Consider the following 72,089-nt stretch of genomic DNA (forward strand, 5'->3'; position numbering starts at 1 on the left):
AGGTGAGGCTTTTTGGTTGAAGCTTTGTAGGTGATGCTTTTTGGTTGAAACTTTGTAGGTGAAGCCTTTTGGTTGAAGCTTTGTAGGTAAAGCTTTTTGGTTGAGACTTTTTTGAACCATATAAATAGATTTTACTTCCACACTTTTTAGCAAGAATGTGGAAGGCTTTTTGAATTTTTTTGTTAAATCTTTCGGTTGAAGCTTTTTTGAACCACATAAATAGATTTTGATTCCACACTCTTGAGCAAGAGTATGATTTTGAATTTTTTGTAGTTAGGCAAAGTGTGAAGCTTCCTCTTTTCAAGGTGTGGGAGGCTTCCTCCCTCAAAGTGTGTGAAGGTTTTTTCCCTTCAAGGGTGTTGGAAGATCTTTCCCTAGGGTATGGGAAGCTTTCTCCCTTCAAGGGTGTGTGGAAAGCTCAACCCTTCAAAGTGTGGGAAGCTTCCTCCCTTCAAAGTATAGGAAGCTCTATCCTTCAAAGTGTGGGAAGTTTCCTCCCTTCGAAGTGTGGGAAGCATTTTTTAGGACTCTATAAATTGATTTTACTTCCACACTCTTGAGCAAGAGTGTGGAAGGCAATCTACATGTTGTAGTTATTTCTTGGTTGATGGAAAGAATGGCAAGAATGGCAAGTTGTCGAGGTACATTGTTGATTTTCATCACTTGGTTGATGGAGAATGGCAAGTTGCCGAGGTACATTGTAGCACATGCGAAAAGGAAAACATGTATGTTGACACCCTTTCGTAGCTCAATTGGCTTATGTATGAATGTTTTGACATGAGTGATGTTCATGACATGCATGTTGTTTATGAATGTTTTGCCATGCATGAAGGAATCCATTGTTTGGATGTGAACTGGGTTGGTTATACCACTTAGTTTCACTTACTTGGTGTTAAAGTACTTATGCTGAAGCTCTAAGTTGGAGTATAGAGGTAGGTCAGAGTTAGACCAAGTGTTCCAGTGCTAGGAATGCAAAAGACTGAGACGAAGTTGTCTGAATTGCCTCTTCATTAAATATTTTCCAAATGGCTTATGTTACAAACAATGTTAAACAGTTAAAGGTTGAAACATTTGTAATGTTTATGCCTTTCTATAATAGCCTTTTCGTCAATACCCAGTCTTCCACTTTGAAACAGCGATGCTTGACCCCATGGTTATAACAGTTGAAGGTAGGTTCACCCCTGATTGTTTAGATACAAACCTTTATTCCTCTTGTTGTAATAAGCTTGCTAAGAATAAAAATTCTTCCTCTTGCTAAGAGGCGAGTAAGCCCAGTTATCGGGCAGGTTGCTAAATGGGGGCAGGAAGAGATGCAATGAGTGTTTGGATGGCCAAAACCTTATCACTTGGTAGAACTTGACATTCGCTCCCTACTTATTGATAAAAGTTTACCTTATGAGGGTTCCCTTGGTACGTCATTGCCTCAGTAAAGGCATGATTGTAAGCTTACGTCATCACCTCAAAGTAAGTCTTCCAAGTGTCAGCATTGATCATGTACTTGAAGAAGCATTCACGCATGCCTACCGCGAAAGCCCTGAGTACTATTTTGTCATCTACCTCAGCGCAACGAAAGTACTCGTGGTTAAAACGACCGACATATTCATGCAATAAATCGTCTGATTTTTTACGAATACTGTATAACTCATCATCGAAGTGTAAGCGATCAACTTGGAAGATGTGTTGAGCCACAAAGAGTCTTCTTAGCTTAACAAAAGAATCTACTGTATCAGGTTGAAGACAACAATACCAATTAAGAGCTCTAGTAGAGAGAGCGAAGGGAAAAATAAAACATCGTTCCTCATCACTATATCTTCTGTAAGTCATGGTGGATTCAAAAAGGTAGATATGTTTAATTGGATTTTCTCTCCCTACATACGATTACAAGCCAAGCTTATGTTTTATTTCTCCTCGTAGAAGGGTGCAAAGGATCCTCCTTGTCAAAGGGCCTGGCCTACGCTAATTCCAGTCAAGTATCCTAGCATGACACTCGGCCTTTAACTTGTTCACTTCCTCAAAGAGCTGCAGGATAAAAGGGTCATGAGTGGAGTCAGACGCCATTAAAGCTTTCTTTTGTAGGTTTCCATCATTTTGTTGAAAGTAGGGAAGATCGGTTAAGGACATGTGGCCTTTCCTTAGACTCAACATATTGGCTGTCAAAATGTGCTCGTTGAAAGTCCCCCGAGTCTCCTACGTCTTTTTGTTGCCCGAAGGTTTGTCGTTTCTTTCCTGGATTGAGGGTTAACCTATGTTGTGGTAGAGGACTGAACCCTTCAATAACCCTTGGGTCTTTGATCTTTGAGCTTATATAGATAGAATTTTCTCGACGCTATCTCAAGAAGTCTCAACAGTCAAAGTAAGCAGCTCTCGATCATTCTATTTATTTTGTAAAAAGATATCTTCCTCCACATATTTTGCTTCGATATAAAGAAGCTGTGTTGAGAGAAGTCTCGTATTGATCGACATTATGGCAAGAAGGCCGTTCCTCACTAAGAACACCCATGTTGAAAACTTGTAAACTCTCGCGTTGGTGAGTACTCTTGTGGTGATTCACAGTTACAGGGGTGATAAGCTCGTAAGACTGAGTCTGTCTAGCCTCGTGGAGCATTTCAAAGAGCTTTTCATATTGTTCTTGGATGATCTCATTTCTGATCACTATCTTGTTGTTATGAGCCTCTAGCTCTTTGACCTTTGCTGGAAGAGCAAACTTTTTTCTTTCCTTCCTTCACTTCCTCACACTAGGCACAAGGGGGGGTGTCTTTCTGCGTGTTGTGGCTCCCTTCGCTCCCCATGTTGGAGACGGATGCCTGATCAAATGAGAGTGTACAAACAATGGAAACCAGCTTGACAAAGATGGATAGAGTAGTAATAAGTTTCGTTCCCACAAACGATGCCAAATGTTGAAGCACAAAATCAGTGAAGACTTTGGAACAACGTAAAGTGTCAAGTTTGCGACCTTCGCTCGGTTGCTTCGGTCATCTAGCGAGGATGATATGTAAAGAGATAACGATAGGGAATCAAACACAAAATGTATGTGGTTCACCCTAAGTTTGGCTACATCCATGGAGTAGAAGAGTTTTCATTAATAGTGAAGGGTTTACACAAATACATAGGTTCAAGCATAATCATAATTAGTAGATTCTAATGACTAGTTTAAGTATAATAATGACATTCCCCCTTAATTGGAGGCAAATGGTCTTCTTTTATAGTTGAGGAGAGTCTTTAGCCTTCATCCACGGTCGATGTGGGACTTTAGGAGCTTTATTTTGACATTGACACGTGTCGTATTGTGATTGATCTCTTGAGTGGAGAGAAACTCTTGTGCTTCGACAGGGGTGCCTCAACATGAACTCTTCAGTGGGTCCTTGAAGGTATGAAGTTAAGCGGTGCTTGGTAATTTTGGGATTGGTCAATTATGGTACAAACAAATTTTATTGGTTAATTGAATTAAACTACCATATTAAAATAATATTTCTAGACATATTTTGACTGTCACTTATCGCTAAATGTTGTTTTAAGTTTCACGTTGTTTAAGTTTCATTGACCAGTTTAGACTCTTGGTCAAACTACAAGACCCATTTTTGTAATTTGGCTTCACATAAAGCCCCGAGCGTAAACCCACCAATAAGGTTATCTCCAACCGAAAAGGCAAAAAATAATCGTCTAGAATTATGGCTTTGCAAGAAATCATTTTTTAATGAATAGTGTCACGTCATATTCATATATCATCTCTAACCAAATAGGTAGCCCTTTAATAATTTATTAGTTTTAAATTTATTAATTAATTTAATTAAACTACTAATAATTATTCGGAGCTGAAAAAGGGGGTTAATGATAGTAAACCTGGCGTTCATGTTGTCTTTTCCTTGTTCATGTCGTTTTGGTGACATACTTGATATCTTAACAGGTCGTGTCGTGTAACATCTATTAAAGTAAATGGGTAATATGACCTGACCCAAAATCAACCTACTAATATTATTAGGTAATATGACCCAATCCGTTACTCATTAAAGAAAATATATTTTAAATCAATAAAAAATGAAAATGAAAAATATAATTTGACCCAAAAAAAATTGATACTAAATTAGTATATGCATATCACATTGTCACACATATATTACTTTAAAAACATTAAAAAAGAAATTGTCTTTCAAGTATTACATACCCCAAAATAAGAGCCTAATGAAAATACATTAGTACATTACTACAAAATACCAAATGTTCAAGGATATGCAAAATGATGAGAGTTGTGTTTCAAGGTTGAGAATGCAATTATGAGCGTTTATATATGCTTTCACATTTTTCAAACTTATACATTAATGAATACAAATTTTATTTATTTTGAACTCCCTTAAATATACTATTCATGAAGGTTTGTATGGTTCTAAAAATTTCAAACGACAATGTACCCATCCTCAAAGCATAGATGATGCGATCACGAACGTTTACCTATTTTTTCACATTTTTCACACTTATAAATTAATCATTCTAATTTTTTAATGTGTTTGGTATTTTTAAATTACTTGATATTTTTATTTTTAATGTGTTTTATAATGTTTTTAATCTCACCCCTTGCCTATAGTATACTATAAAAATAAATAAATAAATAAAACTTAATTTTTAAAATTTATATAGAATAATAATACAATAGTATATATTTGATATACAATATATATATATATATACACACACTGTGGCTATCGTATTTTATAGTAAGTTTTTTATAAGTTTAAAAAATTAAAATCATCAAAATAACATTTTTCTTAACGTGTCGAAATAGGTTACCCCCATCTCACCCTTGTGTAAACCTATTAAGAACCTGTTACTAACGGGTTCTTATTGCGTGACTCAATAGCGACCAGATTAGTTATCGTGTCAACGCGAAATCCGTTATTTTTGTGTTGTTTACATTTATGTAAGAAATTGTCAGGTCTAAATGATAGTAGCAATTAGTGTTAATTAGTACCATTGCTCTACTCTCCAAAACATTGTTAAACAAATAATGATAACATAAATCTAAATTATAGTATCCCCTGGCCGTTGGATCTATACAACTCATTGGAGTTGTAGCTGTTGGGCCCAGAAAACGGGTTGGGTACTAAGCTAACTTTGGTCAGCCTGATAGCCATTTGGCCATGTTTTGACCTGGTGGGCTCCACTAATATTTGGCTTAACCTTCAATTGGAGATGGATTTTGTCTAAATCAGACCCTATTTTGACCGTATAACCCCTTAACCCTCTACATTGGAAGTGGCTAATTTGCTTCCACCACACTAAGCCTTGGTTTGGTACTGAGGTGATTTTAAAAAAGAAGTGGGTATCAAAAAAAGTTGGGAGAGTTTTTGGTGTTTGGTAAACACCCTAAACCAGCTTTATTTCAAAGTTTAGGATGAAAAAAGGCCAAAAACCTGAAGCTGCAAAAACCAGCTTATTTGAAAAACACGGGTGAACAGTAAATTCATTAATGAATTTTTCAATTTGTCAACATTGCCCTCCTTTCTCCTGCCTTCCTCACACTTTCACTCTCGCACACCCTCTCGCAAAACCATTGAAAAACCAGACCTGGAACTTCAATCCTAGTTGAAGCCTCCACCTCCTGCCACATAAAACTCCTATATTATTCAATTCCAACCCATTTTCGAACCTCGATGTCCCTCTTGACCCAATCTCCTCCAGAATCCATTAACAAGTCGTCTTCTCCAAAAGCTATGAAAGTTAACCTCCACCAAACCAGCGTCTGCAACTCCACCCAAAAACTCAACCTTTAATCCTTGCTTCTCACTCCAACCCCCCAATTTCTCTCTCTAAACGCTTCACCATCAATACGCACATCCCAAAGTCTTCAATTCTCTGACCCATCGAAGAAAAAACAAGAATCAATCATCAAAATCTTCCCTTGTTTACGACTCCTCATCAGCGAAATCTAAGGCTCGACCTTTGAGAAAACTCGATAATCCGATTGTTTTGTTGGTTTCATCAGATGGGTTTCGATTCGAGTACCAATTCAAGGCTCCGATGCTGAATATCCGCCGCTTTATCACCAATGGGACGGAGGTGGAAAAGGGTCTGCTTTCGGTGTTAACAACTCTAGCATTTCCTAACCATCACTCAATCATAAAGTTTATAAATATTTTTCTTTTAAAAATAAAGTATATTTAGTAATTCACCTTTATTTGTTAAGAACATTAAATTAATAGCACATCTAGTATTATACCTTTTTTGGTCATTTCAAACAGTCACAGCTATTTAACATAAAAGTTTACCAAACACTATAATATTGCTTTTTTTTTTTTTTTTTTTTTCCAAAATCACTTTTACAAAAAAAATTTACCAAGCACTCTGCTGTTGCTTATTCTCACAGCATAGTAGAAGCAGTTTTTTTTTTTTTTTTCAAAGCACAGTAATACCAAACCAGCCCTAACTACCATCGCAATTCCCTCTCTCGTTCCCGACCGCGCTCGTTAGCGGCCATACCCAAAACCCCTCCCGCCTCACTACTCTAACACAACCCAGCCACCTGTCTCTCTCTCTTTACCCTCTCCCACCTCACCTCTCTCCTGTTTCTTTCTTTCTCCACTATGTAATTTTTTTTTTCATGAATGGTTTGGTAAACACCCGAAAGGATTTGAAATTGATGTCTAGATATGAAATTTTTGAAAATTGTCAAGTCCAGTAAGACCATGTGTAATTGGAAATCGAAAGAAATATGGGGGATGATAGATGCTAGATATGTGGAGAGGGGGGCTAGTAATTCTAAAAATGGAGGTAAGATTCGAGTTAGTATGTGGGGGAGATGATGGTTGGGGTGGTGGAGATGGCGGCTGAGGTTGGGGTTGGTGGCTGGGTAATTAGGTTAATTTTAGTTTATTTTTTATTTAGTTATGATTTTTAAAATTTGAAAAAGAAAGATGTTTTTTTCTCAAAAAATATAATTATTTTTCTTTTCTTTTTTTGTCCAGGTGGCGGCATCTCATTGGACTTGTGGGTCTCACATATGTGCCATGTTAGTGCACTAACGGAATTTTGACAGAATTCTAACATAATGATTACATTGATTCTTTAAAACAAATTTTAGGGAGGACATTGATTGATTTTCAAATTCAATGACCAAAATGAGGATTTATGTCAATTTTAGAGACTATTTGTGATAAAAACCTTTACTTTAATTTTCAATGTCAATGAGAGGTTTTCAATTTGTTTTCCTTAAGCCTTGGCTCCCGCATCATTTCTTCTTGTTGAAGAAAACTCGTTCTCAAGTTTTATTTGAGTAAACTTCAATCCAAATCGCGAAGTGTAGCAACCATTCTTTCCTGCAAGGCTTTGTTTTCTTCTTCTAACTTACAAACAGATATGTTGCATAGAATGTAAGGAGGTTGGTCATCTCTTGAGCTCGAATATATTATTAGGATACCCATAAAATGTATTAAAAGTTAAAACACTTAAACAATTCATTCCTTCCACTCAACCTCTTGATGAAAGTATGTATAAAATCCCACCAAATTGTGTTATGGAATTGAAACTCGGCAAAAGTTTGTGCTACCTTTGTCCATCCGTTGGTGATGATTTGTCGTCTTGTGTGTCCAAATTTGAATGTCATCTTCAAATTTTTACCATCGTGAACTTGATAGGATTAAAAGCACACCACAAAGTAGCACAAAGATTTGTCAATTGTAGCATATGAAAATAAGGGTCTTTCCCACAAAAGATTGTTTTATATAACTACTTAAAATGTCACAAAAACTGTGCTGCTATTCCTACTGGCCAGCCACCAAAAAATAATTAATAGACCGACTTATACTTATCTAAAGTCTACGAAATTTTATATGCAAACACTAGACACACATAGCTACACTCGCACAAATCTTTGGGATTTTTGGAGTTAATTTGCTATTTAAATTAAATTAAACAAAAACAGAACATAAACAAATTTTTAAGTAGTTCACAAATTAAGAAAAACGAGTTAGGGAAATTTTTATCCACCACCAAATAATCATACAAACATGTTATGTTTCATTCAAATTCCTTCTATTTCCAGATGTAGATACTCAAGTTGGCTCAATGTTAGAACTCAACCTATTACTCTTTCTTATGTAGTATGTTAAGATAATGGCGTTTTCAACTTAACTTAGTCCCTAGCATGTAATCTAGAATGTCGTTTTCATAGATTTAACAAATAGAAGTCATTAAGAACGGAAAGAGTTTGAGTCATCACAAGACATCGTAAGTACTGGCGTTGTCTTAGTTATCCTAGAAATTGGTTCACATGTTAATCGCAATTAACAAGTACTACTCTAGAACATATGTAGGTCCTCATTCGGCAAGGGCAGACACACACATATTCATAGCATTAGAATCCTAGATATGCTTACTAAGTATACATCCATAAAAAACACATAAATAATTCATCAATGAGACAAGTAGTGAACTAATTTTCATCCATTCATAAAAGTAATTCAAACGAAATGTCATAACAAACTTGCAATCATATTCGGTGCTTCAAACAGCCCCTAACTACTAAAAATTTAGTTACACAATCCTTAAGTTAAAACAAAAGATAGACATGAGTTTGAGAAAATAGAACCGAAAGAAATCGACTGAGGCTTCCTCTTTCCTTCGTTCCCCAACGCAGCAGCCTTACCTTTTTTCCTTGCTTTCCTTCCTTTTTTTATGTCTTTTTTTTTCCACCTTTTTTTCCACGCTTTGCCGCTGCAACCTACAGCCCTTTTCTTCTTTTTTGCTGCCACAGTTTTTTCTCCATAACTCACCCCACTAACAGTCATTTAGTGATGACAATAAGTGAAAGGAAATGCTAAAACAATTGTAACTCTTTGGGCAGCCTTTATGCCCATTACTCCCACTTAATTTTCCATTTCCTCTGATATTTGAATAGGTGTCAGCTGATTTGTTCTTGGCTGCATTAGTTTTGGCTGCTAGTTTTATTGGATTTATTGCTTGCAATGCCTTCTTGTCAGTTACAAAATGCTCAGCCTTTTCGGAACCTTTCAGTGTTAAAACAACCATAACTTCTTCTAGAAAAATGATATTAACAATCTGTGAAATGCTCCTGAAAATAGATATCCGTAGCTTTCCAAGTATATAAGGCTCATTCTCTAATTCATTCTGAGCTGTCCGACACTTGCTTCCAAAATCAACTGACTTGCATAGGCAGTTTTGATGAATTTGTTACTTAAAATCTTATTTGTGCTATTTTTCTTTTCTTTGCTTGACAAATCCTACAAAACACAAAAACAAAGTAAATAACTCAAAAATATATGGAACTAACTAAAAAAAAGATAAGTGAATTTGATGTAAAATATATATAAATATGAGCTTATCAGAACTTCATTGATGGACTTCATATTGCGTCCTTAATTAATCACTTCATCCAAATACTTTCCAGCATCATAAACATCACAATCACGGTTGAGAGAACGTTAATAACAAAGTGAAAATTGGTTAACTAGAAGTGAGACGAAATAAAATGAGAAAAAATCAATTTCAGAAGGTAAATTGAGATTGAATGACCGATTTATGAGCATTTCAATTAATAAGCCCATAGAGTAAGTTTGAAAACAGAAAAAGGAAAATCAAGATGAAAAAGGTTTTGGCCAAATACAGACAGGAAGGGACAGAAAAAGGGGCAGGGTTTGAAGAACCCTAACACAAGCGGAGTTGGCGACAAAGCATACTGCTGGGCATCACAGGCAAGTTTATATTTCAAATCCAATTTTTCTGTCTTTCATATGCAAATCACTGCTAAAACCTCACTATAAACCCCCCAAAATATGATAACCTTGATAAACAAAAAGCTAATCTCACTCTCACTAACCTCTGTCGGGCTTCACAAATCCCCTCTCTGCAACTCAATCTCTCTCTTTTTCTACTCTTCGTCCCGACCCAAAAAGTGGAAATCAAAACCCAAAATTGCAGTAGCTGAATACTTAATCAGCCAGCACCAGTTTTCCCCAGAAGCCGCTCTGAAAGCCGCATCAGCAGTCGCTTATCTGAAAAGCCCTGCTGAATCCAGTTCGGTGATTTCGTTTCTCAGGGAAAGCGGCTTCTCGAAAACCCATCTGGAAGATGTGGTTAAAAGGGTCCCCAGGATTCTTATTGCCAATCTTGACATTGTCCTCAAACCCAAATTCAAGGTTTTCCAGGACTCGGGCTTTTCGGATTCCGACATTGTTGATATTGTGTCCGCTGACCCCTGGCTTCTGTTGCGAAGTGCCGATAATCAGCTTGGCCCTGCTCTGTTGGTGCTGAAGAACATTCTCGGATCGAATGCTAGTGTGCTCAAGGTTTTAAAGTTGTCTGGTGGAGTTCTCAAATATGACTTGGAGAAGACATTGATGTCTAATGTTGAGGTCTTACAGAGTTATGGTATAAAATCGTCACAAATTATCAAATACATTTTTCATTTTCCGAGATTTTTTGTGCATAAGCCGGAGAGCATTGTGGATGTTATTAAAAGGGTCGACGAGATGGGTTTCGATATGAAGTCCAAGAGGTTCCTATCAGCAATTCGGATCATGACTTCGCTCACTGTCGAGACATGGGAACGGAAGGTGAAGCTTTTCAAGAGTTTGGGGCTTTCAGAAGATGATATCTCAGCGGTGTTTAGGAGGGTACCCCAGGTGTTTGGAATATCTGAGAAGAAGATTGAGGAGGTTGCAGAGGTGCTTCTCAGCACTGGCAAGTATGATATCTCGTTTATAGTTAATCACCCAGAATTGCTTATTTATAGTGTCAAGCACACGCTGAAACCACGACTACAAGTTATGGAGATCCTCGAAAAGAAAAAACTACTTGGGAAAACACCTAATTTGACCACAATCTGCAAGTACTCTGAACAGAAGTTTGCTGAATTATATGTTGTTCCTTATACAAATGAACTTGAAGGAAGAGTGCATGGAGTGGAAATCAAGATCTCCTGATTATTGCTGAGGTAATTTCTTTTGTGCATTTCTGTTTCTTTCTTTCGTTCTTTGTAAGGATGTAACTTTCATATTAATGTGATCTTCGATCAATGTCATAGCTGCTTCGTTTATGAAATTCTTTGAACTTTGAATTCAATGGGAGGAGTGACTAGCATTTCTGAAATTCTTTAGAATTTGAATGCAATATAAAGGAATGACCATCGAACAAGTAATGATATTTTCTGCTGAAAGTTATGCTTAGTGCTCTTTTAGGCTCTAGGTTACCAATATCTTGACCTAAGGTTATTAGTTTCTGCTGTGTGTTTTGACTCTTACGGTTGCATATGTTTTTACTTTGGTCTTCCTTGTTTGTATATTAGTGATCATGATTTAAATAAAGATAAATTTGCTTCCCAGATGGTGAGCGAGATATTAACTCTTTATTGTATTGCAGTCTGCAAACTTATTGTTTAACAGTATGATCTCTAATCGAAGTACATATAGTTTCATTGAGTTCATCTATCCGAGAGTGAATATTAAATTTCACTATAGAGTTTCTTTTTATAATACCTGTGATGCTGATAGAAAACTGATGATTAGGGGTTAATTGTATGTCTCTATTTAGGACCATTTGGGCCTGTTGTTTGCCTCATTTTCACTTGTATGGAAAAATCGACTTGATTGCAGTTGTAGTTGTAGTTGTATGCAATGCTGCTGTTAATTCCTCAGGTGATAACATATTGCAGAGCCACAGAAAACTCTGTTTGACACTTGGGAATGAATGTCAAAGCTTGTATACTTCTGTACTCAAAAGGCAAAGTGTTAAGGGATGCCAAGGAAAGGCCCAATTTTTTAATCCCTTGAGGGTGGCAAAGTGGTAAGGGATGCCAAGTGGTGAGGGAGGGTAGATTAATGAACTAGGATTAAGATGAATCATGAGTTTGACTCCTCCGGTGTATAACCGAAAAAAGGGCAGTTCCTCTGAAGAGGAGATTTTCGGATGTTCCTGTTCTGATACCAATACATGGACATGTGAAACTCAACTTTTAGTTAGATTGGACCATTCAAGTACTAGCTTTTTGAGTCCTAATTGCTTTTATTACCAATATGGCCTAACGTATCCATCTTTACTACTTCAAAGTCGAACTCCTCTTTTAAGCTCATAGGCCATCATAATAATTCAAACTGTTTCTATACCTGAAACATTTTTATGTAAATTAAACTTCATACGTCATAGTTATCTAAAGCGGATGTGTTCCTCATATGCACCTGAGTTCAAATCCTTCTCACTGTTTCGTTCAACTTTCACGGTTTCACCTATGTTTTAATATTTTATGAAGGGACGATATTAGGGTATTAATGTTGTTTACAGTGTGTTTGAGAATGATAGAGATATAGGAGGAATCATTGTGTTTATGGGTCTGTGACATCATCCGTCTCTCACCTCACACACTTTTTGAAATTCAACTTCTCCATCCATGTTCACGTCACCGTACATGCCTCAAATTCTCAATGATGCATAAGATAAGCAAGGTCAACAAACATAGATGGTGCCTTTCAATTTCTCCATTATTTTTCGCTAACTTTAGGCTTGGGCTAGCTTGCTTGCCCGCCATGTTTATTGAACTTTTTTTTATATTTTTTCTCTCAACTTATGGATTAAATGAACAGAAGACTATGAATTAGTTAAGTGAGCACGGTATTAATAGTACATGTGGGTTAGTCGATTGGACAGACACTGTACTCGCTCCTTTGTACTTCAGTTTGAACTTGTTCATAGATTAGAGTGGTTAAGAATATCGCAGGATAATACAATATTATGAAAATCCATGTTAGCATGGTATTATGAAATCCAATTCCTTTCTTGTTGAGGAGTATCCATTGGGAAGTTTGTACTATGTTTTATTGTATGACATGCACTGGAATAATGAATGATTAAATGCGTGGTCAAAGGTACAATGAACAACAATTTAACGACCATAACTCTCTGTATCATTTAAGGGAGTTGCAATGGCTTTGACTGCATTTCAAATTCTAGTGTTTGTGGCTTGCAATTTAAACAAGAGAGGCAGTGCTTGGCAGGTTAAGTGAAGAGATACAGACGATGTACTTTTTCATAAGAGCACCTCGAACGAAATGTCAAAATTCTAGGTGTAATATCATTGTGCATATTTGATCTCAAAAATCTTTCTAAACGAAGTATTATTTGCCAACTAGATTTAAAAGCTTTGTGATTAGGAGTCTAATTTGATATCAATGTCAAATTTATTTTTAATTAATTTTAATGGTGGATCCCTTATTTCACTAATATTTCAACATATAAAAATTTTGTTTCAACATTTTTTAAATAATTACAAGCATTTTAAACTCTATTTTAATAAGAAAATAACATTTGACAATTCGGTAGGAGACATACAAAATTTGATATAAGACTTCAGATTGCCACATCTGCTATCAATTTGAATTGGACTTTTATAATTTGACATTTCCTTTAGAGATGGTTTAAGGGTTGGTTTGAGATTGTGGTGCTTTAAAAAAAAACAACTTATTAAAAAAGTTAGAACTTAAATTTGTTTGGTAAAATGTGTTTTTTTTAAACTACTGTCAATGAAAGTAGAAAAGCAGAAGCAGGGTTTACCATGCTTCTAAAAAAAAGTTTTTTTCTCCTTTTTTTTTCTTTTTCAAAGCATAGTAATCAATTCTCATTTAATGAAATTTTCAAAAAGCAAGTATACCCCTACATGTTTTATAAAATTACAATACTTGCGCCTACATTATTGTTTTTAACAATTATTATATCACATTAAGTACTATATCTATTTTTAGTCATTTAACATATTCAAAACAATTAACATAAAAGTTTACCACATTCAAATACTGCCTTTTTTTTTATTATTATTATTAAAAGCATTTTTACAAAAAAAGGTTTACCAAACACCCACTTTATTTTACAGTTTCTTATTCTCACAGCACAACAAAAGCAGTTTTTAAAAAAAAACCACAACAATACCAAACTAACCCTAAGTAGTTTATGTTATACCAACAATAAGATATTTACAAAGATTTTAAAAATTCATTTATAGTGTCACAAATGGACTATTTGCAACTTGGTTTTTTTTTTTTTTTTTAATTGAACAAACGATATTATCTACACTAAGGATGACGAGTTAGGCTAAATCTCATAATGAGCTAGCAATAATGTGGTTCAAATTCTCCTTAGGTGAAGATCGAACATAAGACCTCTCACTTATAAATGAAGAGAAATAACATTATAGCGTTGTACTAAGTCAACGTAACTTGATATTAAACTCATCATAAATATATATTGTCTTTATTATCTATAGAAGTCAAACTTCGAAACTTACTCCAATCAAGTGGAGACAAATATTAATTCGCCAAAAGCCAATTGATCTGCTTCTATGTATGTAAGGTGGTGCAACATTTTCATACTACTCTTGCGTTGCATCCTGATTATAAAATTTACATTCGGTTTGTGATCTTTCATGTGTGATCAATTAAGTCAAATACGGTGTGAATAATGTCTATGCATTCTAGTGCAGGTTTGAACTCCATTAATTATTTTTTCTCCTAACAACTAACAATTTAACATATTAACACTATTGTTTGTAAAAAAAAAATAAATAAAATTTACATTCGGTTTGTTGTCCCTCATGTGTGATCAGTTAAGTCAAATACGGTGTGGATAATGTCTATGCATTCTGGTGCTTTGAACTCCATCAATTATTTTCCCTCCTAACAACTAACAATTTAACCTATTAACACTATTTGTTTGTAAAAAAATAAAAATAAAAAATAAAAAATAAATATGTGTGTGGACTAGTTATGGTGGGTGACTTGAAGTATATTTGGTTTTGTTTTCTCTACGAACCTATGTTAAGACTCGAACATCCAACTCAAAATCAACTAATATCGAATCAATAGAGAGGTGAGAAATGTTAAGAAGACTCTCCGCCACTTCATTATTTTGGCACAATATTTATGATGTTGACTTGAATCCCAAAAAGATGCGGTGATGGAGAGCCCATAGAGAGTCCTATTTTTCAAAATTTTTATATAATTGTTCAAAGCCTTGGGATTAATGATGTATCATGTAAGATTTTGTACTCTTTTCATCATGAGATAGAGTGAGAATTTTTTCGGCTTAGACATGCATGGAAGGCCCCAAATAAAAGTAAAGTCTAATCCTAATTCCTAAGGCAAGTTGTGGTTAGAGGGGTCATATTTTTTCCAAGCTCTCAAGTACATTTCTCTCTCACTTCATCATGACATCCACACTTTGCTTAATCCCATTCCTCTTTTTTTATGATGAACTCTGCGGATCCCATCCCTTATTTTCTAGGCTTTCGATCTGCTTTTCACAACCCTCTTGGGTTTATTAGTCTAAGCAAATTCAGTTAACCAATGCATTGCTCATATTCTAACAACTCACCAGCCGCCACTACATCTTGTGTTTGGCTATAGAGAGTTGGAAAGAGAGAGAAAGGATAGAAAATTAGAATTTAAAATGTAAGTTTGGTAATTTCTCTCACATATTTTGGAAGATTAAGAAGCAATCTTTTAACTTATAAATGATATTTAATTTTTCTTATTCATGCGCTATTTGATGGGTAAAAAGTGTAGCATACTGTTTTTAGCTAAATTGACTACATTTTGCAAATGGTTATCTAAATTTGATTGATATTTTTTTTTTCATTTCTATCACTTGCCTATTATCTCTTGGAATTTCTCAAAGGAATCAATCTCTTTCTCTGTCACTTATCGTTTAACACATTATACATTTTTGCATTATATTTGTCTTGAGATATCTTTATAGATGTGTCAAATTGTGATTTGCAGGTAAACAAATCAGAGGAACCATGAAGCAATGTTCGTTATTATGCCTAATGGTAGTTACACCAAGTGATTTGTATGAAATGATATGCAACCTGAATCACTAAGCAATTATTTATAAATCCCATCAAGATGAAAGGGTGTTAAATCACCAGGAATGACTTAAGAAGACCCCCAAAATTCTTGTGGGGTTCAATTCAATTGAAGAGAAGTGGTTTGGTAGTTGTTCACTTGCTTTGTGGGCACTAGCAATCATCAAACAAGGCTCGTGGCCTTTTACTTTCCCGTGCACCTTTCTTCTAAAAAACTTAAACATGTTTTGAAAGCATAGAGAAAAGTAAAGGCTACGAAAGAAGCAATGTCTTGTGACCCTGTGACCCAATTTCAAAGGGTGCAAAAAGTAGTGTCACAACAAATGTCAAACAGATGTTGAAGAGTGCCAAGTAGGGGTGGGCATTTCTCCCGGAGGTGGATTGTTTACCCTCCCATTTCCATACTCTCTCCATGCTCTCTTATTTGTGTAGTCACGGTTAAGCCACATATAAAATGTCGACTTGGTTTAACTGTGACCACACATCACAAGAGGGCATGAAAAAAGTACGAAAATGGGAGGGCATACAATCCATCTCCTTTTCTCCCAAGGATCGAAACCGAACTCGGACTGAATCGGAAAAAAACCTTTCGGTTCGATTCTTTTTTTGCTGATTTCGGTACAGGTGCAAAAAATAGAACTTGTTCTATATAAATCGGTTCGGTATCTGTCCTATGTTTATTATCGAACCGTACCTTGCCCAGGCTTAGTGCCAAGGGAAAATTTTGACGACTGACTAGTATCAATTTACAAGACTTGATACATTTCCGATACTTTATTTATATTTACTAAAGAGTGTTGAAAGAAAAAATATTAATTGTTACGGGATATCAGTTTCTAGTATTTTATACAGTCTTTTAATACTTTGTCAATACTTATTACAATTGAATTGATATTTGGCCAGTGTTTGGTAATATAGACGACTAATCTCTCAAATATTATTAATGTATTAAATATTGTAAATTATTAGTCGATATCAAGTCAATTACTGCGGAAAAAAAAGAGTAGGGAAAGGAAAAAAAAAATAGAGAAGGACGGAGAAGTTAAATACATCAAACAAAGGCAAAAGCAGAGGAAAGCTGTCGAAGTCTCTCACCTTTCTTTTAAAGGCCAATCCAAAACACACATCAAAAACCCAAAAAGACACAATTTCAGCAAGAAAGCAGAGCAGAGCACATGATCTAAGCAACAAACAATCAAAAGATGAAGGGAAGGGAAGCCAAAGGAGCGCTCTCATCTGATCTCTTGGTATGTTTTCCTTCAAGAACCAATCTAAAACTCATGCCAAAGCCAATTTGCAGTCCGGCGAGGCCTTCGGAGCCCAACAACCGCCACCTCCACCATCCCCACCACCACCAACAGCTCGTGAAGAAAACGAGCTTTGGGAAAAGTGGTCTTGGCCACGCCAGTCCTCTGCTGTGGACCAAGACTAAGCACGCGGACTCAGAGAACTCCGAGCCCACCTCCCCAAAAGTCACCTGTGCCGGACAAATCAAAGTCCGGCACAGGTCTGGCTCATGCAAAAGCTGGCAAACAGTGATGGAAGAGATAGAGAGAATTCACAACAAAAAACAGAGGAAACAGAAGAGGCCCAATTGGGCTGAGGCTCTTGGGTTCAAGAAAGAAGTCATGCAATTCTTGACTTGCTTGCGAAGCATTAGGTTCGATTTTCGGTGTTTCGGTTCTTTCCCTCACGAATCCGGTGTTACTTCTGAGGACGAAGAAGACGAAGAAGACGAAGAAGAGGAAGAAGAGAACAGAGACCGTCGAGAAAACCTTGTGGGTGGTGAGGGAATTAGTGACGGTGGTGACCAGAGTAGCTCAAGCACTGTGTTTTCTAAGTGGTTCATGATTTTACAGGAAAATCAGAGTAATGGGTTTTGTAAAGAGGCCAAGAAAAAGAGAAACTGTACGCCAAATTTCGATGATGATGTTGGAATTGGATCAACTTCTGAAGCTCCGGCAGCGGCCGTTCCGCCGCCGAATGCTCTGTTGCTAATGAGGTGCAGGTCCGCCCCTGCAAAAACATGGCTGGAAGAGAAAGAAGAAAAAGATGAGGAGGAGGAGGACGACGACGACGACGAAGATGAAGAAAAAGAAGGAGAAGATGGAATGGAGAAAGAGGAGAAAAAAGCAAAAGTTACACTGAGGAGTTTAATGGAGGAAGACAAGCAGAAAAAAAAGATGGAGCACTTGGTGGCGATGGCATATGATTCTGATTTCTACAACATTTCTTCAGACATTGCAAAGGAGACGTGGGTTGTCGGTGGATTGAAGGAAGCAATTTCCAGGAGTCGAAGTTGGACGAGATGATTTTTTTTTTTTTTTTTTTTTTAATTTTAATTTTTAATTTCCTGCTTTGATTTGCTTTTTATTTTAATTTTTTTTTGCGAGCTGTTTTGTCCACTGAATTTTTCAGTGGGAAACTGGTCAATCCAAAGCTCCTTTAGTATTACTTTTGCGTCATTCTTGTTGTTCTAGATTAGTACATGTACAGCTTTTCTCTTTCTTTTTTGCTGCAGAGGGGTTTTGCCAGCATTTTACATTTTCGTCATGTATATCTTTTGCTTCAGAAATTAGAAATAGAAACTATTTGTGATTTTTAATTTGTCTGTTAACTGCTATTTATTTCAATACACGCTGGTGCAGGGATACACTGCAATTTAAACGGAGGCATGTTGTCTGCCCTCCTGTTTGGATATCCTTCTCATCCTCTCCTATTTTGTACGATCATGGTTAAGTCACATTAACATTTTATATTGATTTTTTTATAGAGATAATAAAACAAAAAAAAATAAAAATATAAAATATTAACGTGATTTAACCGTAACTCCACAAATAGAAGGGGATAAGAATAACACTCAAACAGGAATGCAGTGCCTCCAATTTAAACGGCTAGATTAATATTGTCAAAATGTATCCGTTAAATATATCAGCTCAAATATCCATGCACTGTAAAATTTAGACTTCCAGGGAATTAAGTGCAAAACATGTGTGTGTGTGTGTATGTGTGTTTAGACATACAGGTGAATGTTGAACCAAGGAGAATGTTCCAAGTAGAAAAAGGACTGAGATTTAGTCAGAATTGTAGGACCAAGAAACATGACATATCATATCAACAAGCAACTCTGAGTAACCGTAGAGGGATTCTCAGAGCAGCACCTTCCTCATGTGGAGTATGGTCAATCTACCAAAACTCCAAACATAGTATGAACAAAAAGATAATCTTCAAATGGATTCCTAACTGCTCATTTAGAGTGAGAATTGATGTCATTTTGTCACTTTTTCTATGCATGCAAGTAAGTTCTATCTAAACATAAATGGGTTTACAATGTGATTAATAAGTTTGTCTACATTGTTATCTTTTGATGATTACGTGCATATTATCCATCTGTCCTACAGTTTGTCGCAATTGCTACGTTTTTAACACTCTTCCTAAATGCATATTGTTTTTTGTTTCATTGTTATTACCTTATATTTGCATGTGCTCAAATATTCTAATGGATGAGGCGTTGGGTTTTTATCTATGCGTTCTGGGTTTGAAACTCTCCCTCTCCTAAAGTAGTGTAATAATTTTGAATCCTATCCCCTCCCCTTAGTATTTTCTTTTTTAAAATAAAAAATTGTTATTACCTTATAGGCCTTTTCTTTAGTAAAACTAGGTCATATCTTAATAGATAAGCATTCTATAATGTAATTGTTCCAATCTTTCTATATGCATGTTTTCCATTTGCCCCAAATTTGTCTTCACGATTACTTGTTTGCCAATCTTCACAAATGCGTATTATCCATTTATCAGGTGTTATTTACTCTTAGATCTCATCTTTGGTATAAGTGATTTCAAACTTAATAAAATTTTACCTACATGATTACATTTTTGTCACTCCTGCTACGAGTTCAAATCTCCTACACTCAAAATCTTTTGTGACTTGTATCATTGAGTGACACATGTCATTTTTGTTTAGTTTATCTTTAATATTTTAATAAATGATCATGTGTTAACAAATAAGATAGATCACAAAGAAGCTACAGAAAAGTTTGAAGAAAAGTTTGAGTGCAGAAGATTTGAACTCTCTTGCTGCATGCACATTATCCACTTTTTTCATGTTTTTAACTTGTACAATAAGCCCCCAAAATAAAACTCAGTCAAAATGTTGCCTATATTGGGACGAAGCCGAAATTTGTGGCTAAATCTCTATGTATCAGGTCCAGATCGCAATGAAGACCCAAAAGTGAAATTCAAAGAAACGGTTGGACCACGAGCCCAATTGGAGGGCATAGCCTAACTTGGTGCAATCAGTAGTGCAACAACGGAAGTTGTATTTAATTGTGTCATGGACTTTACATTCTTCAAAGAACCACATTTGTGAAACCCTTGACAAAATAAAATATTCCAAAGAACACACATTTTTTCAGTTGTATAAGAGCAATCATATGATTGATCAACTATAATCACTGTTACGACTCAAAATTTTCACCTAAAAGCCTAATTATATTCGGAAGCCTAGTCATTATATTTTCATAGCAAACCAAACTCAAATTCAAGCGCAAAGTGCAAAGGGTATGCAAATTCACAATCATGCCATGCCAAAAAAAAAAAAAAAAAAAAAAGATAATTCATAATACGGACAGTCAACAGTCAATAAATTTACGCTAAACCCACACAAAACCATGTGTATTCATCATGTCAGGCTATATCAAAACAAGTTTATAATATTAATACATTAACATTTTAATTCGAATCACGCTAAGTTACTCTTCACCAAACACGCTTAACTGGGCCCAATCCACATAATGGGACTTGCCGAGTGGGTTGTAGTGTAGACAAGTTATGAATGTCCATTGGGTCTATATGGACTTAAAGCTTGTGAAGGTTTTGGGCTGCTTGAGAGCATGAAAGTCCAAACCCACAATTTTAATTTCACGTACGAAGGATGTGAGACATAATTTTTTACTTTTTCCTTACAAACCAACTAAAAGACTTCAAACCCAACCATATTCAAAACCCACTTTCCCCAGATTCATGCGTTGACATAATCCAACCTTGAACCTTACACCTCGTTTTAACATGCAAGAAGAAACTTACCAATTTAAGCTCGCATAGGAAACCAAGAGAGAAAATGGAGAAGGAGCGTAGCCAAAGATTGAGTTTTGCTATGAGATTTGGTGCACGAAAGGAGGGGTTATGAGCAGAACGCACGAGGCTACCAACACTCTACAATACAAATCAAAAGAGGCATTATGTGGCTGCAACAATGGAAAAAAAGAAGAAAGGAATGCTTAACAACACACGAAAAAGAAGGAAAACCAAGGATTCTCTAGCTGGGACTTTGAGGAACTCCTGCGCCTATAAATTCAAGCCATTAGCGCGCTTGGAAGGCATATAACGCACCAAGCAGAGCAAGTGAACTCTAAGTGCTGTAAAACCCTAATTTGAGCCTTAGCATTTCTTTTATTCTGATATTTTCCATAAGCCTCCCTTCTCCCTCAAAATTACCAACCCAGCAGAAACCTTAATTCGCCACTTCAAAATCAACAACCATCAACGATATATCTCTTATGCCAAACTATTGGACTTTTAGCTCCCAACACATCATTCAGGCAATTCATAATTTGTCGTTCAATCATTGCTAATAGGAGCTGTTGATTTATTTAAAAGTTGTTACTAAACAAGTTTTCATTATTCATTTTTTTTTTAAACAAAAAACTGAAAGTATTAACGAGACAAGTTTTCAATTTTTGTTTAAAGAAAAAGAAAAAAAATGAAATAGTTATCAATAGGTCCTTAGACCATTTTCAACTCTTGGGCTAAAACCTAAAATTTAGGTAGCTTTTTTGCTCCAAGTCTTATGATCTAAATTTTTTAGCCTAAGATTATTAAAGAATAAATTTAGATTAATTTTTTTAAAGTAATTTAAAAAAAAATTATGTAAACTATCATAATTTAATTTTTGAACATTTTAACTTAAAAATATTGAAATTCCGATAAATATTGAAAAATCACTAAATTTGGGTGAATTTTGAGTTAAATATTTTTTTTAATTATTTTAGCTGTTGAATTTAAATTTGGGCCATTAGATCTTTTTTTTACCGTTATATTTGATTATATTCGATCTCAGTCGTTGGATTTAATAAATCCTAGGAGAGATGCCCATGTGGGTGGGGTTCCGTTGATGGTGCCGACACCATTTTCTGGGCTAAATCATGGGGGGATTTGACTTTTGTTTGGTTTTTAGCTGTTAGTCCACACGTGTTGGGTTCGGTTTTGGGGGGGGGGGGGTGGGGCGGGGGGAGGGGAATAAAACCTAAAAAATAGCATTTAGCCCAAGGTTAGGTTTGGTCTTAAAATGTGACATCCCACGTCGCGCCAGGGGAGTGATCCTTATATGTATATTCCCATCCCTACCTAGCACGAGGTCTTTTGGGAGCTCACTGGCTTCGGGTTCCATGGGAACTTCGAAGTTAAGCGAGTAGTGCACAAGAGCACTCCCAGGATGAATGACCCATCAGGAAGTTCTCGTGTGAGTTTCCAGAAACAAAACCGTGAGGGCGTGGTCGGGGCCCAAAGAGGACAATATCGTGCTACAGTGGTGGAACGGGCCAGGGAAGTGGTCCGCCCCGGGCCGGGATGTGACATAAAAGGTGAAATGTAAAATGAAATGGTCATCAAACATTCCCTAAGCTCTACCACTTAGTACTACAATTTAGTGATATTCCTCTTCACTTGTAAGTAAAAAGTCTTAGATTCGATCTTGCCAAAGGCGATTTGTTAGCCCATTGTGAGACTTAGCCCACACCCCACCCCATTAGTGTAGATAATATTGTTTGTGAAAAAGAAAAAAATAAAATAAATTCCCTAAGCTCTTATCAAAGAAAAAGAAGTTGTAGCTCAAGTGGTTAATTAAGTGCATTTCACCTTCAACCTGATGTCCTAGTTTCGATTTTTCTGCTATGAATATATATATAATCATCAAAATAATAAAGTTCTTGTTCGATTTCTCTACCTACTATCACTTGTAGGAAAATAACAAAAATAACAGAGTTAACAGACAGTATGAATATTTAAAACTTCCTCTAAATTCTAATCAACCACAATTCACTTTTACCAGGGCACATGTTGGTGTGCAACATATGGAAGAACAAAAACCAAAGTGAAAGGAAAAAAAAAAAAAAAAAAACAATCATGAAGGTATACAAATTCAAGGCCACTCAAATTCCCTTATTCTAAATTTCATCTATGATCACACCGATTCTCATCCCAACCTTTTCGCTTTATGTGCGGTGCAGGCAAAGTTATCAAGCAGATATGATTGGCCCAATCAATTTTTTCACGTGGCCTTCTTTTGCAAGATGTGAAGTTTCTGCCGCCAGTCACCTTATATAAACTATAATTTTTGTTTATCTTCTGTTTAATTTAACTATCCCGATCAGCTGCTATACAATTTGACTGAGCTTTCTAATAATTCATGGTTTTTGCCTGGAATTTCTTTGACCCTTGATCCATTTTTGTATATCTTGAAAGCTGGGATTGTGCTCACATCCTCCATTTTGGCCAAGTAGGGGTGGTCTTCAACCTCCACCTAATTTAAAAAATTACTCTGAAAGTTAAAAAACAATACTAATATAATCTCATTAAATATGTAGAAATAGAACTTTCATAAAATTAAAAAAAAAAAAAAAAAGAAAAAGTAGAAACAGTACTGTTAACAAACTTGTAGTAAAAGTAAGATTGGAAGGGAACCAAAGTTTAGGAACTTGTATTCAAAAAGTAGACCGGGTTGGTTGGTGGGGTCGATGTTTTGGTTTCGGTTCAGAGAAAATCTCATACTGACATCAGTGCGATTTTTGGTCCCGGTCAAAACTAGACTATGCCCACCTTTACATTAAACCGTGATTTATAGACAACTTATTGTTTGTTTAGTGTCCCTCATTTTACTTTTTATTAAAAGTTTACAACAAGTTCTGTTTGTGAATATTTCCTATTGACCGTATAATCTTAGTAATAACTAACCTTGAGAAAATTGACAGATGGGAATCTTTTGCAGACTTGGCGCAGGGCTTGAAACACTTCCTTTTGTTTAGTTTTGTTACAAAACAGCACCACAGACATCCCTGTTGTTGAGACAATAAAGTGTTAGTTTTGTTGACTTCTTTCTAATCTACTTAAGCAGAAATTAGAACATTCAGCAGTTGGAATATACGTAAGAATATTCAGCTACCTGAGGATGTCACAAAGTGTCTAAAATGCTCATTGCTGGTAACAAGAACCAAATTTGATCCTAATTTCGCGTCTTCAACATCTTCGTCATGTTGTTTTTTAAGCTGGATCTTGGCTTCAAACAGAGCCTTTCCAACTTCCTCGTCTCCAGGAGTTTCCCGTATCAGCATCTCATAATCTTGAATTGCAGCTCCCCACCTTTCCAACTGAGAAATAGAAGTGTACTAATTAGTAAAGGGTTATTACAGACTCAATTTTTTTGTGCAGAAAGTGTGCTTGGCTTTCAAGTAATAACAATTCACCTTGGCGTTGCAATCTGCACGGCGTAGCCTGGCCTTGCTATAAGAAGGCTGCAAATCAAGTGCTGCATTGCAATCTTCAATGGCCTTTTCGAATTGACCAAGCTTAGAACGACAAGCTGCTCGATTGCATAGTAAAATAGAATTGTGTGGATCGTGCTGTAGTCCTTGGCTATATACCACACACGCTTCCGAAAACTTTGATACCTTGAAGAGAAGGTTACCACTTACTCGGGCTGACGCAACAGCTCTAGCCCTCTTCACCACCATACCGACATTCTTGTCACATGGATTTAGCCGTTCTGCATTTTGAGCTGCACCTATGGCGTCCTCAAACCTGCCAACCCCGTAGCTCTAAGATGTTAAAATCTTGACATAACATCTTACCTGACCTAAGATAAATTACTACTAAATTACTAATGATCAGGATGCTAAGTGTACTTAAGTTGGCTGCAAATAAATTATAGGGACCAACCTAACTTGTGATGCAATACACGACATATTTAAAATCCTATATTATATTAATTAGTACTAATTAATTAATTAATTAACTAACTAACCTGCCAGCAGCCAAGTAAACCTGAGCTCCTATCATTAACAGGTAAGCACTATTTGCCACGCCAAAAAATTTGGTGCAAATATCAGTGCCAAAACCGGGTCGATTTTGGTAGGTGGCATAGGCTTCTTGATGTCTTTGAAGCTTCAGCAAGGCCTCAGCTTGTAAAGCAAACACCTAACCATGATTAAACAACATTAGATTAATTATTCTGATTAACAGATTAGATTAATTAACTTTTGGCATAGCTAGGGGTTGACTAAAGAAAAAAGCTAATTACCTGTGGAGCTGAATTGGCACCTGAGGAAATTGCCAGTTGGGTTTCGTTTAACAGAACATTCCACTCTTGTAATTTCTGAGCTTCAGTGCATCTGCTAAGGCATTTTTGAAGAGCCTGACATTGGTCAATATCTTTCGAGAAAGCGTATGGACCCGAGTGCTTGTAGTGATCCAATGCTTTCTCTGCTTCTCCCAATCTAAATGACAGATTAATGTTCTTGTGTAAGCAAATGTCTTAAAAGAATTAAATATGTTACCTGAGAATTTTTGTCATGTAGGAAAATATGTTACCTGAGATATGTTGTTGCCAACCGATGATGAGCTTTGTGGTAAGAGGGTTCAATTTGGATTGCTTCTTTGCACTCGAAAACCGCATCAATGAGACGACCTAAACCAATCAAAGCTGCTGCTTTGTTGCTATAGTAGGCTGCCTTGTTTGAATCCAACGCAATTGCGCGATCATACAAACCCAAGGCTTCTTCGAATCTGCCCTCCTTATATGCCTCATTTCCCATGGACTTCAAAACCTCAGGGTCATCGCTGTTTCTCCTCACAATGTTGCCCATCTCACCATTGCCTCCTAGTTTTCCAAAGCCATTTTTTCGGCTAGGTGTGGAATTCGAGTCTTCGAGGTTTCTAGGATGATAAGCCAGAGTCTTGGTTGAAATGGCACTGGGACTATTGCTTGCTATCTGATTGGTAAAGCCGGGCTTCCTCAAGTTCCTAGACTGTCCTGTAAAAATTAAACTACTTGAAGTGGCTTGGACTGGAGCTTCGGTTTCATTGGCTTGCTGGTGATCACTGATCTTCCTACTGAGCTCTGCAGAGCTAGCAGTGAACGCTCTTCGTAGCTTCATCTCTTTAGCCAAGTCAGGGTGCTGTGACACCTTAATTTGCCCTGCTCCATTGGATGAAAAAATTGAGCTTCTTGCAGCATCTGAATGTCTTCTTGGTTGAACCTTTTGGTGGCAAGCTGAAGGCCCTGGATGATTCAAGCTAGGCTTCCCGGCATGTTTTGAGTCCAAATTCGGAGAAGGTTTACCTGAATTCAAGGAAATTACAGTAGCACTACCCTCTGTGGATTCGGATTGTTGGTTCTTGGATTCATTGTACTTTGAAGAACAATATTCACTGATTGGTGCATTCAAATCATTTGTGCTAGTATTTGAGGGTAGTGAATGAACAGATGATTTTCTAGGCCAGTAGCTACTGCACTGGAAAATCCCACCCATAAAACCACAACCCAATTCATTTCCCACCTTGTACTTTGCCATATCTGCCCTTTTTTTTTCTTCAAGTTTTTGGTACCTACAGCAGAAGCTACTTATAGAAGACAGATGTATTAAAACTCACGTTAAAAACTAATATAACATGTAGAATTAGGATCTGTATAATAGCAGAAAACAATTAAATGAACAAGGAAAAAAGAAAGACTCACTTAAAATATATGGGAAATATTTTTTTGAAGAGATGGCTTCACCCCTGAAGGATTTTTTTGAAACAGAATATTATCCAGAGGGTGTTTAAATAAGCTCACAGCCTCCTTAGAGTGGCTTCCAAGAAGCCAACTTTATCCTTTTTTTTTTTTTTTTTTGGAGGTTTATTTTGGTAGAGGCTGTGTGTAGGGTCAAAACCATAAACTTAATTAGCGTCTTCAAGAAAAAGGATTAGCCCCAGTATAAGACTTTTTGTTATTAGAGTTCCCAAAATCGTTATTCTAATGACCAATTGATGTGAAATATAAAAAATTAAATTTAAATAAATAAAGAATGAAGACAGGGCACTACTATTCACAAAATTTCAGCTAAAGGTTATATGATTAGAAAATAAATAAGATTATTGAAAAAGGGACTTCTCAACCTCTTCTGGTGGCCGAGGCTCATGTTTTTGGCGAAGCGCGAGACGTATACCGCTGGGATGTGAGATAATTAGACAAGGATAATGTTATTCGCTATACATTTTTACTTCACATATCTTTATTAATTTTTAACGATTGAAAATTAAAATGAGTGAAAAATAAAAGTAGGTGTGTGAGTCGCACTACTGTTAGACAAATTTGGAGGATGTGAGTTTAAAAAACTATGACAAGTGGCTTGTTAAATCCTGATTAATATTCAGTTGTCTTTATTAAACTTTTGGTTAGAAACTGAGAAGTTGACCAATGCATACACCTGATAGGGAATAGCTGCAAGTCTTCTAAATTAAGCTTTCCCAATTAAATAGAATGAATCATACTAATAGAATAAATCATACGAAAACAATAAATAGAATGAATCATACTCAAACAATGAATATAATTTTAAGTAAGAATGTGCTGGGAGAGAAAAATAGTGTTTGTTATATTTTCTTTTTAAATACAATAATCAAATTATTTTTTAGATATATCCTAAAAGCAAGAGACCAATTTTAAATCCACACTTCAATTTTAAAAGTCATCCCCCACTACGAAAAGGAAAAGGGAAGCTCAACTCACATTCGAAATTTGGTAGGTGAAATTTGGTAGGTTGAAATAATATGAAGTGCTTGTAGTTTCCAAATTGAATAACTTATAGGGTAATGTATGGGAGATTAAATTTAGAAACTAAATTTACAAACTACCCTAACTTGTAATATTACCCAGCTTCTTCAAGAACCTAGAGTTATCAGTAATGATTACATAGGAAAGGAGCTTTGTAGATGCCATGTAGATCAAATTTGCAAATTAAATAATGTGTTAGTTTAAACACGTTAATCAATATTTAAGTAATAATTCAATCATCAATACTCACATTGTTGTTGTAAACATCCTAGTTCAAGTGTGATTGTGTAAATCCTAGATTAGATTTGTTTCCAGTTATCATTTCCTATTACAACTTGTATTACTTGGGGAAGAAGGAATATCTTCTCTCCTTTTACTACTATAAATAAAGGCACAATGTAGGAGGGATAACAACACACATTCCCCTACAATTCTACAAACACATCTCTCTCTTTCTCTCTTCTCCTTGTCGCCAGCCCTCACTCTCATTGTCAGATAAAATAGACCACAACACGTCATCAGCATGCTCATACCGCTGCGCTTAGGAATTTGACGTTGAAGAATTTATTTCTGCATCAAACCAGTTCATTCATATCATCACGCAATCGGGTTCTTTCAAAACAACATTTTTTATCTCGATATTTTTGCAGCCCTGATAGCATGAACATTCACCATAATGCATGACTCAACTTTACGTTTTTCAAATTTTAGATTCTACATAAATTGTGTATGCATTATATTCATAATTATTAAATTATGTGAATTTGTTATTTACTATGAATTGAATCAAATATATTTGTATATGCATCAAATTGAATTAAATTAACATATTATTGTTTTGAATATGCAAATAATTGAATTGAATAGAAAAAAAAAAAGGGGAAACCTAGGGTTCTTTCGAACCTGTGACCATCACCATGAAGACAGGCTTCCCACGGCAAGCCGAGATCTACGGAGCTAGAAGCTTCGAGCTTCTCAAACCTAGAAAACCTAACACCTTTCATGGTGTCCCCGTCTACATCAACCACGGCATGGCCTGCAGCCACTACCCTGAACCTTTGGTTCATGTCTCCGACGACCAGAATTCGTCCTACGTCAGAAATTGGAATGAGATTCACTTGAATCTTGTCGAAATTTTGTCGAAAATCCGATTTAAATTTTCTAGGGTTTGGTTTGTATAATGTTGAGATTACATCATCTCCGTTCACCACCGTGGTCATCAAAGACCACCATGACTCAACTTGAGTCCTAACCAACCCCGAACTGCCGCCAAGAGCGACAGGTCAGGCGTTCTTCTCCGGTGAAACACACCCAGCACACACTGGGGTGTTTGGTTCCAAAACCCGAGCCCTATTAGGCTCTATTACTCGACTTGTTTCACTTTTTCCTTTTTGGCTACTTACCTAACCCCAAGCCACTAGGGCTTGGCCCTCTGCTGACATCTTGCTCCAGTCCATTGGACTTTGGAGCTTCCCTGGCCTAAATTGTTTCTCTCAGCTAGTGTGTGAAAAAAAAAAGTTGTTTTTTGGGATCACCTGAAGTGGCCTACTGAATTTTTTTTTTAAAAAACCTTTGGACTTGCCTGCAGCAGACCATTCCCTTGCCCAATCCTCCCCTGAGCCTGCAGTCCCACTCAAGACCCACGACCCAATTTTTTCAGCCTAGGTCTCACGGACCAATTTTTTTTAAGCCACCCGGGGGCTTATTTTTTCTTTTGGGCCCCGAGTTTTATTTGCCTAATTATTTTAGAACCAATGGGTTTTATATTTTTTCACCCACACTTTAATTTGGCCCGAAGTCTAAATAATTAATTCAATTATAATCATAAACCTAAAAGTTATATTTTGCATATTCTTGTTACATATTTTTGTATATATTTGTGTTTGCCTGTAGGAATATATGAACATGAAGTTCATAATTAATTTGAAACCTGAAGTTTCTTATAAACATGCCTTGTTTGAAAACCTGAAGTTTTCCTTTAAAAACATCAGCCATGAAAACCCGAAGTTTTTTCATGCAAAATGAAACCAATACATGTCTAATAGAACCTGTATGTTCTACTCCTATGTGAATGAATTGATTTTTTCTCCACTACACTAACCATATTTTTTCATCTCTGTTATGATAAGAACATGTCGAATTTGAACAAACTCAACTTCACCTCTTTGGAGGTCTCTGAAAGGAACTACCTCAAGTGGGTCCAAGATGTCAAGCTCCACCTCACTACCAAGAACTTACATCCCGCTATTGAAGAAGAGACGGACAACCCTGTTGGTGAATATGAAAAAAGCCATTGCTATGATCTTCATCCGTAAACATATCCATGATGCTTTGCAAACTGAATATTTTGCTGAAGAGGATCCACGTGCACTATGGGTCGCTTTGGCTGATCGTTTTGATCACCAAAAGGACTTATTCTTGCCTGAAGCAAGACAGGACTGGTAGCATTTGTGCTTCCAAGACTTTAAGTCTGTGAATGAATATAATTATGAAGTTTTTCGAATCCGATCACTTCTCAAGTTTTGTAATGAAACTTTGACTGAAGAGGATCTCCTGGAGAAGACTTATTCGACCTTCTCTGCTTTTAATATTGCCTTGTAGCAACAATATAAAGCTCAGAAGTTCACTAAGTTCTCGGATTTGATCTCTGTTTTACTTCTCGTTGAAAAGCAGAACCAATTGTTGATGAAGAATCATCAAGCTTGACCTACTGGGGTGACTGCTGTGCCTGAAGCACATTATAGCACAAACCAAAGCCCAAAATGCCAAAAGAGGCGTGGTAAGGGCGGCCAGAAGCCATCCCACCAAGGTCACTAGAGTCAAGGCCCATCCAAGGGAGTAAACAAAGCCCAGAAGCGCCCAAACCTCACTCCCAAGGCCCTGACCTTTAAGAATAAGGGCAAAGCACCTTAAACCATGGACGCGGATATATGATATCATTGTGGTTCAAATGACCATTGGTCCTATGTTTGCAGAGCTCCCAAGAAGGTTGTAGATGAATATCATTCTCGTCGTAAGAAGTTTGAATCAAACTTTGTGCAAGTAGACGACTTGGAGACTATAAAGATGAATGTTTCTGATTTTCAGGAAGATACCACCCCTATGGAAGATTAGAATCTTAGACAAACAATTTTAGTTAGTTAAAATTGCACATTAGTGCCAAATTCCACCTAGTGGCCGAACCCCCCTCTTGTTTTTTGAACAATTTTTTCTTTATGTTTGGATTATTTGTTGGTGATTTGTTTTATTTTTTAATTTATTTTTATTTTTATTTTGATATTAAGTTTTAATTCATTACCATCCCTGAATAAATGAAATTATTTTGAATTGATATTTGTTTTTATGAACTTTTATGCATGTGACCGATTCAAATTAATTTTACATTCTAGGTATGACTAGTGGGAAAGTTAGTTGTCTTGTATATAGTGCAACCACACACACAGTTTTGTGTGAACGCATCTATTTCACTAACTTTATACCTAAGAATGCACTTCTGACAACCCTCTCAGGCTCATCCAACCTGATAAAAAGATACGGTTGAGGCACTCTATTCTAATGGTACAATCTTGACCATTGTTGAGGCACTCTATTCTCCACATTCCGGAAGAATGTTGTTAAGTTTCAAGGACATTAGAGATAACAATTACCACGTTGAAACCCATGTAGAAAACGAAGTTGAATTTCTGTGCATAACTTTCTACGAATATGGCCAGAAGCGTATTCTAGAGAAGATGGAGCGTATCCCGAGTGGTCTATATACTACGACCATACACCCCATAGAATGCCACTATGTGGCCGGCTCTACTACTGGGACCAAGCACGAAATTACACTTTGGCATGATCGTTTGGGACATCTCGGATGAATAACGATGCGCTGTATCCTCAAATCTTCACACGAGCATCCACTAACCCGAAGTACAGGTTCGATCCAAGGAATCGCATGTCAAACATGTTCCATGGGAAAGCTTATTACTAAGCCTTCTTATGACAAGATTCGTTCAAATCCTCCTATTTTTCTACAACAGATTCAAGGCAACATTTGTGGACCAATTCACCTTCCCTGCAGACCATTTAGATATTTTATGGTTTTGGTTGACGCTTCCACACGTTGGTCACACCTGTGCTTGTTGTCCACAAGGAACGCTGCATTCTCCAAACTGTTGGCTCAAGTTTTCAAGCTCAGGGCTCACCACCCTGATTATCCGATCAAATCTATTCGATTGAATAATGCTGGAGAATTCACATCTAAAACTTTTGATGGCTATTGCATGTCAGTTGGGGTTGAAGTTGAACATCCTGTACCCCATGTTCACACCTAGAACATGTTAGATCCCATGTCACCCAGGGAAGTGGATCATCTATGCCTTAAATGTACATACCCACCTCCATATAACACGAGGCTTTTTGGAAACTCACTGGCTTTGGGTTCTACCAGAACTCCGAAGTTAAGCGAGTTTGGGCAAGAGCAGTCCAAAGATGGGTGACCTACTAGGAAGTTCTCGTGTGAGTTGCCAGAAACAAAACTGTGAGGGCGTGGTCGGGGCCTAAAGATGACAATATCATGCTACGATAGAGGCGGGGCCTGGGATGTGTTGGAGCCTGGGTCGGGATGTGACAATTTGGTATTAGAGCTAATCTCTGGTTAGAAGTGTGCCGACGAGGACGTCGAGCCCCTAAAGAGAGTGGATTGTTTGATCCCACATCGTCCAGAGGAGTGGATCCTCTATGCCTTAAATGTACTTACCCACATCCATATAGCATGAGACCTTTTGGGAACTCACTGGCTTTGGGTTCTATCGGAACTCCGAAGTTGAGTGAGTTCAGGCAAGAGCGGTTCCAGGATGGGCGACCTACTGGGAAGTTCTTATATGAGTTCCCAGAAACAAAACTATGAGGGTGTGGTCGGGGCCCAAAGCGGACAATATCGTGCAATGACGAAGGTAGGGCTTGGGATATGGTGGAGCTCGGGTCGGGATGTGACAGAATGGCCTAACAGAGGCTTTCATTAAGCGCTTACAAATGATTGCTCAATCGTTGGTTATACGTACCAAGCTCCCGATCACTGTTTGGGGTCATGCAATATTGCACGCAACAAAGGTTGTCTGCCTGAGGCCTGTTATGACATAACCATTTAGTGCCCTTCAGTTGGTTACCGGATACAAACCCAACATATCGCATTTACGCGTTTTTGGTTGTGTGGTATATGTGCCGATTCGCCACCCTTACGTATAAAAATAGGGCCTCAACAAAGGATGGGAATCTATGTCGGATATGATTTTCCTTCAATTATTTGTTACTTAGAACCTTTGACAAGCGATCTATTTACTACTCGTTTTGTGGATTGTTACTTTTATAAGACAGTCTTCCTGTCGTTAGGGGAGATAAGAACGTTAATGTTTATGAAGAACGACTTGAATTATCGTGGACGACTCCCACTTTGTCTCATTTAGATCCCTGTATCACTCAGTCTAAAACTAAAGTGTAGCGCATATTAGATCTCCAAAGCATAGCTCAGAGCATACCAGATGCTTTCATCGATCTAGTGCATGTGACAAGATCTCATATTCAAGCTGTGAATACGCCTGCAAAGATGGATGCACCAAATGTATGATGGATTTCCCTCTTGGAGGCTCATGATGCTAATATTGGTGATCCACGAACATTAGAGGCTAGCCAATCATCTTCCCTTACACAAAAACGTGGCAGAGCCCTTAGTTTAAATGATTCACACCCCCAGAAAAGGAAACCCATCACACAAGGTCCTGAAGAGCCTACCGTGAATGCAACTATCGCTTACTCATTCTATCCAACTCATGAGGAAATTCTAAATTACGGAGTGTCTTTGAAGAGACGGATCTTCCTCCAGAGAATCGTGAGATTTCGGCCTATTATGCTAACTTAGATAATGTGTGGTGTAGAAATGAGATGATTGTCGAAGATGCATTAGCATTTGCAGTAGCTACTGAGATCATGTTGAGCAGTGACATTGAACCACGTTCTGTTGATGAATGTTGATGTAGAACTGATTGGTCAAATTGGAAACAAGCAATCCAAGTCAAACTCGATTCGCTTTCGAAACATAAGGTGTTTGGACCTGTGGCTCATACTTCTCCACATGTGAAGCCCATTGGCTACAAATGGGTTTTCGTTCGGATGCGTAATGAGAAGAACAAAATTGTGCATTACAAAGCTCGTCTTGTTACACAAGGCTTCTCACAACGTCTCGGGATTGACTATAACAAAACTTATTCACCCGTTATGGATGTGATTACTTTTCTCTATCTTATCAGTTTGGTAGTTTTCGAAAAATTGGATATGCATCTGATGCACGTAATAACCGCGCATCTCTATGGGGATCTTGATACGGAAATCTATATGAAAATTCCCAAAGGACTTACATTGACTGGTTCAAATATTTCTAAACCCCGGAACACGCTCTCAATTCAGTTGAGGCGTTCACTTTACGGTTTGAAACAATCTGGAAGAATGTGGTATAACCGTCTAAGTGATTATTTGACAAGTCAGGAATATGTGAACAACGAACCATGCCCTAATGTGTTCATTAAGAAGTCACATTCCGGATTTACGAATGTTGCAGTATATGTCGATGACATGAATCTCATCGGAACTCCAGAAGAGCTCGCGAGAACTGCCGCGCACCTAAAGTCGGAATTTGAGATGAAAGATCTATGTAAGACTTGATACTGTCTCGGTTTCGAGATAGAGCATTGTTCGGATAGAATTCTAGTACATCAATCGAACTACACTCAGAAAGTGTTGCGCCACTTTAATAAGTATAAAGCGAACCCTTCGAGTACTCTTATGGTCGTTCGATCGATAGATGCAAAACTAGATCCCTTCCGTCCTAATGAGGATGATGAAGAGATTTTTGAGTCTGAAGTTCCTTATCTAAGTGTGATAGGCGCTTTATTGTACTTAGCTTAATGCACTAGACCGGATATCTCCTTTGTTGTTAATCTTTTGGCAAGATATAGTAAACTAACACGCAGACATTGGACTGGTGTGAAAGACATCTTCCGTTACCTTAAGGGTACTACGGATTTAGGCTTGTTCTATCCCTATGGATCCTCAAGTAATGCCGCACCCTCTGCTTCTTGAGTCAATTTTCTCCTTGTTGGTTATGTCGATGTAGGATACTTATCTGATCCACATAAGGCGCGTTCTCAAATGGGTTATGTCTTTACTGTAGGAGGCACCGCAATCTCTTGAAGGTCAACTAAGTAGGCCTTAGTTGCCACTTTGTCTAACCATGCTGAAATTCTTGCCTTGCATGAAGCAACTTGGGAATGCTTTTGGTTGAGAGCAGTAGTGGGCCATATTTGAAGCTTCTGCAATCTTTATCTCGCCATTGATGTCCCAACGACGATCTTTGAAGACAACACAACATACATCGAACAGCTCAAGAAGGGTTATATCAAATGAGACAACACCAAGCACATTGCGTCGAAGTTCTTATTTTCACATCAACAACAAGTGCATCAGAAGATTAAAGTGACGCAAATCTGTTCACAAGACAATTTGGCCGACCTCTTCACCAAACCACTGCTGAAGACAACGTTTCAGAAGCTTGTTCATGGAATTGGTATGCGTAAACTTTTTGAGTTGTAACATTGCTATTTCTCTTTGGAATTGTGTCAAACTCAGGGGGAGTATCCTGAAGAATCTTGCTTGATCTTAATGTACTCTTTTTCCCTACGATTAGGAGCATTTTTCCCACTGGGTTTTTGCTACCTAACTAGGTTTTAATGAGGTACCCACCTTGGGTTGGCGATATCCTTGATGACGTCCTATAGACGTTTCTTTTGACTTTGCATTTCTCACGCATTTTTCCTTAGACTATGGATTTTATCCCTCCTTAGGTTTTTGCCATAGCCTTAGGGTTTTTAGTGAGACTTACTACTTATGCAAGTTCCTACCTTATTGAGAATAAGCGTTGTTCCTTAGAATCAGTGCCTACGAGTCGACTTCCTCAACTTCTGCATGACGCTGAATCTACCTTGAGTATTTACACACTCAAGGGGGAGTGTTGTAAACATTCCTAGTTTAATTGTGATTGTGTAAATCCTAAATTAGATTTGATTCTAGTTATCCTTTCCTATTACAACTTGTATTACTTGGGGAAGAAGGAATATGTTCTCTCCTTTTACTACTAGAAATAAGGGCACAATGTAGGAGGGATAGCAACACACATTCCCTTACAATTCTACAAACACATATCTCTCTCTCTCTCTCTCTCTCTCTTCTTCTTGTCGCCGGCCCTCACTCACCTTGTTTGATAAAATAGACCACAACAATTATTTGATTTTAAAAGTTGATCTTCCTAAAATTACTTTTTACAAAAATTTAGCATGACAAGGACAATTGGCTTCGAACCTGAGAAATGAAAATTTAAATAATATTGGAATCGAATTTCTAACTACTTATAAACTGAATTTATTTACCAAAATAAAGAAATGACCTCGAATCTGAGAATTGAAAATTCGAATATGGAATGACATTAGATATATAATCTATTGGAACTTTTACTACCCTTATTTGAGATAGTCTTCACAAACAAAAAGATTGCATTAATTCGCATGTGATCCAATATCATAGTGGATAGGGTGTTGAGTTTCCATACATGCCTCTCGCGTTCAATACTCCCCCCTAAACTATTGTAATAATCTCGAACTCTCTCCCCTCTCTTAATAATAATAAATTTATAAAAAAATAAGATTGTACTGAGTTGAAAAATACATAGCCAAATTAAATCAATTACAACAATTTCCCTTGCTGAAATTCCTTATCGATTTGATAAATCCCGTATTAGGTGAACATATTAATCGTTGTTTATCACAAAGACCAATTGGTTGTTACATTATATATCTTGTCGTTGTCGGCTAGTGTAATGCGTTACTTTTGTTAATTGCAATTGTTGTTCTTTATGCATAAATAGATGGGACTGTCGACCAAACTTGTTCTATACAGAAAAGCGACTAAGTCCATGGTATTTGAATGTGTTTTGGTCTGCGATGTTGTAGGACCTAAAAATATGCAATTGATTTGGAAAGTTTGTGAGAATATTTGTCCTGAATTTGCCCCCATCATGTCTGGTGGTGACATATCTAGTCGGTGCCGGCTTATAAACCCTAGCAGCAACCTCACAAATTCTCAAACAATTTGGCTGACGAATATAATTCCATCAATTATTAATAGTTGGAATTTGGAAGGTATACCACATAATCTCATATGATTAATATATGATCGATCGACGTGCCACTTCAACTAGCTAGCACAGTAATTTGGTTCTGTATATGCAATGAGATTCCAAAAACCTACCATCTTATACGAGGTCAAGCAATCAGAACTTAGGTTAGGCTTGTGCTTTTGAAAGGTTACCAAATCTTAAACACCGATCTGATGATGAATTAGAGGTCATTTATTTAACAGGAGGATAGAGGTTATTTGTTCGTGCAATGGTAACGTTGTTCTGTAAGGCAATGTGTCATTAAGTTATTAAATTGACGACTAAACTTGACAATTACTTACATGACTCGTTAATCCAATATGAAATAATACAAAACCAACAGGTTTCAGATTAACATGTTAACGGGTCAGGTTGTTGTTGAGTCACTATTAAGAATGCGCCAAGATGACGGGTTTGGTGCGCTACAATTCTTTAAGATAATAAGTATGACATGAAAACGACAAATACGACTCTTTTGCTAGGTCTACTAACTACTAGTTGAGATGAAGTATACACTATACCTTCAAATACTAAGATTTTATATAACAATAGTATGTCGACCTTACATTTCAAATAATAGGCTTGTCGCTGTTAAAAGTATAAATTCATGCACCTGAGTCTTGTATTCGCTTCTCTTCCAATAGTCCTTGGATAAACCAAAGACATAACATATATACCAAACTTATGAATAGGAAAGTTTTCCATTGCCAAATTTTCTATGGTTATGTTACTCAACAGTGAATTATGTTGATTCTTGTCTATATGTGCAACCCAAATTCATACAGTAATATTTATTTGGCAAGAGAATATTACTCATCTCTTGTAATGTTTACAAGATTACAGAGGATGGGGTAATGAAGCCATGCTGCAACACTTTTTTGATGTGGTTCTTAAGCCAAAATCCATGTACATAATAGACTTTACTTGCCGACAGTCCTAGTAGGCATTTGTGTCATTCTCTTCAAGATATGACTTAACAGGGGTGGACTCAAAGGTGACAAAGGGGCATTAAATCCGTAGAGAATCACACACTTTGTGAATTCTGAGCTCACTAAAAGCTAAGTATAATCTAGTCAAAGTTTACAACTATACATAATACCAAATGATCGACGAACCCCACTCTTTGATCTGATTTCAATATCCCTCTTTTGGACATTTGTCTTTATGCTCAAGAAACTTTGAACAAACGTATGGTTACAACTTCACAGAATTTGGTATCGTAGGCTAAATATTAATATGCATGAAGGAGCAGAATATCCATGATGATTATTGCTGGATGAGGTTGAAAGCAAATACACGTGTTATGATTGTCTGCAAATAATGTATGCCTTCTATGTCACACAATCTAAAAATCACACGTGAATATTTGACTAGATAAATAAGCCAAGAGCGCCATATGCTCCTGTGAGATGTCCTCAGTCACAAGCAAACACTATGACTTTATTCTATGCATATCCTCATCAGTCTTTCTGTTACATTTAACCAATTCTTCATGTATATTATTGCAAGCAGAAAATGATGACTGAAATTGTTTATATATGAAACAAAAAAAGTGTTTCTGAAAGAACTCAGCTAACTTGTGTCAGAAACTTTTGTTATAACATTGAGAAATATTTTAGTATGATTGTAACACGGGTATGAGGTATTATGTCCAACTAATTTAGTCATGATACATGTATCTATCTATAATAGTATACCTCAAGTTCATAAATGGTTTCTCTAACCTATTAAGTCCCTAAGCGAAAATTAAGCAGTAAGAGTAGTTAGGGTTACTAATCTAATAAACGTTCATGCCACAAAAGTTAGATGAGGATAACATTTATAATTAAAGTAAAGGCGGGTACTCTGGGTAGGCCTAGGAGAGCAACACTTTTGCTGGGTGCAGTCCAACTTTACCCAGCTGGACTTTTCCAACAAAATTGTGCCATTGGCATGCATGTAAATCAACACACACAGCATTTTATGAATGTAAACAATTGGCCATACCAATACAAAATATAAGAATGAACAACATTCTTTTGTGAAACAGATGTTTATATTATCAGACTGAATTTAAAATTAAACACATTTGTTTGAAGACATAAGACAATAAAAGAACATTTCCTATGTGTCACATAATAAAAGAACATTCCCAATTGATTTGGTAAAGTTTCGCCTTGAACCCTCATCTATGTTTAACTATCACAAATTTTCCTATTTAGATGGATATTTAGAAAGAAAAAAAAATTGGTGCATTATTGAATAAAGATATACACCACATAAAACAGAATAAACTGCACGAATAAAGACACGGTAAAACAGAGGATAAATCTTTTTCTACTTTGAGGCATTGGTAAAGGCTAAATGCATGAAATTATTATCCAATAAACTTCTTCTCCAAGTTGGAATCTTAAAAAGAATGTAAAAAAAAAAGAAGGCAGGCTTGGAATGCAAGGCTTAAGCTGGATCATGGGAAAGCGATACGTATAAGGTGTGAAAACGAGGCAGCTGATGAGAGGCCCTGAGAGATTTTCTGAGATTGTAATATTGGCGTTTGGCAAGATGCAGATCGATGAGAGACCATGGCCAGCTGCATGCTGCTTGGGAATCAAGGCTGAGAGAAAGTTGATGATACGTATATTAGGGTGTCCGGAAAGGGAGGCTTGTGCACTTTAAGTAAAGACGACAACAGCTGGTCACGTGATCCAATGCCATCGAAAGCAGGCCAAGCCTTGAGCTTTAAGCATGTTTGTCATCTGGTAAACTTCTTTGGAGTAGTGTCTGCATTACTGTGTGTTGGTTTATTTGGAAGCGGAGATGTAGTAGGGTATTTGACAGTAACTTCCTTATTCCTCACCTTCCAGTTATATTGGACTTCTTAGAGGCTTGGATAAATGCTAAAAAATCTGCTACTGGGAGACCCATTGGAAGTCAAGTTCGCTTATCTTTACTTCGAAACCTTTCTCGATTCGCCGACATATTAAATAAGGAAAAAAAAAAAGAAAAGAGAAGTCGACTACGCAAACAACACAACCTCTTTCGCCTTCAACGGAGCCAGGGCAGGCTTCAAATGCTGCCATTTCATCTGAGAAGAACAGCACAGTTATACCCACGGGGACCCGTTTGTGGAGGAAGGTGCCATAACATAACTAATGTCTTTGTAACCAGAACCCTAGCCAGTTGTGGCTCTGGTTCACATGGCATGGGGATCAGCCTCAACAAAACATTCCAATTAGCAGTTCCCATGCATACAGCTTCCCCCCAGTGCTCTTAAAATTTTGAAATTTGGCATGATAGTTAATCTCCCAACTCTCGCAAAGTGGTAAGCCTTATAGGCATGACAGTTAATCACAATGACATAGATTCTGATTTGTTAAAAACGAACCAAGCCAGTGGGTGTAAAAAATGTGGTTGTTACATCTGGGTGAGATCATACTTTTTCTTTATTCTTTGTTTGAAAATTGTGTACTTATTCCATGTATTTTTATATTGCAATGCATACATTTTGTAACTTACATCACTTATTCAGTTATTCTTTCCATTTCATAAACTCAAGCCAGATCTTTATTTTATATGGTTCAATTCATTGTCAGATAAAATCTGTCATGCATTGAACTTTACACACTCTTATCATGTTTCCTTTTCTTCTGCTTCTTTTTCTTTAGAGAGAGAGAGAGAGAGAGAGAGAGAGAGAGAGAGTATATGCATGTAATTATGTGTGATACAATTTAATCACAATACTTTTTTAGAGCTGTAAAAATATAAAGGAAAAAATTCTTATAGAAGTGCTTATAATAGTGGTTTCATATTAATACGAACTGTGTTCGGGACTTGTTAGAGTATGATCATAAAACCAAAATCGTTAGGCCGGCTATTAGGATTTAGTTGGTACAGAAAAGTCTCAAGAGAGGGGTACTAATCTTACAGATGTGCGGATTATTTTGAAGTATGAATGTTGGCTTGAACACTTAGTATTGAACAAAGAAACATAGTTGGTTTGTATATGAATTCTAATAGGAGAATTACATGAGTGTTGGTAATAAATATAATATATAGATTTATATGTGTGTGTGTGGAGGTCTCTGCTCCTATAAAGATACACTTAATTTCTAACCCGAGAGCCTATTATTGGTTAAGCATTAAGCTTTTGTCCGAAAGGAGAAGGAACAGGATTGTTTTTTATCATACATCGTCATCATCAAATCAAATTGATAAACTTTATAGGCCCAACATGGTCTACTACCAATATACTAAATTGTCCTAAATCGCTTTTTACTAGGTTTTGATTTTTATCACAAAATGCATTAGTGATATTAGGGGTGGAATCTTCTTGAGTTGTATATTATTTTGTCATATGCTCAACGTGGAATTCTATTCTCCAACACGCCTCTTCACGAGTCACCCCACACAGGGTCTTACAGGAAACCTATTCCCACATAATGAACTGGTCAAATCATTATACTTGAGCTAATGCCAATCTTTTTTAGAGTCCAAGCAGTCAATAGTTAGTCGCTAGAGCCAATGCCAATGTTTTCAAAGGCCCAACTTAAAGGAAGCACATTCGAGTCCAATAACTCAAGCTTCTAACGTGTAGAGAGAATAGCTTGCTCTGATAACATAATAAATGTTATAGGCCCATCATGTACACTAACAATATTACTGATATTGACGTAACTTAACTACCTATTACTAGGTGTTAGGTTTTATCTTAATGAGCCTTGATGATATTAGGAGTTGAATCTTCCATATATATGTTGTGTATTATTTTATTATATACCCGATGTAAAATTCTATTCTCCAACACAATTTTTACAAGTTAGTTTTCTTTCATATGGATAGGTAGCTTATAAGAGTTTATGAGTTTGTGGTTTATTAACTACCTCAGAAAAGATCATACGTTGAATATCATACATGAGTACTGTCAATTGGGTCTTTATACATTACAATATTGATATTTTTCCTTTAAAGAAAGGGGATAATATAGGTTTACATAATGGATCCATCATAACTAGTATTAAACTCAACACAAATATTAAAAGGTCTTTATTATTATTAAAGCTTTAGTCGAATCTAAGATTTTCCACATATATACAAATAAGAAATACCATTAAACTATAGTATTGTTAACTCAAATATCATGAATTCAACTCAATTGTTTTAGCAAAATAAATAATTGAACATGTTCAGCTTAATTTTCCTTGATGGAGTTTTATTTGACTATGCTGAACTAATTTTAGTTTATCTTGATTAAGGCTTGAGTTCAAGTTTGGGTTAATCTCAAGCTATATAAGCCTAACATAGTCTAGTGATATACTAATAATGACCCAAAGACATCAGGATTCAAGGGAGTTCATAGATCATCATGAACCACAGAAATAGTTTCATTTCATCAGGATAATGATCATTGGATTCCTTGAACCTTTCTAAAAATGATTCATGGATTGGCTGATGAAGATATTCTGCATTGGTCCTGAGAGACGAAAACAGACCCTAAACCAATTTGGTAACTCTTTTAGAGTATGAAGGCGAAGCTGAATAAACCATGTGTGGGAATATCAGATAATTTGAAAACATAATACAATATCCCACACTTTTTGGTCATCCCAAAAGTTATACCTCGAGGCCTACAACTATAGCCTGAGCAATCCCTCTATTAGAATTTTCATTCAACTTAGTCGCAGATGAGAACATCATCACATGCCTCATGGTATTAACTATCTGATATTTTGTTTGTCCATCAATGCTCCTGTAAACACGAATTTCCTATGACAAATGAGACAAGAACACGTGTACAAAATAAATTATTTGTATTAATGAATTTGTAGGGTAACAATCTCTTTACAACTTGATCCTCCGATTAGATCTCCAAAATGTAAGATGTGTGATGTAAGGGTTGTTGATCTAAGGGTCACGATGACTTGATCTTGGATAAACAATTGGCTCAAGGATTTGACTTGTAGCGAAGGAAGAATTGGCACGTGTGGTGGTGCTTGTTGATTCTTCAAAGGCTTCAACGAAGAACATAGAGTGCTTTCTAAATTCTTGGGAGTCTTCGGGAATTTGAGAATTTGGATGCTTGAGAGCTTTAGATTTTCAAAGCTTTAGCATTTTGGGTTTGAAATGATTTTCTGGCTCCTTTTATTTTGTCTTAGAGCCTTGTATTTATAGACTTCCCAATCCTTGCCTACAGACGGATTTGACCTTGATTGTGAGCTTGATTAGTTGACGAAAGAACCAGGACTTGATTTGTGGCTTGGCTAATGGTTTGTTTCCATCAGTCAATTAATAAACCCATTATTTAATTTAAATAAAATCAAATAATCAATCTTGCCCAATTTGACATTTCTATTTGTTTTAATTTAAATTAACTCATTTGTTTAATCTAAATTAAAATCAAATATTAATTTCCGTCAATCATTGACATGTGGCCTTGATGACTCTTCCGATCTTGATGAGTTATATGCCATGTAAGCCCTCGCATGCCAAAATTTGATGTGTTTGGTGATCATTTATTTCATTGAAATTTCGATATCTACAAATTCCCCCACTTCAAGGCGTGTTGTATGCATGTGCATGTCACGTGTAGAATGTGTTTTGAAGTCCCTCGCATAGTGAATGTATTTGACCATTATGCTTTGAAGTCCCTTAACTTCCCTCAACGTAGATGTCGATTCAAGGGCCGTCGAGACTTGATCTTGAATTAGGCTAGAAGTTTCTTTAAGGGCCATCAAGGCTTGGTCTTAAATGAAACGGGACCACAAGGAGTTTCACATGGCTGGTAATTTTCGGCTTTAGTAGTGGATGAGTTGGCACATGCTTGTTGTGCTTGTTGATTCTCTATGAGCTTGATGAAGAACACGAGTGTTTGCTTTGGCCAAAGAGCTTTATGGTTTCCTCCAAAGCTTTGGCTTTGCTTTTCTTCGGGGCCACACTTGATCCAAGGGTGGTGGACACTTGATCTTGAATCGGACTTGTGATTTCTTCACCGGGCTATCGAGGCTTGATCTTGAATGGAATTGGACCATGCATGGTTTCATGTGGTGGGTGGTCTTCGACTTTGGTGGTGGTTGAATTGGTACGTGTACTTGTTGTGCTTGTTGACTCTCCACGAGCTCAATGAAGAACACGAGTGTTTGTTTTGGCCATAGAGCTTTCTAGAGTCAAATTTGATTCAAGGATGGCGCATACTTGTCCCTAAATTAGACTTGTGATTTCTTCAAGGGCTGTCAAGGCTTGATTTTGAACAAATTGGGGCCATGAGTAATGTCACGTGGCTGGTGATCTTTGACTTTGTGAGATGAATTGGCACGTATTTGTTGTGCTTGTTAATTCTCCACAACCTTGATGAAGGACACGATTGTTTGGGTGTTTGAGAGATTTCTGGATGTACGGGGCTTGGACTTCCTTTTCCTCTCCCCACTTATGAAGGAGTGCCTAGTATATATAGGCAAAGAATTAGGCTTGATTTGAAATACCCAATTGGAGCATTAGGCTCACCTTCTTCTTTTATTTTGAACCCCTTGGATCAGTGTGCCTATATCATGTCGTTGGATTCCTTAGTATTGACGCGTGATGATGGAGGAACTGGCACATGTAGGTGGTGCGACTTGAAAACTTGTATGGCAAATGTATTTTTTTTTATACCATGCTAAACGTTGATACCAATCTTAGTACCAATCAGTGCATTTTCTTTCTTTCTTTCTTCACCGTGACCATTAGTGCATATTTTTGGAAGACCAATTGAGCATTAGACAGCTTCTCCAATAACATTTTATATGGCAAGAAGTCCCATATTTCCCTTAATATGCCTCCAACCAAATCAGCGAGCTAGGTCCACTCTTGTAATCTCTTTTGGTAAGAAGCCACGCAAGTATTAAGCATCTGATTTTGTGATCATATAGCCTATGCAAGCAAGTAACTATTTGTGCAGCTTGTATTGCTTTGACTAATTTGAGACAAAATGGGTACTGAATTTGGGAATTATTAACATTTCCCCTATGTGGCCTGCACTCCAAACAAGTAACTAAGAATGACTACATAACCAATGTGATTATTCTCTACAAAAAAAAATTTCCAATAATCTTGTGATCATGAATGATCAAACAAGCAGAGTATCCCCATGACTGGTGGTATTTGGCTTTGATTTTCCATATCCAAATTGGCAAGAATGGATCTAATAATCAATGCGATTGTCAATTTTCTTCCTTTTTTAGATATTTTGCAACCTGCTCAAGAAAGCCTTGAATTTGTTTTTCCTATATAAAGTGAGACTAGGGTTGACCTTTTATTTATGCACCGCGGCACCGTGCTTTATCTCTGCACAGACTGGAGTCACCATCGCCATCAGTTGTTGTGCTTCCTCCATGAACCTCGACAATGCTCACCGAGCCCGTCTTGACACGGTCACGGTGGTTTTCTCCAATTGGTCTGCTTTATCGATGGATGTAGGTACGAAGGTGCAAGTACGACCGCGTTCATCTCCATTGTCACGAGCCCACTGTCCTGAAGAAGATCGATCATGCCATTCCATCGGTTCCATGCTAAGCCATGCGGCAACGCCGAACTATTTTCTTTCTGTTGGAACCAAAATGTATCACTTCTAATTTTCATTAATTAATTAATTAAGGAAAGTGTTATCAGCACTCTTAAAATCTAATTCTACATTCCTCACAAGTGTATTTTTCTTTCTAATTATAGAAAGTTTGGAGTACAAAATGAGATTTTTGGAGTGTTAATAACAATTCCCTTAATTAAATATATAAAAATAATATAAAATTTTCCAACACTTTTTTTTATTTTAATCTTTTTATGCTGCAGGTTACCCCACGAAAGGAATGTCAGGCCCGGCCTAGGCCCAATGCCACCAGGACGGTTGTCCAGGGCCCAAAATTGAAAGGGGCACAAAAAAAAAAAAATCCAAGTCCAGAGCCCAAATAGGGGTTTGGAGGGCAAGAGCCCAAGTTTGACAAAAGATGAAGAAAGGCCCAAGTTTTGGGCATAACACCTAAAAATAAAAAATAAAAAAAATGCAAACAAACAAACAAAAATAAGAAGGACCACTCGGTCCCTAATTAACCCTAACTTCCTAATACATACACCCTTTTCCCGATTCCCCACCCCAATTCCCCCACTGGCCTCCCATCCCTGACTCCCTTTTCTTTTCTCCCAATTCCGTTGGTTGCAAGTGAGTGATTTATTGTTTCCTGAGTTGGCAACTGCAAGCTGCTGCTCAGCTAGACAGGTCCCTCCTTCTCAACTCAACGCCATTCACCATTGGTTGTAAGTGCATTCACCAACCCTTTTCAGTTTTGAGGTAAACTAATTTTTAAAATTTGAATTATCAATTCATAATTTAATATAAAATTTTGCAAGTGACATAGAATTATATGATAATTGATGTATAGAATTGTTGTTGTTGATGAATTGAATTCTTGATAATTGAATTATTTTATTTCATTTCAAACCCAAATTTTAGGTTGAATTTTATCAATTTTTATAATATGTTAGACTATGTGTTAGTGCTTTTATAATATATAATAGATGTTAGTGTTTTTATAATATATAATATGTGTTGGAATGATAATTTTGATAGCAAATTTTTGTTATATCATGTGTAGGTAATTTTTGCGAACAAATTATCGAAACCATGTCTTTTAGGAAACAACTCTCTGGTAATATGAAAAGGAAAAAAAAAAGGCAAAGGATAACGAAATTGCCGAAAGTTTAAAAGGATCTCTTAATAAAAAATAAAATAAAATTTCTATAAAGAATGAGTCGGTTGAAAATTTGAGAGAAAATGATGTTGCTAAAAAGTCACAAAATGTTGTTGGGGAGTCTCATGACCATGAAATTGGTGGTTATGTGAAGAAAGATGTTAATGACGAGTCTTAAGACCGTGAAAATGGTGGTGATTTAGAGGAAAATGTTGGTGATGAGTCTCAAGACCATGAAAATGGTGGTGTGGATTTAAATGTTGTTGATGGTCATAATGGTGTAGAGGAAAATATTGAATCTCTTGAACCTATTTTCCATTTAAACATTTATGATCCAAGAGTCTTGGATGGTCTTAATGCATAAATGATAGACTTGTAGAAAATGGACTAATTCGAGAAACTAATCTCATTTATCCTAAGGACAAACTATCTAGAAAATTTTCCTCATACTACTATGATCGAAAATTATGAACAAGTGAAATTTATGATAGGAAATGGCTCATGTACTCAAAAGAGTTGGATAAAGCTTTTTGCTTTTGTTGTAAATTGTTTAAAACAATTGCCTCAAAAAGTGAGTTAGCAAAAGATGGAATTAGTGATTGGAGACATCTTGATGAGAAGCTTGACCAACATGAAAAGAGTAAGGAGCATCTCACTAATTTGAAAACTTGGGTTGAGTTGAAAAATAGATTGACAGAAAATTAGACAATTAACAAAGAATTTCAAATACGAATCAAGAAAGAGACAAATCATTGGAAACAAGTGATGCTTAGAATTATTGTTGTTGTGAAATGTCTTGCCACACATAATTTAGCATTTCGTGGAACAAATGAAAGACCTTATGAAGACTCTAATGGCAACTTCTTAGGTTTACTTGAAATGATTGTGGAGTTTGATCCAATAATGCAAAAGCATTTTCGACTCATTGAGAATAAAGAGATTCATCATCACTATTTGAGCCATAAAATCCAAAATGAGTTGATAGCTACTTCAGCTTCAAAAGTCAAAACTACAATCATTAAAAAGGTAAAAGAACCCAAATTTTTATTTTGTCATGCTTGATTGTACTCCTGATGCAAGTCATGTGGAACAAATGACTTTAATTTTGAGATGTATTGACTTGTCAAGTAGGTCAATAAATATAAGTGAGTATTTCTTGGGGTTTTTTAAGTGTGGAAGATACATCAAGACAATGACTTTTTAATGAGTTGCAAGATGTCCTAAAGTCTCTTGATTGATATTGATAATATGAGGGGACAAGGTTATGATAATGGATCTAACATGAGAGGGAAACATCAAGGTGTCCAGAAAAGATTGCTAGACATAAATCCTAGAGCCTTTTACATGTCATGTAGTTCTCATTGTCTTAATTTAATAGTTTGTCATATGGCCAGTTCATGTCTTAAAGAAAAATCTTATTTTGGAGCATGTCAATACATATATACGATGTTTTCCAACTCTACAAAGTGTAAGAATATTTTGCTTGAACATATTGATGGTTTAACTTTAAAGTCATTATCAACTACTCGATGGGAAAGTCACATTGAAAGTGTTAAAGCAATTAAATCCCAAGTAGCCTAGGTCAGAAATGTTTTGTTTAAGTTGGTGGAAATTACTGAGAATCCCCAATTAAGTAGGGATGTAGGATGTTTAGCATCAGGAGAGCTTTCAAGTTTTGATTTTGTATTAAGTTTGGTTATTTGGTATGACATTTTGTTGAAGATTAACATGGTGGCACAAAATTACAATTTGAAGACTTGCATCTTGATGTTGCTATAAAGGCATTGGAAGCACTTGTTACGTTTTTTTGAAAACTACAGAGAAACTGGTTTTGCTTCTGCCATGAGTGATGGTAAAGAAATTCCACATGATTCGGAAATTGACCTTATTTTTCAAGCTAAACGCCATAGACCTAGAAAAAGACATCATGATGAAGTTGATGGTAATGAGAGGGAACAACAGTTTGCTGAAGAATCATTTAGAACATATTATTTTCTTGTTATAGTGGATATTGTTCTTTCTCAACTGAAACATAGGTTTGAACAGTTAAAGGCTTTTGAATATATTTTTAGCTTCTTGTTTGATGCACCAAAGTTAATTTCATTGGATGATCAAGAGCTAAAAGAAAATTGTATGAATCTTGAAGCACATTTGAAACATGGAAATACCATGGATGTAGATGAGCCAATTTATGTTCCGAATTACAGGTTTTGCAAATGATGTTACCTGAAGAAGCATTTCTCTTGAATAATCCATGGATATCCATGGAAATAGCAAATTTTGTAGAAGAAACTGACATGTGTCCTAATGTCTTGATTGCTTATCGTGTACTGTTAATTGTACCTGTGACCATGGCATCTGCAGAAAAAAGTTTTTCAAAATTGAAATTATTAAAATCTTACTTGCAGACTACTATGACTCAAGATAGGCTAAATGGATTAACAATCTTATACATTGAAAAGGATAAGATTGAAAACTTGGAGTATGATGATATAATTGATGATTTTGCTTTAAAACATGCCAGAAGACAATTTCCTAAAGGTTGAAATTTCAAAGAGCTTTGCTATGAGTGGTTGTACATTATTGTACTTTTGATTGTTGGGGTTTAGGTACTATGTCCCCCTCGTTTATATTTTCTCAAGTAATATAATTTGGGCATTAAGGCCTAGCCCCTCCTCCCCCAGCTTCGACTGGGTTCCAGCCCTCGTTAATTTTTTTTTTTCTTTTAAACATATGTTTCCGTATTAAAAAAATGCACATTTTGAGCTTTCGCACTGGGCACCAAAAAACTCAAGACCGGCCCTGACGAATGCATGGTTTGGTTGTGAGCACAAAGCTAAAGTAACACTTCTATGATGGCGGACATGATTTGACGATTCAACGGAGGCAACCTTGTTGCTAGCTGCGACTGATACATATGCCCCGGTGAATGGACGTTGTAGCGAAATGAGATCCCTACAAAACAACGACTGCTCTTATTGCTTGCTCCTTTTTGTTGCGTTCTAGGTCCGTTGCTGTGATTCACTGCAACCCCACTGCTTGCTACTGCTGCCCACTATGACTCTGCTGGTGCTGCTACTGCCGTTGCACGCTTGATAATTGCTGCACACTGTAATTCTACTGTTGCCCGCTGCATCAATGTAGAGTTTGATGGGAATTCCAAACAAAGAAAAGGAAAAAGCATCGACAAACTGAAAATGTCTCTAAGGCAAAAAAGTGCATCTCAGCCTTCTAATGTTGATATGCTTTCACACCCAGCACTTCCATGCTTTAGCCGTGCATAGTCTTTGCATCATGTCCCTTCAACTTTTGGAACAACTATGCCAAATGAATATGGAATTTGTAAATGGGCCCCTACCTTACTTAGACATCACCATCCACATATATATTATATATTTTATTGCAAATTGGTGCATATTTCTCATTCTTCTCTCTTTCTTTCTTTTTTCGTTGTTTGCTTCTTTTTTTTTTTTTTTTTGAACCTTTTTTTTTAATATTCTATCATTTTGCTCCCATTTTTATGATTATTTTTTTTAGAGAGAATTCTTGCCAGATCCTCTGTGTGAGGATCCTAGGGATCATTTAATCACATTCGTTCATCGTATATCATGCGGCCAGTTTTCGTCAAGTACTGTTCAATTCAATTTTAAATAAAAAAATTTATAATGATTTATGACCGTATGATATACGATAAACAAATGTCATTGGAAGATCCCCAAGATCCTCACAAAAAGGATCCTCACAGACCCTAGCTTTTATTTCCCTCTAACTTTGTCGACATGACCCGCCTTCTTTCACTAAACTCCTCATCATGTTAATTCTTCTTTAAGTCAAGGTCGACTTCTTCATCATACTATGACTCTAACCTGGTCATAAGTGTAACAATCTGCACATCCTTCTCCTCGACTGTCCTGGTCAGCTTCGTGATCGCATTTTTCATCTGTGCAAGTTGATCTTCAATGGAGGTGGCACTGGTGGTTATAACCTAAGCAACCGAAAGATGCGACTTTTTAACGAACATCGAGGGTGCAGGCGAAGTCTCCATGCGGCAAATGCTTTTTGGTGATCCCTAGTAGGAACATGTGCTTGAGTCCGCGTTTGAAGCCGGTGACAATGAGCAATCCCGTGAACTCTTTGACATGAAAGATCCCTGCTCGTCACTTCTAGACGCCCTCCGCGTGCCACAACAGCAACCTTTGGTGCCCTCAGCAAGGCTAGGCTGATGATGGGCTTGCGCTTCTAAAGTTCCCTTTGTTCCCTTAGCGGCACCAACTTTGAAATGGCGATCGCCTTTGTTTTACTCTGGGTCGTGATGCCAATGAATTCTTTGCTTGTAGCGAAAGTGCTGACACTCTTTCCCTTGGTTGCAAAAGCAACTTGGCCCTTATTGGAAGCCATCGATTTCGAAGTGTGTTTGGATTTCTTGAACGGAGAAAGAGACGAAAGGTAGAGATTGTCCCACTGGGCGTGCCAAATTTGTAAACATGAATGTCCTTTGATAAATAAGACAAGAACACATGTACAAAATAAATGATTTATATTAATGAATTTGTAGGGTTACAATCTCTTTACAATTTGATCCTCTTATTCGATCTCCAAAATGTAAGGTGTGTGACGTAAGGGTTATTAATCTAAAGGTCACGATGACTTAATCTTCTATGAACGATTGCCTCAAGGATTTGGCTTGTGGCGAAGGAAGAACCGACACATGTGGTGGTGCTTGTTAATTCTTCAAAGGTTTTGGTGAAGAACATAGAGTGCTTTCTAAATTCTTGGGAGTTTTCAGGAATTTGAGAATTTGGATGCTTGAGAGCTTTAGATTTTCAAAGCTTTAGTGTTTGGGCTTGAAATGATTTTCTGGCCCCCCTTCCTTTGTCTTGGAGCCTTGTATTTATAGACTTCTCAAGGCTTGCCTACATATGGATTTGACCTTGATTATGAACCTGATTAATTCACAAAAGAACCAGGACTTGATTTGTGGCTTGGCTCGTGGTTTGTTTCCATCAGTCAATCAATATACCAATTATTTAATTTAAATAAAATCAAATAATCAATCTTGCCCAATTTGACATTTCTATTTGTTTTAATTTAAATCAATTAATTTTTTCAATCTAAATTAAAATCAAATATTAATTTCCTCCAAGCGTTGAGATGTGTCCTTGATGACTCGTCCAATCTTGATAAGTCATATGCTACGTAAGTCCTAACATGCCTCGTAAGCCTTCACATGCCAAAATTTAATGTGTTTGGTGATCATTTATTTCATAGAAATTTCGATGTCTACAGTTTCATTTAACAATTGATTTTTCATTATACTGAACTTGATCACCCATGTCACTTAGCCTAGGAGAATAGTTTATGTTAAAGTTGTTCTTTCAAATTTTCTACCAAATTTTATCCTATTTACTCATGGTTTAGGCATTTGTCTCAGTAAACTATTCTTCTAAACTTGAGAATTAGGTTTCAGTGATCACAAAAACTTTAGGGTCTTGTTTAGAGATCTTTATTGAAATTAATCTTTTAGCCAGAGCATCTACAAAGCTACCATCATCAATTAGGGTCTTTCCTAACTTATAATTCTTAAAGTTAGAAAGTTTTGTTTGTTTAAATAGGTTTTGGCTAGGCTTATCTTTTTCTTTCTTCTTGCCATCAGAAGAACAAGAAGTCGAACTTCTTAAGCATGGATCCCTAGGTTCCCATTTTTTAGAATTAAGAGGATCATTACTTTTTAAAGAATTCTCAATTGTACATGTTTGCCTTCATAAGAATTGGAGAAAAAGGTTGGTGAAATTATTCTGGTGTATAGCAGCAGAAACTCCATTATGTAAAGAAGTCGTTTGACTATCCTTATGCACACTAGGTACTTCTTTGTATGGGGAAGCAATGTTTCATTTTTTTTATTTACTTGAATAGTCTTTTGTGGGGTGAATTGCCTTTTCTTCATTTCCTTCTGCAATGTTATAAGTTCTAAATAGACATTCAATTACACTTATACACTACGTATATTCAAGGAATTTCCAATTTTTGCATACCATCCATACCTCGTAAAAACCTTGGATTAAACTCATTTTCTTTCATAAACTGAAAATGGGTTTTCTTTAAGAAAGCTTGCCTTTCTTGACTGTAAGTTTTTTTTTTTCGAACCATTCTCTTTTTAGAGTATGTTCTTCACTAAGATAGTCTAACTCAATAAATTCTTTATTAAGTTTGAACTTTGTTATGACAAAGATGTTAGAAACAACATCTAACCAGAGTGGTTCTGGTAGTGAATGATTTCTAAAAGGGGCAATGGCTCCTACATTTTCAACTTTATAAAGTGGAATTCTTTCATGGTCTTGCTCATAAGAATTGGATCTCATTGTTAGCCTATAAATGAATTTATTCTAAAAAGAATAGGTGTCGGTGCGTTTAAAGGATCAACGCTTAATCGAGAACCGACACTCAACCTAGCCAACCTATTAGTGGAGAATTGTATTTCTACTTCTTCATCTTCATATTGGTTTATAAAACTAGGTTTTCTATTCTGAATTGGTTAGGGTGGAGCAGCATCTTGTAATCTTTATCTTTCTGGTAGAGTAACTTCATTTCACCTTATTATTTTGGGTACCATTATATGGGCTTTTCCTATTTTAGCTTGGAACAAAGTGGTTTGCCCCTTACTATCCATAATTTTTGCTTTAGGTAAAATGGCGTTCATCACCTTATATGAAAATCCTATAAATCACAGCTAAATTTTGTTATCATGATTCCATATCATACCCTTGCGTATCAACGCTCATGATTAGAGTCTTTAAGACTCCAAGGTTCGATACCGTTATAGAAAAATTTAGAAAACAATTGAAATAAATTGGTCATTCACTAAGGAATAACTCTACTAAACCAACATGGAATTGACAAAGTTTATGTGTCATATATTTCTCAAGGATAGAAGTATTTAACTCTGTTCTGGTTAATGGTTTTACCACTACTTGAATTAGACCAACATGCAAATAATTATGACCATTTTGCATACGTTGATCTAATTGATTTTGGAAAAGCAATTGAAAATCTGCACTGGCATCAGTATCAGAGATTGTTTTTTCAACAGTCTTAATTGAGTAATTCGCTCTGAATTCAATAGATCATTTTTTAATATATATCATATATCGGGACTTTAGGTATGTTCCATTTTTGTAAGTCTTTTCCTATATTACATATGTTACTTCTTCAATATTGTTTACCCTCATGGTCCTTGAGCTATCACTGTTATGAGAACAACTACTGTTACTTATAGTCCTTTTACTCAAAGACCTAATTAAACCTGCCATTAGAAGAGAATTTATCTACTTCTTTGTTCTCTAGGTGATGTATGGACAGCAACATTGCCTACACCTAAGAAATGCCTAACCTTGGATAAACTGCGATATGGCTCACTGACGACTTCCCTCCACCTTAGTGATAAGTTCTTGCAGAGTATATTGATCTAATAGTGAAGTTAATTAAATCTACACCACAAAACATATAAATAACAAGTTTTGGCTCTGATACCAATAGTGGCCCATAGTCATTTGATCTTGCTCTTCCTGTGAAAAGAAAGAAGATAAGAATATTTAAAATGTTGTCTGATATCAAGACAAGCAAAGAATTATTCTACGTTTGAATACTTGGCTACGTTTCTTGAAGTCCTGTCCGTTGGTTTGATACTTTCATTAAGAGTCTTTCCTTTTGCAGTTCAACTATGCCAAGTTGAGTCAGATCCACTACATAAAGTTAAGATGTCACCCACTGTACAAGGCTACTTTATGGTGACCCTCTAGTCCAGCAGCACCTGGAAGATTTTCACTTTGTCGTTTTGTTTTTAAGTTTTGTTATAAACAAAGCCTTGATGCTCAGTTGTTTACAAGCTTTTCTTGAGATTGTAAAAAATTTAATCTAAATTGTGAGAGTTCTTATGCCTTTGTTGTAAATATGCTCTGTGTGCATCTTTTTTATTGAAGATATTATAATAAATATGAGTTTGCTTTATACCTCTTATATCTCTTTTAATCCATGCTTCTTATTTTATCTCTTTTATTTTCAGTATTCAATCTCCCGTTACTTTGTATTTGTTTACTTCAATTGTTATTCATTTTGTTATTATGTTTATACATATATTCTCTTCCTCTAATTAGGTACTAAGCGGAATATTCTACAAATAAAAATTTAACTTTGCAAAGTAGACTAGTCAAATGAGCTAGTCAACTAATTACAAGTTAGTCAGTGATATAAAGTGCAGTTGCAAGAAAAAATCCTAATTGACCAATATGTTCAACTAATCAGAGTTTGCCCAAATTAGTTTCACAACAATAATTCCTAAACTTGAACACGTTTGCATATCAGTCCATTATGCAAATAGCAATGACAAATCAATTATGAATTAAAGTATGCTGGATTGACTAATCCAGCTCACTAGTCAACTAAGTACAGATTCGTCAGTTAATCAAATGCAAATATACAAATCAAACTTGGTTCACTACAAGTTATCCTAGTCAACAACAATTGAGCTCATTGCTCATAATATGCAGTATAAACTACCTATATCAAATTACAATCCATATGATGCATGAAACATATGCAAGTAAATAAGATATGTGGACAAGTTTAAGAAACAAGGAACGCAAGAAGTTTTTGATCGGAAAAACCCACCTCTGGGTTAAAAAACTGGTCTCACCACTGAGTCCAATCCACTAGTGTAAGCAAGGTTCATACAAAGACCACACAAGCTCAAGTCCCAGATCCCTATCTATGGAGCAGCTTTACCTTTGTGCAACCTTACCTTACACTAGATGGATTCCTCTGGTCTTCACGAAGGGGGCAGCTTCTCCTGAGCTTTTCACCTTGTGGCATCAAAATGGTGTTGTCTTCAGTCTTCACAAGATGGCAGCTTCTCCTGAACTCTTCACATTATGGCACCAAGGCCAACACACAAACTATGCCTATGATGATATAGCAATGATATACAAATCTAGATTTAAATATCTAGTCAATTTCATCAATCAAGCACCTGAAAGATGAAACTGACATGAATCCAACAAAAGGCCAGTATAAAGATTTGAAACTTAAAGAACTTGACCACCAAATTAAGACAATACTACCATAATGCAATTATTGGGTGTTTGATGCATGAACATGGTTTTGTGGCTAGGGTTTCAGTGAAGAACACAAGAGGTAGCTCAAAGTTAAAAACCCTATTTTCAGAAAATGTAAACTTCCTAGCCAAAACAAATGAGCAAATAAAAATATTTAAGCAAGCAATTTCAAAGATAGATTTATGAATATTCATGAAGAATATTACCCAAAAAAATGTTTGATGCTCCTAGGAGGTTTAAGGTGGAGATAACAAACAATGTCTCTCTCTAAAGTTAATCTCACTCAACCAAAAACAAATGAAACCCACATAATCCTAATAAAGGAAAATGTTTGTTTCAACAGCCAAAGAGGTTCAATGCTACACTCACTAGTAACGAACAGCAGGAATCGCATACAAAAGTTCACAATAAGTTTGCCAATCCACCGGTGAAGATAAAGGCACATCCTGAGAAAGAAACTCTAGCTCGACGAAGGGCCATAGAAGTGCGCTTAGCGCATTAATCAGGCTGTGAAGTGAAGGTCACAGGGGCTATGAGACCCGATTAAGCGTAGGAATTAGTGCTGGAAGCCCTTGTAGTAAGCATAAAATTAAAAGTAGCCCCAAGCTTATGAATAAGCTCAAGATAGTCAAGATGGGTGGAGTAGGGCTGGTCTAAGACAAGACAGACCGATCTCTATTCTCCTGCTCGCGTTTACAAGGTTTCCCACTCACTCTATTGAGTTATAGCCCTTGTTAGACTGATCTAAGTCTTCTAACTTGGATTGGCATACTAGGGTCCAAAGACTCCCATGCTTTCCGTTGGTTAACAACCAACCACAACTCACTACCTTGCTTACATTCTAGAAACAGTAGCTTCCGCGCCCTTCCTGCATGCTAAAATTGATGTGAATGACCACTCAGACTTAAGTCAATAGCTTGTAATTACATAATGACAATCAAATCAACGAGCTAAAGCCATGCGATGGACTTGAATGCTTAAGTTACGGCCTTCCACACCAACAATGATGGGTTACCCTCAGCCCACGGGAGGCCTCTTATTTCTAGTCTACATCAAGTACATTGAATGCCGCATAATCAAAATCAAAGAAGATAGGTCAAGGAGATGTTTGGGATGAAACCTGAGTGGATTCGCGGCAAAGCGGAGCCTCTGGAAGTATGGCGGCTTGTGTTGTGCCGTTACACACACACACACATATTTGGGCTAACTATATTTTACACTATTTAGGTATAGGATGATTTTCAAATTAGGTCATGAAGTTTAACTTTTCACATAACACTATGAGATTTTAAAATTGTTCCATTTATGAATTATCTAACGATTTATTTAAATCTTCATTAAATTAATGATATGGTGAGCATGGAACTCGTAATTCGATTGAAATGTAAGCCATATTTCTACAAAGTTGACTAAAAAAATCTTCAATTAATGGATAATTAGAGGTCTAAATAGTAAAAAATCATGTTGCCATATACATTACATCTCTTATCCTATCTGTGTGTGTTCCACGCGTGCGAGCAGTATGTTACCTATGTACTACCCATAAATTTTGGACCTACAACTCTTAGCTTTGAACACGTGATATATGAGAAAAACGCAAGTGTTATTCTATTTTGTGTTTGCCACAGTGTGCGCGGCATCCTCTATATATATATATATATATCATTTTTGTGTAAAATATTTGTATGGTATGTGCGTGTTGCTGGAGTTTTAAGCTATAACATGGAATAGTTCAAGCTTGTCTTATTACTTTAGGCGCAAAACATAACTCCAGGACTAGATTTTGGCAAAGTTCCACAAGAACTTAGAATCGTGCAAAGTAGTTCATCCCAATCCATTCCCTGGAGTGCCCACTAGCAGCAAAGCTATGGAGAATGGTGGACAAGTTTCAATTGAGAATGGTGGAACAATGGTTATGTGGCCAATGTCAACAAAGCTATGGAGAGGAAGGAAAGGATTGTTCAGTGTGTGACTAGGCATTTGAGGATTTAAATATGGGTGTTGGTTAGTTCCTGTGATAACGAAGGCAAGACGCTTGGCTGTTTTTACAAAAAAAAAAAAAAAAAAAAAACAGAGAGAGAGACATGACACTATTAAATTACGCTAAGTGAGTGAACAGGTGTCACAAAATTAGGGAGGCCACAAAGAGGCTACAACCCTTTTTAGGTGCAGAAAATTTGAACTCAAACCAATTGCAATCTTATTTTTTTAAAAGAAATTAGATCCTGGTGAATTATGTCCCAAACAGATCATATCCCAATGAATTATGTCCCGCTGCAGCCACCATTGTTGTTAATCATCTTACTAACCAAAGTCTTCAAAGTGGATAGATGTATGCAGGTCCACTTTGTCTTATGAATTGCATGAGCGATGAGTATGTTATGTTGAGTAAAGTTGTGATTTGGCATGTGTTGTGTTACCCCTTTTTTCTGCACCAAAGTTTTTTCTAGGTCGTTTTATTTGGGTAAGATTTTTTTCATCTTTGCATATATGTTCCATGCATGTATACCCTTGCCCCTTGTGGTTGTTTTAATGGAGTTCCTTCTTCTCCCTTCTTCTGCTCTCTCATCAACCACCACTCTACCTAAAAGCCAGCATTTTTGACTTTTCTCCTTCATCCATCACCATTCCTTTTACCTTACATAATGTACTCCCCATGCATTCTTCTGTCTGTCCAACTTCCTTTCTAACTCAAATTTGCCCAAATATAATATGGTTGGCCGTTTCTGTTCTATTGCAAGTCGTCGTTGCATCGATGTACTGAATCTTTCAAAATGAAGAGCCAGCCGAACCGAATTAAAATTGCAGGAATCTAGATTGGTTTAAATTTTTTGAGCATATTTGGTTAAAACTTAAAACCAAACCAAACTGTGAATATTTTTTTACTTTAGTTTCAATTTCATGGGTGAATCAAATTGCTCCTACCCTAGGCAATGTTTTATTATCGATCAAACCCCCAAAATTGTTACTCATTACATAAACTTTAATATTCTATAAAAAATGTTTACAAGACATAAAGAACATCAATAACAAAAATAATAATCCTAAAATAGAAAAATTAAAGAAGATCAAAGTTGCAAAACTAAAACATACACTAAAACAAAAATAAATAAAAATGAAATAACAAGTCACTATAGCTACGTTTGGGGCAACCTTGTACTGCTAATGAAAATAATAGTGGTAAAATTCAAAATTCAAACTGCTGGATATGTATGAATAGAGAGAGAAAATATATGATGAATATTGAAGGAACATTCAAACTTAGAAACTTCTTTTTTTTTTTTTTTTTTTGGGTAAAGCAAAGTTCATTCAAAGAACTAAAGTATACACAAAGCCCACAATATACACAGATTCCTGCTCCAAAGACCCAAAGAAAAGGCATAAGCTTTGGCCCATACAAACCTTAAAACAAAAAGCCAGAAAAAACAAAAAAATCCTAATTGGAAAACAATCTACAGTTGCCGTTGGAATCCCATGGAAATCAGTCATCCAAACCCAAGGTTGCCTAAATCGGCCCAATTTGCGCACAATCCAAGTCATCATGATGAACTCCATACTTCTAGTCAAAGCATCATTACCTAAGGAGCTTCTAGATTGAAGTTCAGTCACCAAGGAGAACAATCCCATTAGAACAGCTGCGGCAGCGCACCTTCCCTTGCAGAATTGAAAATTCAGCATAGGAAATTTCATATTTGAACTGGGTATTGAGAACATGACTGAGAACGAGAGTTGAAATTGGAAGATCAGATACATCTACACAAGGATCCAAGTTGGATATACAAGCTATCTATAAGGGCTATAGAAGATAGGCCAAAGGAAAAAGGAAGGATTAGGGCTGCCACAGACCCAAGCTAAAGCTAGGATCGACGGCAGCAAAAGTGTAAAAAAAACTGAAGAACCAAGCTTGAAAACTGAAGAAAAAACACTCACACATTGGAGAGAAACTCCCTCATGGAATTAGAACAAAGTGGATTGTTAAGGCGCTAATTTTTCACAAGATACAATTAATATTATTGAAAGGGTGGTGCTATCCACACACTCCTCTAAATTTTTCAATCGTCATATCGAATGAATTAATGACAGAAATTAGCATAGGGTGTACCGAATGAGTACGGGTAACACTAGTCTTGTTGAAATATTAGACTTTTATGACAACAATTCCACTCCTAAAAAGCTCCCTGGGCTATAGGGAATTCAATGTCCCCAAGTGAATAGGAATTGTCTTTAGTGAACAGTAACTACCCAAGTGCATCTCCATCCCTAAACTAAATAGCCCAAGCTATTGGTATTGAAACATTATAATTTTTTATATATAAAATAATAAAAGATAATTTTATTTTTAATTTCAGATAATAATAAAAGATTGGTTGAAAGTATTTGAAAATATTGAAATGTGGTATAAGGTGGAAAAACGTGGTTACATATTTATAGTTTTTAATTGTGGCTAATGTCAGCCGTCACATGGCCAAGAAGCTGGGCCAGTCGATTTTGGCATGAGTGAGCAACTGGGCACCCTTAGAGCCCAATGGATTGGAATGGGCTAGAGGAGTTTTGGGGTGGGAGAAGAGAATCTAATCTGATATTCCCTAGAGGTTTTGAAAAGGGTGGAAGTGCTATGGTAGCAAAACTATAAGAAGTATCCTGAGGCATCATATATTAGCAAATAACTAAGGGTTGGTCCAATCTTTTTTTTTCACCAAGGTATATTAAAGAAAGCCCAACTCTGCCATAAACTATGCAAAATGTGAAATCTTCAAGGGGAGGGGAACCCAAAAAGGAGGATGGGCTTTATAAGAGTTTCTAACTGGAGATCTAGTCTTACACCAATGGGTCATAGAGAACCAAATAATCAAGTTCCGAATCCAAATAATGTTCAAGCAAGTAAAGTTGATGATGAAGATGGAGCCCCTAGGCAACATAACAACAAGCAGATGACCTTCTTTAGCTGATCAAGATAGAATCAATCACCACCAAAGAGAGTTTTCATACTTCATATGATACCTAAGCACCAATGCAATAGCATCCTCTTCAAAAGTGACTTAACTAATCTAATTTAGGCTGTTGGTAGCTTGCTAGCTGAATTCTCACCGCTAAGTTCAGTGGCTTACGACATCAAAATTAGCCTTCATTCATTTTCTAGTTTTTGAATTTGTCACATCTAACATTCTGCTAACAATGTAGCTCACATATTGTCCAAGTTAGCATTTTTTTTATGGAACATGAGTCTTTTTGGTTTGAAAAATCTCTTAACTTTATCCGAGACATTCTAGATGAAGATTGTGTTACGTTAATTATCTATACATCACTTCCATTTCTGCTAAAAAATAATGAAAAAATGTCCTAAACTTTTTATTTTCTTTTATTAGCAATAATGTACGAATATCATATTTTTGGTAACGTGTTTCGCCTTATTATTTTAGGCCTCGTTTGGCAGCTCGGACTGTACTGACTATTTCTGTCGGATAGGATAAATAGCCACCGAATAGTACTGACTAAATTAGTCGGGTGTTTGGTGCAGTATCGAACTAGTGACCGTATTATTTATACTGTGTTTGGTATTATACTAGATAGGAGGAATCAAACTTAAAAAAAAAAAATTTAAAAAAAAAAAGTGAAATCATTTTTTTTGTTCCTAGCTCTCTCCGCACCCCCCAAACACCCTCCCTCTCTCTCCCTTCTTCTTCCCCCGACTGCAGAAGAATCTCAAATAATTGTTCCCTAGCTCTCTCCGCCACACCCCCCAAACTCCCTCCCTTTCTCTCCCATATTCTTCTTCCCCGACTAAATAATCCGGGCGTTTTGGTTGGTTTTATTAAGCGGGTGTATATCGTATTATCCTATCCGACCGGTTAAATTAATCCGGCGCTTATTTAGTACGAGTGAACGCCAAACACCCGAGTCCGTATAACTAATCCTATCTGATCCTTTATCCGATCTGCCAAACAGGGCCTTAAGGTTTTGTTTTATCAGCTTGCGGTTCGATAGAGTTTCAACTGGATTTGTCCTTTTTGCAGATCCGACGATTTTGTCTCAAATCTAGATGCAGGGCCATAGTTGAAGGGTTTTAAGAGGTGTTGTAAGTTTAGCACATAGCTCCCAATTTAAAAGGTTCCACGTACAACTCCCATTACCCTATATTCTAATTAAAAAGGGGCCTACAAAAATGTATTATATGTTAATGACTTTGATATGTTGCCACAAGTGATTATCCCATATGTTTTGAAGTTTTCACTGATATGGTTAGTGACGATTGAATTGATTGTTGATGGTTTTCATTTGTAGGTCTCTTTGCTTCTTTAATATTATTTGCAACGGTTGATAAACTTTGTTAATTGATAATGAGTTGTATTTGTAAGTTTTATTCAGAATTTAGTCAAAGTTACATTTTGGCATCAATATATTGTCCAAGTATTAACTTATCTTCTTTGGAAGGCTATGGGTGTTATTAGGATATACAGCTCAAAATTAAGATGATTCAGAAATTAGGTTTATGCTACCTATTTTCTTGGTGTCTTATTTGGGTTTGGATTTGACTTCTTGGTTGGATTCCTTGATTGATGGAGAGATTTTGTTAATTACCTATTTGATTAAGATTTGGATTTACTTCCAATTAGTATTAGGATTCTCATTGTAACCTAAGTTCTCTAATTGGGTTTTGGGTGGAGGCCACCGTTTAGAGTCATAGTGTGTGGTAAACTTATGCTCATTCGTTTGGAAATTTGGTGAGAGTTAATTTCTGTGTTAAAGAATAATTTGGGAGAGACTACTCCATTTGTTATCGGTTAAGGTTTGTCGGTGTGGGATTTGGGTTGTGTTTGGGCCCAAATTAATAGATTAGGGCCGAGTAAGGTCATATGCTCAGCCCATGGTTAGACATCTTAGCCCAGCCCAGAATACTCGTTTGGAAATTTGGTGAGAGTCAATTTGTGAGTTAGAGAACAATTTAGGAGATACTCGGTTCTTTACTCATTTGGTTTAGGGTTTGTCATTATGGGATTTGGGTTATGTTTGGGCCCAAATTAATAGAGTGAGGCCACATATGGTCATATGCTTAGCCCATGGTTAAACATCTTAGCCCAACCCAGAATACTCTCGACGAGTCCAAATTGAGGAAGGATACTTGAATTGCAAGGGTGGGTTCGGCTAAGGCTTAATTCAATTAGGAGTCCTCAAAGATCAGGATGGTGTGAGAGTGTTCTTAATATTCTAAGAGTCTAGTTAAAATAAGGAAACATATTAGATACTAGAAGATGGATAGGTTCACAATCCCAAGTCTGGTAGAATTGATCGAGTCCAATTCATATAAAATAATATATGCCGAGGAAGACTAGTCCAAATAGGATTCTACCTTGGCACCAAGGAAAGTTGCTACTATAAATAGAAGAAGATGTGCAACATTCAAAGCCTTTTCAAACACACAAATTAACAAGTTTGTCTTGCGCAAACTCTCGCTCTACGTGAAACCCTCTCAATCCTAAGAAAATACTAACCTTTTTAACTTTGTCGAGCACATCTTTAGTTGGTCTTAATAGCACTGTGGTTGATAACCAGTGATAACAACATTGGAGCCGTAGAATCAAGCGACCAAGGAGCACCTTCAGTTAGCCTTAACAACACTGTTTCGAGACTGACTGGTTATTTATCCAAGTCTCGGCCAGGAAGAAGTCTTTAAGCCTTTGTTAGAAGAGGTCACTTCATTGGCTTTCTCAACGAAGTCAGGTGTTACCAGGTTACATCGTTTGACACATTGAAAGTCGAATTTATTTTATGAGGATATTTACAAGTGCATTTCAGAGTTCGGCATTCAGACGGCCGAACCACATTTACCATCAAGACACTTATCTCTTTTGAGTATTTGTGTCTGTATAGTCTGATATTGATTTGGTGAACTTATATTTGCACAAATATAATTACAGCGATCGAGCCCAGTGCCGACGATTCGTTAACTTCGAAGAAACTAGCAGCCTTGTCTTCGGGCTCTAAAACCTAGAGGCCGAGACGAGTTCCTTCCTCCGTCGCAATCACAAAACACATAAGTCAGCAGTGCATTCGACACCACCACCACCATATTCATTTACTCACCAACTGAGCTCATTCGTTGAGTTGACACACCCCGTATTCAACAAAATGACGTAGTTAGCTCATTAGCTATTTAGCTCGCGTGCCACGTTGGCTAAATAGTTTTTAGGGTCAACAAGTTGTGAGAGTTTAAACTCTCTTTTGTAATCTTCGTTTGGTGAAATTCATCGTTGTGCTTCGTGCATGAACGTAGGCTTTTATATCGAACTACGTAAATCTCGTGTTATTTTAAGATTGTTAGTTTTAGTTTTCGCCTACAACGTTAATGTTTGATACTTTGTTAGAATTCGCTTCCATTTGCGCATGAAAGTACAACAATGGGTTCATTTAGAAGTGTTTTAAAATAACTGAAAGCATGTTTAAAGAAGATGTTTTTGGGTTCCAAAAGCACAACTATTTTCACTTTAAGTGTTTTTCCAATATTCACTTGCATTTTACTAAGGATTAGTTCCAAAAACATTTTCATCAAAAGTGTTTTCATCCATTTTAAAAGTACTTTTAAAGAGCCCTATATTAAAGATATCCATATTTATAATTTTTGCACATGACCTCCAAAAGTTCATCCAATAATATAATCTCGTCTCTTCATCAAATAATTCTTATGTGTCTGAGTGTCTCCACGATAACTTCTTGTTTTTAAGTTTGGATTTGGTAAATAAATATAGAAAAGGATAATATACTTAATTTGATGATGAACAAAGAGAATATGATATTATCCCAAGGCTTGCCATTGTTACCTAAATTAGTTCATTTGATAATTATTTTCAGTATCAACATGAAAGACATAGGCAAAAAGATAAGACAGGAGAAGTTTCAAAACAGTAATAGCGATAGTTTTCCAAAAAAAAAAAAAAAACAAAAAAAAAAAAAATAGTAATAGCGATATAGATTGAGCCTAGGGAAAGTAGCGGTTTCGTTCCCTTCTAGCCTTCTGCCCAATTTAGTTGTTAGCCCGCCTCTTTCCTTGTTTTCTACTTTCTAGTTCTAGCAAATTCTTCGTTTCACTTTTAATTCAATTTAATTTCTTAAGAAAACAGTATAATTCAATTATTTTTGCCAAATTCCTTTATAAAAAATTATTTTTTGGTAAATTAATTTTGTGAATTTCCAACCTTTAACTTTCATATCGCTTTCTTCCTTTCACAATTCACAGTCTTCCTTTCACAATTCACAGTCATCCTCTCTCTCTCCCTCTCTCTCTCTCTCTCTCTCTCTCTCTCTCACTTTGAATTTGACCCGCTGCCAGCCACCGGCACCCTCCTTTTTCCTACTCCAATGGCGACCCCACCCAGCACTCTCTCTCTCTCTAGAGATAGAGGATCTTTCTAAAGCTTGAGAATTGAGCCCCCTCTCTCTTTGTCTCAAGAGCAGAAAGACTAAATAAATAAACCTTTCCTTCCTCTTTCATCTCTCTTTTGCTTCTCTGAAACCCTAGCAGTTCAGCCCTCCAAAACATATAGGGAAAAAAGAATCACAGAAAAAAGTAGTTCCCAAAGAAATCAAAAAACAAAAAGAAAGAAGAAAAGGAGACCCTCTCCTTCTCTCCGATCCATCCATCCATCCATCCATCCATCAGTTTTTATATTCTCTCTTCTTTTAATAGAAACTTTTGGCTCTCCAACTGAAAGACAAGGAAAAGATTTTGCTTCCAATTTCAGATCTCAGGGCTTCAATGATAAAGACACGTTCCTCTTTCTCTCTCCCTCTCTCAAAAAGCTGTTCTTAGACAAGGAGATATGAAATATTTGTATCAGTCTTCCATTCACTTCACCATGCCTTTTTTCCCACTACCCTCATAATCTCTCTCTCTCTCTCTCTCTCTCTCTTCTCTCTCTCTCTCTCTCTCTCTCCAAATAATTTGTGACCATCTCCATCTTCTTGTTCATAGTAGCCATGGATTCTGGTAATAGTGGAAGTATGCAATCTTCAAGTGGTGGTGAAACTCAAGACCATGAAATCTCTAGACCCGATTCGATCCCGGGTTACTTGAATTCTCCGACCGGCCACTTATTTGCTACCTCCGACCCAACAGTACACCCATCTCTCCTTTCTCAATACCAAAACCACCCACCCACTACCACAACACTTTTTGATCATCATCTCTCATCTAGTAATTACACTTACGATCATTTCCACACAACATTGTCTCATCCCCAACCAAACTCATCAAACCCAAATTTCATCCCCAGCCCAAGATCCAATCAACCCAACTCCACCAACCCCATTCCCAACCCACAACCTTCATCAACTACTACAGAAGCACGAGGAGGACAGACCAACACCGTTGCCACCCGAAACACGAAGAAGAGGACAAGAGCTTCTAGAAGGGCACCAACCACCGTTCTCACCACCGACACGTCTAATTTTCGGGCAATGGTGCAGGAGTTCACTGGTATCCCAGCACCCCCATTTTCAGCTTCATCCTCATCACCATACGCTCGAAGACTCGAAATGTTTGGCTCCGGAACAAGGTCACCTCTCTACCCTTTACGTCCTTCGGCTCAAAAGGTCCATCAGCCAGCCCCATTTCTCTCTCCTTCTAATTCTAATTCTTCGTTGTTGATGATGATGAGCAATAGTATTAGTACTATGGTTGATGCTACTAATATTGCTACTACTAGTAATAATAGCAATGTTAATTTCAGTTCAACTAATTACCAATTACTATCTGATCATCATCAAAATCAAGGCCTCTTCCAAAGCATGCAAAACCCTATTCTCACATTCCAATCCCTACCACAGCAGCCTCCTCCATTCCATTCTTCAATCAATGTGCCTAATTTTGGGGCAAGACCTACCCCCCGGGGAGTAATTGATAATTTGGCCATGCATTCATCACTTGAGGACCAATTGGGTCCGAACCGTCATGGATCATCACCATATGTTAACACAAACCAGCTCGGTGGTGATGGTGTTGGATCAATAGACGACAGCCATGTAGCAGCTTCAGATGGGAATGGAGGCTGGAGGGATCATGGAGTACTTGGATCAAGGGATGGGGGATTATCATCACATGATCACCATTTGAGGCCTAGTTTGGACAAGTGTTTGGAGATGGGCAATGTTAATTCTACTACTAGAGGTGAAGGTGCGGTGGACTCGTGGATTTCTCCTAATTCAGATCACTAGATAATGTTAAATCTAGCTGCTGGTACTAGTACTACTGCTTGAAAGAGAGCCATTGGTCGCGGTGGTGGTGGTGGTGATAACGAAGAACCTACATAGATAGCTGCTGTTCTTTTTATCATTCACCATTCAATCATTTTGCAGTGAGAAAAAAATCGAGGTAAGTGACGAAAAATGACTTAACCAATTATGATACCGTGACAATACTTAATATGACGCATCATCGGTAGTTCAATTATATACAGTTGTGTATAGCTAGCTAGGTACCATACCTTCTTAATTTATTATATGTAGCTGGGATTTATTTGTAGGATATGTATTTACAGTACCAGTTTTTTCTTTCTTTCTTTTATTGTATTACAACTTACAAAGTATATATTCATTCCTATCGTATTTTCGCCATTGATAATCACTTTTTAAGTCTTAAAAAAATGTGCTTTGGTTACTACTGCAAAGAGAATATATACACATATGGAATAAAAATAAACAGACAGTATAAGAATAATTAGAAAAGTCGATGCTCTGCGGATGGACGGATGGGAGATATTTGCCTGGAGATTTTCCTGCCGTTGAGTTAAAACATATTACGTATTACAAGCTACAAGCTTGATGTTAGATTATTTGCCTATGAATATTAAGTGAATAGGTTTAATGTATGATGTCTAATTGATTGTTTGCTGAGCGAGTTATGGGTTTTTGTACGTTTCTTTCCTTTTAGCTGGCTTTGTTAATAACCTTTTATTACTAACTAATTCTTACTGTTGGAATTTGCTAACACACACTGTTTCATCGTTGTGTTACTATATCTCGTGCACTTTTGAAACATAGAAGTTATGATGGAGCTGTTGGTGGCAAAGGTTTGGGGAATCCTTACCTGCCGCAATCATAAATCATGAGAGTCATCACTAGTTTTTGTGCTCATTACCCCAATTTCCTTCCGTATTGTGGTAAAAGAGCTTCCATATATCTTGCTATTATCTTTAGCTTCACTAGGTTTAAGAATCATAAAACCAGGTTCTTAGGATTTTCAATTTGATCAGTAATGTTTTTCTTGAGAACAAATGATAATTCCATTAACTTATTCCAAGAAAAAGGGCTAGGGTCTCACTAAACTTTTCCGAAGAAAATCACATGGAGAAAACAATGGGTTCGGGAAAGAACACCACCAATTTCAGAAAATTAAGCACAATTAAACAATGGGTTTAGGAAAGAACATCACCAATTTCAGAAAATTAAGCACAATTCGTTACAGAATTAAAACGAAAAACATGTGTAGTAATTTAATCAAAGAGATCGAACTATGCTTGATTTTAGAGATACAGAAGGCAGAAAAGTCCATAAAATTGATATGCACATTTTTAGTTTTATTTCCAGAAATTTTTGCATTGATTTGATCTGGTCTCTTTCTCATATTTCTTCTCGTTACTTTTTCTTAATTTAACTTGTGGATGTCAAACGTGTTCCACAACAATTGTACTAATAATTAAGAAATTGTGAGCATCAATGAGCCGAATAGATAATATACCAAAATTCGTAACGCATTATGTAAATAACAAATGGATAAAATGTGAACCATACATATACACTTGTCAATTCAACAAATAATTATATGGATTACTAAGTGCTGGAATTCCCCAAACCTCACTTAATTGATCGATTATATATAGTGCTTAAAAGTTGCAAAGTATTAAAACTAAAACTCAGTGAAAATTTGCCTATAGCACTAATTAAGTTCGTGCAGGAACTTAACTAGTTGGCAAAATTACCCCATACCGCATGCACCTTTTTACATGGTGGATGGGACTCGCATAGCATGCATGGGTGAATCGTACTATGAAAAATTAATATAACTAGTAGATATTGTACAAATATAGGTAGGTTTTGCAACTCTAGTTGAAGTCTATTCATATGTTTGAAGGTTTAAGTTCCAATCTTTCATTTTCTAATATCGTTTGATTATTAAAAACGAAAATCAAACTAATTGATTGAAAAATTGTTTAAGAGGAATTAAAAGGCATCAAGTAATTATCGTCCAAAATTAAAACGATAATGACGAGAGTGATAGACAAACAGAGAAGGATTGATTTTGGATTTTTGGAATCATGACAACATATTGAGGTGGTGACATGTGACTAGTCCTTTTTGGATTATGGTGACTCATGGCCCATGCCAGGGAATAACACGGTATTATAGCAATTAGCAATGATGTTCTTCACTTCACCATCCATCCGTCTACCCATCCTTCTTTTCAGTTCACTCAGTTGCCCTCACTTCACCCTGCAATTTCCGTCTCTCTCTCGATTGGCTCCTCAAATCAAATTAAGGCGGAATTAGCGTTATTAAGCTTATTGGAATTTGTGTTGCGTTGCCTTTGCACGCCAAGAAATTAAGATACAAAGAAGCGGCTTTAACCCTCATCATCATCATACATAATATATAAAAAAAAAATAATGATCAAGTTTTTTGTTTCTTTCTATCAAGAGTCAATCATATGTAGGAGAATTGTACTGCAATAATTAAGGGGTGATTTTTCTCTTCTTTTTTCTTTTTCCAACTTATCATGTTAATAAGCCTCTTTTTCTCTTTAATTTCTTTATTTATTCGCTGTGGTTGTGCATGTTTTAGTACACGCAATCCATGACGTATGTGGAACTTTGAAGAGACTCGAATGTTAAGAACTCGTGGCTCGGACTGGTTCCAGCTTTAGCCTGCAATTTTGGATGAATCCCGCTTCTCTTCCCTTCCAGTTTCCATACTTTCACATTTCCTTTTATTTTTTACGATCACCATTAAGTCACGTTAACATTTTATATTGATTTTTTTTATAAAGATAATAAGACAAAAGGTAATAGTGATATAAAATGTTGACATGGCTTAACCGTGACCACACAAATAGGAGGGGAAGGGAGTATATGGGAACTCGGAGAGCATAGAAGCCAGGTCCATTTTGGATCACTTAATTTTGTTGGTCCTAAAATCCCAAGAAAGTAGCATTTTCTTTTAACAAACAATATTATTTATATTAAAGAGTAGGGGAGTGAGCTAAACCTCATAATAAGCTAACAATAATGTGGTTTAAATTTTCATTTGGCAAGAATCAAACCTCAGACCTCTCACTTACAAATGAAAAGGAATACCACTAGACCGTAGTACTAAATGACTCAAGAAAGTAGTATACTACTTGTATGAGAACTCCTTTTGACAATTATTTAGGTCTTCAGCATTCAACTTATTTAAGGCATATACTAGACTAGATTAGGATTTTGGGACCTTAAACAATTAGGATTTAGAGGCAAATTCTAAACCCTAATGGACCTAAACCAATAATGTAGATGTGTTAGTGTGTTAACATATTATATGTAGAAGATAGAAATCCCAACTTCCTATGTATGCTGATGTGTTTACATTTTAAGACATGGGACCATCCTCGTTGTCATTTTCATCGTACAATTAGGTATACAATAGGCAGCCCACCAATGATCTAACACTAAAGAAAAGTCCGTGCCTGAAAACAACAGCTAAACAAAAGCCACATATTGGCTATTCCACAACTTAACGTGAATTAGTCGCCTACTCTTAGCCAACAAAGAAAAGTATGTTTAAACAATTCAAAATCCAAGTATGTATAACAATAATTCTCGCGCTGCAGTTTTGTAGATTTTGGAAGTTCTAATTAGAAAAGTGGATTTTGATGACTAACTCGTTTCCTTGGCTCTAGAAAGTTTCAACTTGTGAACCACATAGCGGCCAACAGCATTTTAGTCCATCCTGTTTTTTTTTTTTTTTTTTTTTTTTTTTTCTTCTTTGAAAGCTAGGAATTCACATTCCAAGGCTAAGAAGCAAAAACAGGTACAAGAAAGCCTACCACGAGGCAAACACCATGATAGACCAACCTTTTTTTTTATTATTTTTTATTTTTATTTGAAAGCTAGGAATTCACATTCCAAGGCTAAGAAGCGAAAACAGGTACAAGAAAACCTACCACGAGGCAAACACCATGATAGACCAACCAAGAACAAGGCAGTGAAAGGGGATACAACCAATAAACACTTCAACCAAGTAAAAGTGTCACCCCAAAACACCACCACAACAAAACTAATGAGGACACGGGAGACCATCATTACATAAGACATGAAGAGGTTGAAGTAAAGGTGTCACCTCAAAACACCACCACAGCAAAACTAATGAGGACACGGGGGACCATCATTACACAAGACATGAAGAGCGACCACAAGCATTGGACACAAAAAACAATCAAATACAAATAGGCTAAGCCGGGATTTTAATTCATTGGGTACCCTCATCAAGCTAATTCGTGATACTAAATTGATTTAATAACATGCATGTCGACGTTTATTACCCAGAAAAAGAAAGAAAAAACTTAATATTTCTCATAATGAAAACCACAAGAAATTGTTATAGCAAATAAAATACGGTGTTGTGCATATGGCGCTTTACCACAATGGTGGAAAGTAATAATGTCTATGCACTCTAGTGTATATTTGATCCGGTTGATTCCCCTTATTCGCAACATTTAACAATTTAACTCTCTAACGCTATTGTTAATAAATAAATAAAAAAGAATATTATTTGCACTCAAACTTTTTATCTATAGAAATAAAAATACATTTATGTGAGAAATGAGAATAAACATCTAGAATGAGGATAACAGTTGTTTCTTGATTTACCATATCAATAAATAAATAAAAAACAAAAACTCTAATATTACACAGAAAAAAAAAAAAAAAAAAAACAATCAATCGTCAACTACTCCAACTCTTTTTAACTTGTTCCCATTCTGATCAGAGGCAATCCCTCTTACTCGCTTCCCTCCCATTTCCTTTTTGTTTTCCTTCTTGTCGCTCTTTTGTTCTGCCGAAGATATCCGAGGATCATTTTCCTGAGGTTCCCGGGAATTCCGTAATCAAAGTCGTTCATGTGCGGTCAGTTTTCGTTAGATACTATTTATATTTAATTTTAAAATTTAAATTTCAAATAATTTATAACCGCGCGATATACGATGAAGGACCACGATCACGGGATTTCCAGAAAAAAGATTCGGCAAGGATCCTTCTTGGTTGTAATCTCTCTCTCGCTTTGTCAATTAAAACTT

At 36.5% G+C, this 72,089-nt stretch overlaps 4 protein-coding genes across 4 annotated transcripts; 3 read left to right on the plus strand and 1 right to left on the minus strand.

Annotated features, from left to right (window-relative positions):
- The first annotated feature begins 9,545 nt into the window (after nucleotides 1-9,545).
- LOC103962208 (transcription termination factor MTERF6, chloroplastic/mitochondrial-like) lies at nucleotides 9,546-10,931 on the plus strand. Its single transcript, XM_009374886.3, has one exon. The coding sequence runs from the start codon at nucleotides 9,783-9,785 to the stop codon at nucleotides 10,929-10,931; it is 1,149 nt and encodes a 382-aa protein (XP_009373161.2). The 5' UTR covers nucleotides 9,546-9,782.
- A 5,954-nt stretch (nucleotides 10,932-16,885) lies between these two features.
- LOC103962207 (nucleolin-like) lies at nucleotides 16,886-18,461 on the plus strand. The gene has a single exon (XM_009374885.3). The coding sequence runs from the start codon at nucleotides 17,059-17,061 to the stop codon at nucleotides 18,166-18,168; it is 1,110 nt and encodes a 369-aa protein (XP_009373160.2). The 5' UTR covers nucleotides 16,886-17,058; the 3' UTR covers nucleotides 18,169-18,461.
- A 4,449-nt stretch (nucleotides 18,462-22,910) lies between these two features.
- LOC103962206 (inactive TPR repeat-containing thioredoxin TTL3) lies at nucleotides 22,911-26,717 on the minus strand. Its single transcript, XM_009374884.3, has 7 exons — nucleotides 25,499-26,717; nucleotides 25,209-25,404; nucleotides 24,933-25,105; nucleotides 24,376-24,709; nucleotides 24,075-24,279; nucleotides 23,867-23,967; nucleotides 22,911-23,435 (listed from the first exon to the last, which is right to left on the minus strand). Exons 1-7 carry the CDS (start codon nucleotides 26,479-26,481, stop codon nucleotides 23,283-23,285), a joined length of 2,145 nt encoding a protein of 714 aa, XP_009373159.2. The 5' UTR covers nucleotides 26,482-26,717; the 3' UTR covers nucleotides 22,911-23,282.
- Nucleotides 26,718-65,374: 38,657 nt separating this feature from the next.
- Nucleotides 65,375-67,378, plus strand: LOC103962205 (probable serine/threonine-protein kinase mkcB). Its single transcript, XM_009374883.3, has one exon. It carries the CDS (start codon nucleotides 65,744-65,746, stop codon nucleotides 66,977-66,979), a length of 1,236 nt encoding a protein of 411 aa, XP_009373158.2. The 5' UTR covers nucleotides 65,375-65,743; the 3' UTR covers nucleotides 66,980-67,378.
- Nucleotides 67,379-72,089: the final 4,711 nt, after the last annotated feature.

The sequence above is a fragment of a genome, unplaced genomic scaffold (assembly GCF_019419815.1).
Source record: "Pyrus x bretschneideri cultivar Hongxiangsu unplaced genomic scaffold, Pyrus_bretschneideri_v1 Contig17, whole genome shotgun sequence".
Classification (NCBI taxonomy): Eukaryota; Viridiplantae; Streptophyta; class Magnoliopsida; order Rosales; family Rosaceae; genus Pyrus; species Pyrus x bretschneideri.

What these genes read in the sequence shown, in the direction of transcription:
- LOC103962208 (XM_009374886.3), top strand. Translation starts at nt 9,783, where the DNA reads ATGATAACCTTGATAAACAAAAAGCTAATCTCACTCTCACTAACCTCT.
- LOC103962207 (XM_009374885.3), top strand. Translation starts at nt 17,059, where the DNA reads ATGAAGGGAAGGGAAGCCAAAGGAGCGCTCTCATCTGATCTCTTGGTA.
- LOC103962206 (XM_009374884.3), bottom strand. Translation starts at nt 26,481, where the DNA reads ATGGCAAAGTACAAGGTGGGAAATGAATTGGGTTGTGGTTTTATGGGT. An exon ending in GTGCCAATTCAGCTCCACAG is followed by an intron (nt 25,106 to 25,208) that starts GTAATTAGCTTT and finishes AATCATGGTTAG; the next exon opens with GTGTTTGCTTTACAAGCTGA. An exon ending in GTTTACTTGGCTGCTGGCAG is followed by an intron (nt 24,710 to 24,932) that starts GTTAGTTAGTTA and finishes CGGGGTTGGCAG; the next exon opens with GTTTGAGGACGCCATAGGTG.
- LOC103962205 (XM_009374883.3), top strand. Translation starts at nt 65,744, where the DNA reads ATGGATTCTGGTAATAGTGGAAGTATGCAATCTTCAAGTGGTGGTGAA.